The 70,058-nt window shown below is 53.6% G+C and overlaps 1 protein-coding gene and 1 long non-coding RNA gene across 4 annotated transcripts; both read right to left on the bottom strand.

Annotated features, from left to right (window-relative positions):
- Nucleotides 1-2,914: 2,914 nt before the first annotated feature.
- On the bottom strand, nt 2,915-39,039 carry ATOH8 (atonal bHLH transcription factor 8). Of its 3 annotated transcripts, none has more exons than XR_006529391.2 (4): nt 37,756-39,036; nt 28,817-29,008; nt 17,101-17,615; nt 2,915-7,666 (listed from the first exon to the last, which is right to left on the bottom strand). XR_006529391.2 is itself a non-coding variant. In XM_044772774.2 (4 exons), the coding sequence occupies exons 1-4, from the start codon at nt 38,509-38,511 to the stop codon at nt 7,596-7,598; spliced, it is 1,170 nt and encodes a 389-aa protein (XP_044628709.2). In that variant the 5' UTR covers nt 38,512-39,039; the 3' UTR covers nt 2,915-7,595. The 3 variants fall into 3 exon arrangements, 2 of the variants coding, with proteins under 2 accessions (XP_044628709.2, XP_044628708.2); XM_044772774.2 differs by lacking the exon at nt 17,101-17,615 and adding an exon at nt 27,492-27,642 and having other exon boundaries at nt 37,756-39,039; XM_044772773.2 differs by lacking the exon at nt 17,101-17,615 and having other exon boundaries at nt 37,756-39,029.
- Nucleotides 39,040-51,468: 12,429 nt separating this feature from the next.
- Nucleotides 51,469-53,707, bottom strand: LOC123286380 (uncharacterized). The gene is made up of 4 exons (XR_006528690.2): nt 53,604-53,707; nt 52,182-52,279; nt 52,048-52,071; nt 51,469-51,644 (listed from the first exon to the last, which is right to left on the bottom strand). It is a non-coding gene; the product is annotated as an uncharacterized lncRNA (long non-coding RNA).
- Nucleotides 53,708-70,058: the final 16,351 nt, after the last annotated feature.

A 70,058-nucleotide genomic window follows, 5' to 3' on the forward strand; every position in this document is an offset into this window, starting at 1 on the left:
TCATCCCAGCAGGTCCCCACGGCACAGCAGGGCCACATGTCCTGTGAGGGTTAGAGGACAAGGCTGTCCCTCGCTTTCCCCCAGTGCTGACCACTCATCACCCCAATCGGGGACTTTCTGGATGACTTCGCATCTTGGGACTTTAGCCTCTGCATTGAATCGGGGAAACTGAGCCGACCAGAGCCCTCTGGCAGTGCCCGGGGCAACGGTGCCAGTAAGAAAATCCCAGCCTTCCCAAAATCCAAACATTCTAGTGGCTCCGTACACCAGCAGTCCCCAAACTGTCTTCCAGGGACTACCCCCCCGACTTGGTGTACCATGAGAGATGGGGGCATGAAATAAAGAATAAGTGCCCTCCATCAACAGATAGATGAACAGACCAAAGGCAGCGTATACGTACAAGGGAACATTATCTGGCCATAAAACGGAATGAAGCTCTGATGCGTGCGACAACATGGATAGACCTCGAAAACATTATGTTTGGTAAAATAAGCCCATCAGAGAAGGACAAACATGTATGACTCCACTTATCTGAGGTCCCTAGAATAGGCAAATTCATATGGACAGAAGGTAGAAGAGAGGTGACCAGGGGCTGGGGGCAGACAGGAAGGGAGGAGTCATTGTGTAATGGGTATAGAATTTTTGCTGGGGATGATGAAAAAGTTTGGGGTCTAGATAGTGGTGATTGTTACACAACATTGTGAATGTATTTAATGCCACTGAATTACACACTTGAAAACGGTTAAAATGATAATTATGTTATGTATATTTTACTACAATAAAACAATTTTTTTAAAGAATAAGCACACAAATAAGTTTGGGACACACACAGTTCTCAAACTTAAGTGAGTTTTCCTACTGCGGGACTTTTCAGAGCCTTTGAGCAGGGGCTATGTTGTGCTGTGATCCCCAGAGGAGAGGATCACTGAAGCCTTGGTTCTTCGAAGGCCTAGTCCTGTTCATCTTAGGCCTGTTCCCCAAATTACAATATTTGGCTGCCTAGGATGCCTCTCACACCCAGAAGAGGCACTAAAATCTTTGTCAAACCCTTTGCTCTGATTTTTGTTTAGAATATAAGGTCAGCATAGCTATCCCAAAGTGTACCCAAAATCTTGGGGGGTTTTTTGTTCTATTTTCTTCTCCAAAAATGGAGATTTGTTTCCTGGGACTTGGAAGCATTTTGAGTTCTTTATTAAAAAAAAAAAAAAAACGTGTTTGTTGCATGCATGTGTGTGCGTGCAAGAGGGGAATTCTCTAGAAACTTCTGGTCGCAGAGCTGGAAATGAAATTCCAGAGGGTGAATGCATGTTGTCTGCGGGCCAGATGGCTTTGAAGATGGTTTGAGGTATGGGCTGGGCAGAGGACGGGGCTAAGTTCAGGGCTCTGCCTGCCTCTAGGCGGAGGGGGCAGGTTCTGTCCCGTCCTCTGTTCCCGCGCTGTTGCTATTCCGTTGCGTGACCCTGGATACCCGCTCAGCTGAGGCTGGGTGAGCGCCCCTGGCCAGCTGCCGTATTTGCTCGTGACCTTTCCATTCGGCACCATATTTTATAGTCTCATGTTTTCAGGCGTGGGTTTGGTGGTGACCTGGGGTCAGGTGGGGGAAGTTAGATTGAAGAGAAAAGACTGGATTCAAGCCCCAGCTGTGGGACCATGTCGAGTGAGTCACAGCCCAGAAATGTGGTGTCAGGGAGTGAAGCCAGAGGGGAAAATATTTATAACTGCCGGAAACATGATGAACCTGTCAAAAATACATGAAATCAGCTAAATAAATTGAGAAGGAAAAGGCAAGGTCTTGTTTGTTTTTTTTGTGAGTGTCGACGTTAAAAGAAAATCGTCAAGAACGAGAAACGTGATTTCTCTACATACCACTGCCTTGTGTGAGTGATGTTTTGGGGAAACTGAGGAAAGGAGGCTGTGTTCCCTTAGCTGAAGCAGGGCAGGGAGAAGGGATCAGCCCTAGGAAGCAACTAAGCGAGATCACGAACTCAGTGGACCCAAGAGATCAAAGCCAGAGATACCCACGAGACATAAGCCCCCGGGAATTCTCAGAGACCTGGGGCGGTGCTGGCCTTCCCACTGAAGATGGGGAGGAGGGGAGCTGTCTCCTCTCCAATATGTACAGGAGAGCTGAGTCCTAGGAGGGCAGGAGATGCCCCTGAGCTGCTGGGCGAAGCAGGGCCTCTGTCTGCCCCCGGTTCTGGGACGGAGCCCCAGAGAAGCAGGGAGCCTGGGTGGATGCTGTACAGAGGAAAGTTAGGTGAAAAAGGAGCTGTTTCCACCGCAGCAAACACGAGGGCCAGAAAGAATCCTGTTTCGTGGGCAGCCAGAGAAAAGGAAACTGGGACAAAATTGAGACAGAGGGGTCGTGAACATCTTGGAACCGGATTCAGCCAGTACCCCCGGCTGGTCAACTTGGGGGTCACAGAGACTGGGGAGAGTTGGAGACAGCGGAGGAGAGGATGGGACCATCCCTGACAGGTCCAATGGGCAGTTAAGGAGCCTGAACTTTGACCCAGAGGAGGGACTTCAGAAATAAACCTGTATCTATCAGCCAAAGGGGAGGAAGGGGACCAGATCAGAGACAGGGAGGCCAGCCAGGAGGCGGCCACACAGCCCCATGAGCTACAATATAGGTGACCCCCTAACATATATTCAGTCACATCATCCTGCTGGTGCCCAGGAGGCTGGCCTGAGAGTGTTCCCGCCTGTAACTTACTCCAGGGAGGCCAGGGGACCAGAATGCAAAGAGAGCGCATCTCTTCAATTGATTAATAGTGACTGCCTAGAGCACTATCATGAACTCAGGCAACTTCGGGGCCCAGGACAAAGGGAGCCAGCATTGATTAGTGATGTCTGAGCGGGGCATAAGGGGATGTGGCAGTGTTCATTCACTTATGCACACACACATACTCAAACAAATGTTTATTCAGCATTTACTACAGTTAGGCACATGCATACGAAGCTATCCTCTTTGCAGGAGCTCAGTTCTCGAAGGTTCAGCCACAGAAAGAGGGAAAAGCCCCGAGCCCAGGCTCCATTCTGCTCTGGACTGGCTCCCTTGGAGCCTCTTCAAGGCCTTGGAAAGGCCTGTGTCCTCTTCTCTTGGGGTCTTGAACAAATTAGCTGCTTGGTAGTTATTTGTGGAAGAAGGAAAATAAGTAGATTACCATATTTTCCAATTTTTATTCATTTACTCAACAAAGAAACCCACATAAACATTTTGAAGGCCTTTTCAAGGTTTTGGAGATGAATTAGACCCAAGCTTTGCCTTCTAGGAATTCATAGCTCCACCTGGAGATTAGATAGGTGCCAGAAATCTGTAAAACAAAGTTGTTATTTATAAATCCAAGTTCCTTGGGGTGCCTGGCTTCAGGAGGCAGACGTAGCTTGTCTGGCGTCGAGGGGACCAGAGGGGAAGTAGATGGGAAGGTGAAAACCCGTGGGGCAAAGGGTGAGGCATGCGCCCCTCCTGCACCCCACCCCCGTGCCCCACAGGCAGGGCCCCGTCCGCACCTCCCTGTCCTCCTGGAGCCTGGAAACAAAGCAGCTGTTCAGGTGAGGTGGCCGCAAAGGTCGGAGTGAGACAGGCAATACGAATCCACTTGAAGGAAACACTTGGAGATGTCGGAATCTTGCTCTGAAAAGGCCAGCCCTTTGTCACCCGGGCTGCTGGCAACGACCCCTTTGTAGTTCAGGAGGCCCCATGGAAGGAGGGAGGCAAGTGCAGCCCCTGCTCTGGGCCCCGCAGGCCTCCCGTGCTGCCCACAGCATGGCGCCTGTCTCAGCTAATCAGCTGCACCCACGCCTCTGCCCTGGGTTGCAGGCATAGAGGGACTCTGTCTGCACCTCCAGCTCCCTACAGCATCCCTGCTCCTGGCTGTGCTGCCTAGCTCCCCACCCCTGGGACCTGCCCACTCCTGCTCCCCACTGGCTTGTGAGAAAGGTGAGATGGGGGTGGAGAGGGATAATTGGGAAAAGAAACCCCTCCAGGGCCTTGGAGGACACGGTGAGGTGGAGAGAGCAAAGGAGGAGGTCCCAGAGACAGGAGAGACTATGCTGTGGGGAGACAGAATCCAACGGGGCCCGGGCCGAGCTGTGAGCCCAGAAAGGGGCCCAGGGACTTGTGGAAGCCCCTCCCAGAACTTAAGCCTCTCTTCTGGGAGGGTCTGAGGCCAGGAGCAGGAGGCAGTGCAGCCCATGTGCAGTGTTGGGAGAGTCTTAGGCTGGGCCTGCACGCTGAGAGAGCTCCGGCTCCTGGGGCCCTCCTTTGTCCTTCTGTCCTGTGGAAAGCAGGAAGCGTGCATGCTGCAGGAACCAGACGCACATGGAGGGACACACACGGACAGAGTGTACACACTCACACAGGTCCCCTGCATCTCTAGAGAGGGGCCCCTCATACCTCTGTGTCTGGTGGCTGATGAGCCATCACCGACACACGGGGCCAAGACCCAGAGCAAACAGCGAAGTGAAGAGGGTGTGCCACAGACAAGTCTGCCGGCAGCTCTGGACCACAGACTCTCGAGGGACAGGGACGTCCTCCCAAGGCCCCCAAAGGGGGACTCCTCAGCAGGTTGACGTTGGTGAGGGTCTTCCTGCTTACATAAAACTGTCTGGAAGACTGCCGATGAAATGTGAATCTATCTGAAATGGAGTTCCCTTACCTGGGAATGTACGCAAGTGTGAATCTGGGTGTGCATGTGCACACAAGAAGGAGTGTATGTGTGTATGTGTGTGCACAAGAACACAAGCTGCTGTACTGGGAAAGAAGCTGGAAAAGGAAAGAAAAGCATGGACTTTTAATCATTCACACACCCACACACACGCATCCATGCACATTTTTGGCACAGCCTGCACCCCCTATCAGTGAGTGTAAATCACTGTTTTGGTCAGAGAGCTGAGCCCACTTAAACCAGTGGCTCTCAAACTTGCTGCACGTTAGAATCATTTGGGGAGCTTTCAAAAGTCCCAATGCCCAGGCTACACTCCAGACCAGCACATCAGAATTTCTGGAGATGAGACTCCGGCATTAATACTTGATATCAATATTTAATAATCTCCTCAGAGATTCCAACGTCCTTGCCAGGGCTAAGTGTCCGTGTGCGTAGAAAGCTGTTCTTCCATTCCTCTGCACAGAAAGCTTCTATTCATCCCTCAAGACCCAAGTCCCACGGCTTCTTTCTAGGAAAACCCTGATACCTCTTCAGGTGAGCTAGTTGTCTCTTTCCTGAAGCTTTCAACAACATGTTAGTCATCTGACTGTATAACAATTATTTGCTTGTCTGTTGGTCTGTCCCACCTGCTGTTCAGAACTATGAGCTCTGTGAAGACAGCTGCTCCGTGGGCTCCATCTCTCTAGTCCCAATACCCAGCCGGTGTCTGACATGCAGCTGATGATCAATAGATGCTTCAGAATGAAAGGGAATCTGTAGTGAAGGCCATGAGCAGAAAGGGGCGGGAAGTGAGGGCCTGCATTGTTTCTGGGTGGTGAGGGCATTGGTCTGGTCCCCTGGCAGCAGGATGGAGGTACTCCCCTGACCCTTTAGTGACAGAAAGGGTCCTCTTATGTCAACAAGTTTGATTGATGCGGGTTGGTCCACATTTCCTGCTTCCTCAGGAAGTGCCACCAAAGTCACTCAAAAGTCCAGAGGGACAACTGAGTGGGGCTGTGACCTGTGCCCGGACTCCCTGGGTGACTGACCCTTCCTACCTGTCCCCTCTCAGCCCCCATTCCAAGCCCACTCGGTCCGTCCTACTTCCAGACAGCTTTGCTCTGAGGAGCGCTCGGAGCAGTCTGGGTCCCCTGCCTTTCTGCTGATCCAGGACCAGCCCACACACCTTGGTCCTTGGCAAGGGCCATGCCTGGGAAGCCCCAGTGCAGGAGGAGGAGGCTCCTACAGCCAGCTCAGCCTTCAGACACTCCAGCCCCCGCCCAGGAGCCAGAGCAGCAGACAAGAGAGGCAACCAGGGGCAGAACCAAGGGATGGATGTCCATCCTGCACGGGTGCAGCCTTCTTTCCTCATCATCTCCTCTCTCCGTGGGCAGCCCTGCCTCTCCTACGCAGCCCTTCCCCGCTGACAGTCCTTTCCTAGTTCTTATTGCCCCTCTCCATCCCCAACGGGCCTCTACTGTCCCCATCTTAGGCCCCCCGAGGTGAAGTGATGTGAAAAGGCCACACAAACGTCCGGCTGGGACTGGACTATGGGGTTAGAAAGGGGTTAAGAGCAGAGGATTTAAAGTGAGGCCGTGTGATTTGAGAACTGGCTCTGTCACTGACTGGCTCTGTCTTCTTGGGGCCTCAGTTTCCTCATCTGTAAACTGGGATCACAAATATAGCCCCTCACCTCATAAACTCGTGGTGCAGATTAAGTGAGGTACCAAGTGGAAGAGCTCCTCACAGGCCTCCTGGTCACTAGTCCAGCCTGAGGCCATGGTGGGGCCCCCTCACCCACCCCACACAGACACACGCACTCCCACAGCCCACTTCTTGGAGGGCTCTCAGCCTCCAGGCAGAGCCCAACCTCTCCCCTCCCCCACAACCCCCTCAGTGACCGGCCCAAGTCCTGGTCACCCACAGAGTCCACTCAACACAGGCAAGTGATTTCTTTACACGTTGGGGCTTTTACTTCAATTTGAAGCAGATGGTTGAGCACAGATGTGAACAGCTTTGGCCTTTTGAGCACAAGGAAGGAGCAGGCCTTGGCTTTGAACATGTCCCCCTTCCCCACAGATTGGCCCATTCCCCTGGTCCCTTCGCCACCTCTGTCCCCATGCACAACCTGTAACAGACCACTGGTCCCCAGGCCGGGCACCATCTCGTTTGCCCAGCCAGGAGGGCAGGCCCCCGGCAAGGAGTGGCTGGTTGGGCTGGCTAAGCGAGCAAAGACCCTTAGGCAGGTCACCCTGGGGCAAGTCCTGGGGGTGGGGTACAGGTGGTCAATATTGCTTCTTTCCCTCCTTACTCCCTTCCCATGATGCTCAGGGCCCAAGAAGGAGCCTGGGCCCAGGGGACACTGAGAATCAGGGTCAGAGGTCTGGGCAGCCAGTGGGAGGGACAGAATGGGCTGGGATCTCAGATCCACTCCCTCCAGGCACCCCCACCCTGCCCCTCACAGCCTCCAGAAGGCTTATCTTGCACCCAGCGGGCTCAGGGCCCAGTGTAGAAAGAGAGTTTCGGGTCAGAGGGTCAAGCGCTTCCAATGGTCGCCAAGTGTCCATCCCTTCCATAAGTCCCTAGTGGAACTGCTGACTCGTCTTTGGCTTGAGATGGGACTCAGGCAACAGGAGAAGCAAAAGTCACAGAGCAACCGTGTGGCTTTTCACTGTGGGGTTTTCTCACCACATTTTGTTCAGTGTCTGTCGAATCTTTGGCAATGAATCTCTGCAGCCAGACGGTGGGCCTCAGGCTCCGGGCCAGGGGAAGGCTGAGCTCTCCCCTCCCCACCAGGTAGAGGGCAAAGTGCGAGGTCGCCGCAGAGAGGCCGGGGGAGGGCAGAGGGTGAGAGGGAGGCGGGTGTGCTCCTGTTCGACCCTGAGAGGCGGCAGTCTGAGCGTCTCATGGCATCTTGGAGAGGAAGGTGAGGCTGGACTGGTGAGCTCACCTCCTCAAGCTTGACTGGAAAGAGGGCCCACAGCAGCGTCCTTGGTCTAGCCCAGGGCCAGTCACTCCTGAAAGAAATAATCAACCATCAGAAGCAGCCCCTCCTCATCCTAGCCCCTGTTTCTGGAAGGCCCGAACTGTACAGGTGCTCGCATCCCCAGCACCTCCTCTCATGTAATGCTCGCAGCTGCCCTGGGAGGGACTTGCATGGCCCAGGCAGGGAATAGCATCTTGAGGGAATCAGTAAGTGGCAGAGCCAGCATTTGGACCCAAGACTGACTGCCTCCTGAGCTCACATCATCTGGTTCCTCTCCCCTCTGCATTTCAGAGCTACTGCTGATTTTGTTGGTTTGGGGGATGGGCTGGACCACAGGGGGTGGGGGGAGGGGCACTCAGGGACAGCCAGTGCTGATACCACAATCCCCTGTCACCCCTCTGAGGGATGTCAGAGTTAGTCCTGCCCTCTACGGGAACAGCCAACCACAGCTCCCTTTCCCCTACACTGTTTAGACAAGAGTACTACACCAGGAGTCAGGAGACCAACTCTAGTTGCAGCCCATCCACCCGCCAGCTGGGTGACCTGAGACAAGTCATTTAACTTCCTGTCCTCCATGTCCTCATCTGTAAAATGACACAGCTGGAGTGGGTTAATAATTTTAAAACTTTCCTTTGAGCAGTAGAAATGAAGGCTGACCTGTGGAATCCTAAAACAGAAAACAGATAAACATAGGATCTTTTTGGACACCATGTCTTCTCGGACAAGGGAAACAATAGAAAGAATAAACAAGTGGGATTTTATCAGACTAAAGAGCTTCTACAAGGCAAGGAAAAACAGGATTGAAATGAAAAGACAACCCACCAACTGGGAAAAAACATTTGCAAATCATACATCCAACAAAGGGTTAATCTCCATAATATATAAAGAACTCACACAACTCAACAACAAAAAATCAAACAACCCGATCAAAAACTGGGCAGGGGATATAAACAGACACTCCTCCAAAGAAGATATACAGATGGCCAACAGGCACATGAAAAGATGCTCATCATCACTAATTATCAGGGAAATGCAAATCAAAACTACACTAACATATCACCTTATACCTGTTAGAATGGCTAAAATAACCAAGACAAAAAATTACAAATGTTGGAGAGGTTGTGGAGAAAAAGGAACCCTCATACACTGCTGGTGGGAATGCAGACTGGTGTAGCCACTATAGAAAACAATATGGAGGTTTCTCAAAAAATTAAAAATAGAAATACCATATGACCCCACTATTGCACTACTGGGTATCTATCTAAAGAACTTGAAATTAGCAATTCAAAGAGACCCATGCACCCCTATGTTCATTACAGCAGCATTATTTACAATAGCCAAGACTTGGAAGCAACCCAAGTGCCCATAGATTGATGAATGGATAAAGAAGATGTGGGATATATATACAATGGAATACTACTCAGCCGTAAAAAAGACAAAATTGTCCCATTCACAACCACATGGATGGACCTGGAGGGTATTATGTTAAGTGAAATAAGCCAGACAGAGAAACATAAACTCTGTATGATTCCACTCACATGTGGAAGATAAACAAACACACAGACAAAGAGAACAGATTAGTGGTTACCGGGGGAAGGGGGTGTGGGTGGGCACAAAGGTGAAGGGGCGTCCCTATAAGATGACTGACAAATAATAACGTGCAACTGAAATTTCACAATGCTGTAAACTACCATAACCTCAATTAAAAAAAAAAACAGATAAACATAGTTCTGGTCTATGTGGAGCAGCGGGGCAGGGGGGACATGGTGGGGGAGACCCCGAGTCCTATTGCATCCCCTCCAGCACAGAGCCTGGGGCACCTCTGAGAACCCAGGGTGCCAAGGAGCACAGTGTGAAAACCACTAGGTTAGACCATCTTTACGCTCCTCACAGTCCTGACCTTCAGATCGTCCTCCGGCAGCTGAACTTGGTGTTGCTCGAGAGAGAAACTGACCGGAGCGGGTGACTTGCTACCGGGAAGGGACAGGAGAGGGGAGCAGTCATGGGGGCTGCTGGGACTTCAGCTTTAGGGGGAGGTCAGGGCTGGTGGGGAGGCTCTGAGAAGGTTCCCAGTCTACCCAGAAAAACGCAAAAGAATAACAGCGATCCCTTAACCCCGCACAGCACTCTCCTAAAAATGCAGCTCCGCATACTTCTCTTTCTCTTCTTACAACAACCCTGAACAAACAGCTAAGTACTTATTTTTGAGGCAAAACATCTGTCAGGCATCTCCACATGCCAGGCAGCTTTCTCACAGCCCTGTCTCAGAGGTGAGCGATCCCCTGCCCAGAGAAGGAAGCGCCACAAGTTGGCAGCACCAGGATTTGAATCCAGACCGGCAATGTTGCTTCTACCACACAGAGGCTGCTCCTGCTGAAACGGAGGCTCAGGGAGCTGGGACAGAGCCAAACCACGAGGCTGGAGGGCCCGCTAACCACAGGCCCTGGTGAGCTTCTAGGCCTTGGGGCGGCCGCTGGGCAGGCAGCCAAGGTGAGAGGCTGGGGCAAGGTTGGAGGTGGGGTCCAAGGAGGGCGAGGGAGCCAGGCCAGGAGAAGGGAGCGTCCTCCAGCTAATAGAGGCTAAGAAGGGAGAAAGGAAAAGTGGGAGGAGGGAGCATCTTGATGTGGTGAGTCCGGGCGCACATTCTCCGAGCCCACGGTGCAGTGCGTGGCTGGCCCCAGCAGGAATCTGCTTTCTGTTACCAAGTCTGAGGAGGAGGATTAAGAAGCGGAAAGGAAGCCCGTGGGGATGGCACTGGGTCTGTGGTCCATGGGGTGATTTACAGCCCACGTCATCCCGGCGCTGGCTGCCTGGGCGGGCCCTGCGGAGGAGTGGGCCTGGAGTCCTTGTGCAGTCTGCCTGTGGTCTGGGGGAAGGCGTGGAAGGCTGGGTCGGCTGGAGCCGTCCCACTGGCTACCCCATAAAGGCAGCCAGCCTAGCCCCCAACCTTCTATTAGCTCTCAGACTCTGCTGAACATAGCTGCCACCCACGAGAAAGGAGACGAGGTTTCTCTCACCAAGGCCTGACCTTTCACTCTTGAACCCACGTTTTTCCCTGGTGTCTACACAAGATCTGCATTCCCACCACCCACCTCGACCTAGGAATCCTAGCACATACAACACCGTCCAAGGAAGCCTTATGTCCATTGAGCGTGGTGGGAAGAACACTGGGAGGCCTTAGGTGCCAAGACCTTCTCTGTGATTAAGCAGCTGTGTGACCTTGGGGAACTCATTCTCCCTCTCTGTGCTTTAATTCCTTTACTTGCACAGCAAGGGGATTAGCACTCTCCAAAGGGTATTCTGCCGAATACTAGCCAGGTGAGGTATATCCAGTGAGTCTGGGAAACACCACAGACTTTGGCCCCATCTTAGAAAGTCACTATGTATATTAGCATATCAAAGGCTCTGAAAAGTCCTGCAGGAAAGAAATTCGTGTGGCTTTATTTACCCAGTGTTTTCCCAACTCATTTGATCATGTGATTGCGACTGCATTCTGAGGAATAGAAACTCACTCCAGCTTCCAGTAAAGGGAAGCTCATTTAAGGCTACAAAAGAGTATTTCACAGAGGCCGGGGAAAGTGTCAGGAAAGGCAGCAAAGGGCCTGAAAACCTCAGTAGGGGCAATCTGCGGCCCTGCCCTCCAGATGCGCCCCCCAAAAACAGCACTCAGCCACTTTCAGGTCTCTGCTGCTTTCCTGCCTGCCTACCAGCGGCCAGGTCTCAGCATCCCAACCCCACGCACCCAGCGGAGGTAGCCAACTGGTCCAGCTTCAGTCAGATTTCTTTCCCTGGACCAATATTAGCCGTGGCTGAGGGATAGGAGACAAACCTGTCGATGCTACCCCTTCAGAAGGCACTGTGCGTGTGTGTGTGTGTGCATGTGCATAATTGCAAATACAGGGGAGGAGGCTGGCAAGTACCTCCCCTGTGACAACCACACCACAGACCCCTTGTCATCCTTGTCATGTAAACTGGCAATATCCCGCATCGCTCCCTGTGAGAAGCCCAGTCAAGAGGCCCTCTCGCAACAGCCCCACCCCCCAGCCTTTTGTGGGTGGCGTTTCCGCTGTGGGCCAAGGCTCTGGGTACACCTGGGTGAGGCTCTTGGTTCACTGTCCTAAGAAGCCCCCCGTGTCCCAGCCCCTCACCACAGAAGATGCCCTTTAACACCGTCCTGCTGCTAACATAAACTTTGAAAACAACTGGACAAGAAGGCCTCTCCCGTCCCTTCCCTGTCATCCGACACGCTGAGTCTGATCGAGGGGACTTGGTCAGTGTGGCAAAGTGGTTGAGCTGATCACGTTCAGAAATCACCTTTTTATCGGTTCCCTTGTTTGTGGGCAGAAGCTCAGCCCCACGAGGACAGGGACGTGGTCTGCTTTGGTCCCTGCTGTAGCCCCAGTGCCCAGAACAGAGCCCGGCACACGGGAGCATCTCCATAAGGACTTGTTGAGCGAGTGAATAAATATTTCCATTTTCTTTTCTGTAGCTTCCATCTACCATGGGATACGTTTCCTATTTCAAATGGAGCACTGAGCACTTCTGTCAACGTGCCTCCGCATTAGGGGACTTTTTGGTAATTGTTGTGAACCCTGGAACAAGTCTGCATCTTTTCTGCTCTCGTTCACTTCCAGTTATTTTATTCCTAATTATCCTCCTCTGCTTACGAGGCCCGTCTCTGGCTTTAAGTGCACTGGTCTCCTCCCTCCATCACTTCTGTGTGCTGCAGGGTAATTTTAACACTTTGGGGACATTTAAAAAATGATGATACCTGCCTGCTAAGTTATTTTACTTTTTAAATTCATTTTCAGTCTCTGACGTCCACATGACCTACCTAACCATTTTTCACTATCTTCAAATTATACGTTTTTCTATATTTAAGCAACTTGGATACAGGCTTCTACCTGCAAAAAAAAAGATGTGCAAAGGGATTGTAATCTTGACAGTTGTTTTTGTTTTTGTTTTTTACTGGTTTGTCCTAAAAAGAACAGTCAAATTTCAAAAGTTACTTTAATATGAAAATATGAAAGACCAGTAGGGAGAACACGGGAGAAGTATTTTTCAAGATCCACACGATTTGGCATGATTTTACCTTTCACTTTTAAGCACACTGCTGTGTGGGGTCGAAAGGGGGTTCCTGTTCAGGTCTGAATGCTGAACACTGAGGATCATCGTGGCCTCAAAGTTAGCAGGCCGTGGCGCTCTGGGCAGGCTGGTTAACCTTTCTGAGCCTCAGTTTCCTCCCCTTTAAAATGAGCATAGTGATAGTGCCCACCTTCTAGATCAGCTGCAAAGAATCAATGAGACAACAGAGCTGCGCCCCTGGCAGGGCCTGGCGCACAGCGGAAGCGTTAGAAGGCGCTGGTTCCCGCTCCCACAAAGAGCTGGGTCCTCAGTTTCCCCGACTGGTGTTTGAAAACATAAAATGGCATCACAGGCTGAAATGTCTCAAACAAGTAACCAGAAATAGTCACTTTGAGCCAATTGTTATCTTGAGCAATTTGCTTTCAACAGAGTCTCTTTAAAAAATATACACGATTTTTAAAATTATATAAGTCAAGTCTACCATCTGATAAGTGGATAACTAAAGTGTGGTAGATCCATACAACGGAACATCATTCAGCCATAAAAAGGCAAGAAGTACTGCTACGTGCCGGAACATGGATGAACCCTGAAAATGCTATGCTAAGTGAAAACAGCCAGACCCAAAAGACCACACTTCATATGATTCCATTCACCTGAAATATCCAGAACAGAGAAATCTATAGATGAGTGGTTGCCTAATGCCGGCGGAAGGGGATATCTGAGGGGTAGGAGGTGATTGCTAAAGGATTTCTTTGGGGCTGATGAAAATGTTTTAAAATTGACTGTGGTCATAGTTGCACATATCTGTGAAAATACTAAAAACCATTGAATGGTACACTTTAAATGGACGAACTATAATCTCAATAAAAACCTCAATAATTTTCTTAATTGCATAGGTACTTCATGTTAACTATAGAAAAATTAGAGAATACAGAAGAGGGAACAGAAGAAAAAAATTTAAATTACCTCCATCTCCCCACAAGGGAAAACCACTGTACATTCGGTGGCTATTGCTCCATATCCTTTCCCCATGCTCAGGCACACCCACAAAGTACTATATGAAAGAGGAGTCACGTTGTGCAAATTGCACTGCAAGCTGGTGTTTGTGTTTTCTCTAACACTCTAGCCATACATCTAGGCATTTGGGAGACCTGTTCTCACACCTTCTCCAAGGGCCAAGCTCTGCCGTGGTTATTCTGGGCAAAAGCACAGGCCTGGGCTTCTGGCCTCCAAACTTCCCAGGGAACTGGAAGCAGGTACGGACCAGCCCCCCCCAGCGCCTCCGCCCGCCTGGCCTGGGCACCATGGGTGACAGGCAGGAAATTTATGAGCAGTTGGAGTTGGCTGAGATTTGCCAAGGGCGGGACAATGGCGTGAATCAGGGATCACATTGTGTCAGGGCTGGGAGGGCCCTCCGAGGTCGCAGGCATCGAAGAGATGCAAAGTTACGGCCAGAGCCCCTTGTGAGTCAGGAGAATCTGCCTGGGGACCACGATTTGGGAGAAAAATTCATTTACTCAGTGAAGGTTTATTGCTGTCCTCCCGGGTGCCAGCTCTGTGGCAGGCTCTGGGGTTAGAGTTGCTGCCCTGGGGCAGCTTACAGTTCTCCCCAGGGAAAGCCAGGAACCACCGTTGCTGGAAAATGCTGTGGCCCCCGCCCATTCTCTGCTCTGTTCCTCAAGGCCGCTCAGCAGAGAGTGACAGGCTGCAGGCGCTCCCAGCTCCAGCCCGCAGACAGCTGCGTGCTGCTAAGAGGCCGCCCTGCCCCGCAGGCCCCAGGTCCCAGGGACGGGGCGTGAGCAGTCCGGCAGTCTAAACCCCTCATTAACGGAGGCCAGTGGATAAGTTCAAACCTCAGAGCCAGTCAATGACATACAGAAGAACTTTCCTACCAGAAAGAAACAATCACCACAGCAGACAATGCTGAGGATAAGAGCAGGTCACCTGGGGTCCCCTCCTGTGCTAAGATGCTAGATGGGAGCCAGGTCCCAGGCATCCCAGGCAAGCAGAGAGTGAGCGCTCTCACGGACCCCCCTGTCCTGAAGCCTTGCTTGGAGTTACTCTCGTCCACTGGAACCTAAGCTCTGGGAGGGCAGTGTTCTGTTGGCTGTGTCCCTGCTGTCCCCCCACTCCAGGACAAGGGCCAGCTCAAGTCCAGCCTCTTAACCCCCCAGCCCCCACCTCCACTGCAGGCTGGAGAAAGGGTGTTTCTCCCCTGAACTCCAGAAGCTCGTCATACCCACTCCTCCTCCATCCCCGTGCGCCACAGGGTACTGTCTGTGCGACCGCCATCATCCCCTCACTCACCCCACACACCTCCACCACGAGCTCCCGAGGGAAGGCACCACGTCGTCCTTCTGCCTGGGGACAGAAGTGAGTGAACTGGGGCTCAGAGCTACCATTTATTGAGGGTGGCCTCGCGCCAGGCACCACACTATGCTCCTCTGCCTGTGCTGTCTTACGCCACCCCTGGGAGGAGCCATCTCTGCTTCCATTCTGCAGACGAGGAAATGGAGGCCGGAGCAGCTTCCTCACTCACCCGAGGTCACCCTGCTAGGATGCGCAGAGCAGACAGACCCCTTGACCCTGAGAGAGGTCAGCTTCTTCACTGGCAAAGGGACTGGCAAGTCCCCAAGCCACCCACCCAGCTGCCACCTTCCTTGGTGCTAAGAAAATCTCAGTCTTTGTCCCCTGGAACCTAAGGGAAGGTGGCCGGCCGTGGGAGGCCTGGCACTCCCAGAGCCAGAGCTCACGAGGAGCCCATGGGCCTGCAGGGGACGGCCAGGGAGACCCGAGGGCCCCGCCATGCTGACGCCTTCTTGGGCTGTAGGCCATTCTCTCTGGCTGCCAGGTTCTGTTTCCCTCTCCACACTCTGCCTGTGTGTCTCTGTGCCAACTCTCTCTTGGCCTCGCCTCTGTTTATCTCTCCACATCCATCAGCCTTTCTGTCTTTTTTGGCCCCCACCCCACCCCACCCACAGTACAGGGCACCGTGAGGGTCGAGCTGGCCCCGGTGAGGCCTAAGGCCCAGCTGCTGCATCTTCCCATCTGCTTCCCATCCTGTGAAGTTGTCCAGCCAATTCCACTTGGCTACACGCTGCTCTTCCAGGCCCCAGAAGCTTAAGGAGCCCATGACCTTGCCCCACAGCCAGAGGAGGCAGGCAGGCTGCAGGGGAGCAGACAGCTGGGTAGACAGGTGGCCCAGCCAGGTGAGGAAGGCCCTGCTCCCCCACAGCTTCCCAGCGGGCCCTGACTCATGACCCTCACACAAACACCTCCCCGCACTAAACACACACACACACCCCCAACCACAGTGTCAACGGATCCCCATCAGGCCTGCCTCCTCCCCCGCTGGGGACCGCTCCCCATCACTCTTCTGCATCTCGCAGTGCCTCCCCTCCCTAGCCCTGACCACAAAGTGACAGCAGGGGCAATGGGGCACCAACAAGACAAGCCAATTCATGCCAAAGTGCTGGCTGGCAAGCCTATGCAAAGACCATCGTGTGTCTCCAGGACACCCCAGAAGAGTCTAGCTGTGGATATTTCAGGACTGGGGGGGCAATAATGGCTGGCTGGGAGAGGCGATGAGGGCCCTGGACAGTCCAAATAATCAAACAATTTCCACAAAAGCAGTGTGCAAATACAGTTTTAAGTTGAGAAAAACACCTCCCTGTGCCCCTCCCTTCATCCCTAAGCCCCTCATAGCTAGACTCTGGGGCCACTATGGGATCCAGGCAGGGGTGGGACATCTTTGATCGGGGCTCTTTACTCACTGCCACCCTGTCCATCAGTGACATCACAGAAGTAGCTTCCAGCTGCACAGGGAGAGGCCAAGACCGGGAAGAAAAACAATTCTTTCGCCTACATGCATGCATACACACACACAGAGTGCACACACATATACTCCCACACGCACACATGCATGTGCAAATGCATATCCGCTGACAGGCAATACAGCATGGTGGTTAAATGTGTAAGTTACAGCATTAGCTGGCCTCTGTCTGAATCCTGACTTCTCCATTTTACCAGCTGTGTGACGTTGAGCAAGTTACTTAACCTCTCTGTGCTTCAGTTTTCACCCATAAAAAGGTAATAATAGCAATGTACTGCACGAAGTTGTAGAGAGGATTAAAGAACACAATGGCTGCAAGGACAAGCACTCAGCATTAGGCAGCCACATGTCAGAGCACACATGTGTGTGGGTCTCCCCCGCTCCCCATTTGCCCATCAGCAACTTCAGGCAGGAACTGTGTGTCTCCAATTTAGACTGCCAGGGCCCCACTTAGTCCTGGGCACAGAGGAGCCACCCATTAGATATGGTGGAAGACAACTGAAAACCCCTCAATTCCTCATGCTTCCATTCATTCAGCAAATATTTACCGATCGTGTAGACCCTGCCAGACTCCACTGAAGCACTGGAGATCCCACAGGGAGCAAGACCGACAAGGACCCCACCCTCCCCACGCTGACCCCAGGAGCACAAGCCGCTCTGCAGAAGCGAATTTCTCTAGAGAAAGGAAGCCTCGTGTTTTCTGTGCCAAAACAGCCTGGGCACGTTCTTCCCCGGTGATTGATGCACTTCCCTGCATTCTCGGTCAGACGTTACTGCGTCTCCTTCAGCTTCCTCTTGACAACTCAAGGTCGAGCCCAGGAACATCCGTCTGGGCACTGGGCACAGAAGATGCCCCAGGTCCTTGAGGCTCTGGGGCCCTTCACCCCGACACTAAATGGCCTCCAGCCTCCTGGCTCCTCTGAGCCTCCGGCGCTGCCCCTTTTGTTCTCCGTTTCTTCCCACACCGTCAGGCCACGGGCAGTGATTCCAGGGGCCGTCAATGCACCTGCTCCGGGAGCTGGCCTCACGCTTCTGTAGGTCGTCTCTGTTCAGCTGCTCTGATCTGAGAGACCAGGGAGTCAGGCGTGTAAGAACTGTGTGCAGACTAAGACAGGGGGACTCCAAAGACGTCCCCACGGGGCCCTCCTACGAGCTTCTGCGCACAGCCTTTGTGTCATTAAGCTCTGTTCCAAAGGGCGGGGCGTTTGTTTGTTTTGTTCTCCAAAGTGACCCAGCACCTAGAATAATGCCTGGCGTATCGTAAACACTCCAAACCGGTGCATGTATGTGCTCACACACAAGGCAGACAGCAAAGGACAGACCCGGTGGACTCTGCCTGGCAATGGAATCAAGTCCTTGGTGGGCAGCCCAGTCTGGTATCCATATTCCCTAAGTCACTGGATGGGGAGGGGACACTCGGGGTCCCTCTGCCCACCTTCCTGATGGACCAGCAACGTCCTCCAGGAATGCCCTCTGACTGTGCAGTGTTTCCAGTCCAGAAAGCCCTTCCACAGCCATCATCCCTTGTCACCTCCTCACCATGGATATTTTTATCCATGTTTTATGAGGAAAGCAAAGCCTGGAGAAGGCAAGTGTCTGAGGTTACAGAGCTCAAGAGCAGCTGGGCTGGGACTCAGACCCACGTCTCCCAGCGCCGGGTCCTGCGCAGCCAGACACCCCCTGCGGCTCTCCCTTCACCTTGGGGAGAGCAGAGGACAGCGATGGTCTGGATGCAGAAGCACTTGTTTCCTGGGGTTGGACCAGCCTGCCTCGGCCCCGCCTGCCTGGCCCAGCTGTGCGCCCTGGGTGATGCCCTTCTCCGGGCCCCAGCCTCCCATCTAGCTCCCAAGGTTAACAATGTGGACCTCAGGAGGTCGGGCCCCTGGAGGCTGCTGTAGGATTCAGGAGAAAAACGGGCACAAGAGGGCTCTGCAACTCGGAAAACACTACGCAGAGGTACAAGGTCGCCGGGTGGCCTGACCTGGTCATCTAGGCTCTCTGGATCTCAGGGCCATCAACGTAAAATAGGGCTATTGGCACCCACTTTGCAGAGCTGAGGTGAGGAGCGGGCAAGCTCGTGGAAGTGGGGTTCTGGCATTGTGGTTAAGGTTATGACATTGGTTAGCCCCACTGGGAAGAAAATCACCCTGTCACCATCAGGGCCGATCCTCCAAGGATGAGCCAGGTGGCTGTTTGCCCTGCTGCTCCCCCCAGCTGAGGGACCCTGATGTCTTTCTCAGTTTCAGAGGGAGAAATCCTTCTTTCAGGGCAGGTGGGGGATGCCTGGGCAGGACTGACCGAACTGGTGAGGAGACATGCTCTTTGCCATGAGGCCCCCACTCTGTCTTTGGATGTCATGTGAGGATAAAGGGCTTGGTGCTGTGGCAGCCACTATGTAGCCATGAGGTGAAGACCAAAAGAAGCCTGGAACCCAGGGAGCAGCTGCCTCCCTTCAGCTTTCCTATGAGAAACAGGAGCCCCTCTTTGTTTAAACTGCTACTTGAGGGGTTTCTGTGATCTGAAATGCAGAGCTTTCCACTGACTCGAGAGAACAACAGTGCAAGCTCCCCACACAGGAGCCTAGGGGAACCCAGGGGCATTTCCCTAGCTGTGTCCTGAAGCCCCTAGTTCACCCTTCCAAGTCTTTGCCTTCAGTACAGGAACATTCCTCCCCAGCTGCAAGGGTTTCAGCTGAAGGAACGGTGTGTTATTATTTGGGGGCCTACTATGTGCCAGGAGCTGGGTCACAAAGATGAAAGGGCTCAGTCTAGCTGGAGAGGCAGCACTCAACAGACACGATGTAACGTAACATAATGTGGTATAGGGGTTCTAATATCACATAATATATGTCACATATCACCTGAAAATATAACGTAATGACATAAAATGAGCCCCAATATAGCACACAGTAGGGTATCACACAATATTTTATATCATTACATCACAGTATATCATAGGATGCTCTCCTTCAGGAGACCATCACAGCCCTGTGGTGAGGGCAGTGAGGGGACCGTGCAGTGGGGCCCTGAGGAGGAGGCTGGGGTAGGGGTCAGGGAGGGCCTCCAGGAGGAGTTGAGCTTTCCAGAATGAGCAGGAGTTAGCCAGCCAGACAGGGGAGAAGGGCACTGCAGGCAGAAGGGACGGCATGAGCACAGAGGCCAAAAATAGCCCCTTTGGGCGAGGAGTTCCGTGTTGCTGGAGTGTAAACTGGGACACAGGCAGTGACCGGCTGGAGCCAGGTCACTGGGAGGGGGGCAGGGTCAGGTGCCCTATAAGGGAGTCTGGCCTCTACCCTTGGCCTGAGGGGAGCCCCTGAAGGGGTGCTGAGCAGGGGAGGGAGGTGGTCAGACCTGGCTCCCGGCAGAGGTGCTGGGAGGGGCTCAGGTGCGGACAGACTGAGCTGGGGAGCAGCTGGGCAGCCGAGCCAGGCCCCAGGTGGCCATGAATTCTGGGCAGAGAGCAGGAGTGCCGTGAAGGGGGGAACAACTCCCTACTTCGCCCTCTAGAAACATTTACACTAGGAGCTTGAGGAAGGCAGGCATTTATAATTTCCCCGCGAACCAGCTTTCTGGTCCACTGGGGCAGGGAGAAAGGGGATGACATGCTCAGGGCCCGATGGGGAACCAGGGCCTGCTAGTGCCCTTGTTCCAGACCTTCCACTGTGCTGGGTACAGGGGCTCAAGGCTGGGCAGCAGACATGGCAGGTCTGGTCACACCAGTGGGAGGGCAGCCCTGTCCTCTGGAAGCCTCGTGCTGAAGAGCAATTTCAGGTCACTGGGCCGACTCCACATTGTCACTAGGGACCTGGGCCGAGTGGCCACTCCTCCTCCCCCCGTATCCTCCTCACCTTTGGCCCCATGAAGACCAACCTCTCACATAGGAGACACGGGAGGGAGGGCAGAGTTTACAAAACAATGTCACATCCTTTGTGTCACTGATCCCTGGAGAGATCCGCGAGGCAGGCTGGGCATCTTCCAGATAAGACACTTGAGCAAGGCCACCCGGCGACACAGCCCCGAGGCCAGAGCTGAGGCTACGCAGAGTCCAGCCCCAGACACCTGCCCACAGAGGCCACAGCGGGAGGGTGGGTCTCGGCCCACACTGAGCCCTCCAGACGGCAAGATTTATTACCCAGAAATTGCGACAAACATAAATATTTGGTCCTGTGGGAGCTGCTGTCTCTCCAGCTGAAACTGGGAGGAGAGGAGAGAGGAGGGAGGAAGGCAAGAGGAACGAATATGGGGCCTGAGTAAAGTGCAGATGAAACACACAAACACCCTCCAAAGCCCAGAATCCTCGGCTTGTAAAAAGCTGGCCACGCGCCGTGGTGTGGACGACAGGCTTTTCCCACTGCCTGGGTGAGGGGCTGCTGGAGCTTCTGGCTTTCACAGGACAGTGGGAGGCAGGCTGTGGTAAAGAGGTGCAGGGAATCGAGAAAGGAAAGGAGAAACCCCCAGTTCCCTGCCCCTGACCTGTGCCCCCCATAACATCACCACCATCTGACACTCAGGAGGCGTCCCTCTCCCCACCTCCACTTGGCAGCCCCAGGCCTGACTCTCAGTTCCTCTTCGGGGGTCCCAGGGGTTGTGAGGAAGGCGGCCAGGCCTTGCCCCCTTCTCTCCCCGCCAGAGCTAGCCTCCCAGCTCCCAGCCCTGCCCCAGCACCCCATGGGCCCCGGACAGGCCACCCGGGGACTGCTCCCAGGAGGCGCGCAGATTCCAGGCAGACATCTCCCAGAAGCTTCTGGCAGGGGAAGCAGCCAGTTCTTAAAAAAGGCTTCGTGTCATACCGCAATCAGCTGAGGCGCCCAGGCACAGGGGTGTTATTAATGCCCCTGTTCTCCCACAGGCTCTGACGGGCTGATGGGGGTCTCCGGTTATCTCCGGCTCCCGGCCCTCCCTCTGTGTGGACACTGTTCGCACCTTTATGCTCTGGTTTATGACTTTCTGCTGCCCGTCCAAGACCTGAACACCAATGGGCCGGACCCTGTCCACACTGCATCCTCCCAGGGACCTTCCGCCTCCAGCTGAGGTTTTATAAAAACAGCCACTTCCAACCATCCCCAATTTGAACAGCTTTGAGAAGCAAAAAAAAAAACTTCGGCAGCATCCAGGAGAGCTAATTAGGTGGCCTTTGGGCACCTTAGAGGAGGAAGAAAAGTCACAACGGGTGTTAGAAGAGGAAGAAACAACATTAAAAGAAAACGAGGGGAAACAAAATAAAAACCAGAGATAAAAAGTCAAGAGAAAACAGCGGCGCCTGAGAAACACGAATTCCAGCCGCCAACTTTTACGGCATCAGCCCTGTTATTCATAAGCGAGTTTCCTCTCTCACAAAGGACCTTTTGCACGGTTTTCCCTGCCGCCTCCAAACCAGCTGCTCACGCTGTTGTATCCTGAGTGATGATGAGGCTCTGAAAGGGTTTTTTGGGAACAGATGGCCAGGGGAGAGCTGGGGAATGTGCCAGCAGAGGGCTGGGCGGGCTGCCAAGGCCTGCGGTGACTGAGTGCTTGGGCTTCCAGCTCGCGTGCTTTCCCTGCCCTCTGCCCTCCGTGGCGCCAGCAGGCCTTCCCAGCGAGCGCTCCGAACATCTGGAGTCTGGGGCTGCCAGGAGGGGGGGCCGCGGCGGCCGGGCGGGGGACCCTCTGTTCCAGCGGAGCTCCCATGGACTCACCACCAGGCCCGCCTTGCAGAACAGCTAATCAAAACCACAGCGCCCGAATGGGAACCAGGCATGCTCCCAGCTGCAGCCAGAAGCCGCCAGGCGACTTAACCCGGTGTCAGGCCCCGCTGGCAGTGCAGCGCTGGGGGCGCTCGGGCCGGTGACACCCCCCAGCCCACCCCACCCCGCGCCACCCCCAGCGGGCTATTGGCTCCCCACAGCTAAATGGAGCCTCCACGTGTGGCAGCCCTGTCGCTTACATAAGAGCTGCTGCTCCTGGCAAAGCGCTGCACCGGGCACCCGCTGAGATCTCCCGGGCGCAGGCCACCCTGCCAGGCAGGGGGCGAACTTCAGGGCCAGTGGGCCTCGGACTGAAGAGCTCGGAGCTTGGAACCAAAGAGCCATAGGCTCGAAAGAGCTCCACCACTTCCCAGCCACCTGGCCTTGGGCACGTTACTACCCTTGTCTTGGCCTCAGTTTCCCCTCGGTGCAATGGGGGAAGAGGTCTTCACTGGTTGGGGCAGTGTATAAGGGGTAGAGACAATGTGTGTGAGGTGCCTGGCAGCCATGGGCTCTCACAACACAGTGAGTGTGATTGTTGGTGATAGTCTGTTTATCAGCATTATTACTGTGTACAGCCAACACTCTGCATGATCTGGGGTATGAATCTATGAATTTTAAAAGCGCAGGGATTTCTGGGTTGGCTGCATGCTTGCCTCCTGGTAAAGGCACAGGACCAGGGGTTTGCCCTTGAGTGCTGGAGAGACAGGTGTCCCCAGCTCAGAACTATTCCTCCTCATCTGCCTTTCAGCTGGCCAGTCATTCATCCCCCCAGGCTCTGCCCTCTTCTGGGATGTTCCTTTCTGGGGCTCCCCATGAAGCTGTTACCCTGTAGCTATCGTCATGAGATCTCCTTTCTGGTTCTCATGAAGAAAATGCCAGCCCTTTCTCATCCGGGATTCTGTTTAGTCCTTCCAGCAAGGCGGCAAGGAAGGTATGTGGGCTCTCACCTTACTGATGACAGAATCAGGGATCAGAGAGGGTAGGTAACGTGCCCAAGCTTACACAGCTAGGAAGTGCCAGTGCCACAACTCAAACCCAGGTCTCAGCCCCAAAGCTCTCCCCTCTACCTACCTCACAGTCTCGCAGAGAGGCTCTCTGTTGCACTTTCGCGTGCGTTAAAGTTAAATGACAGCACCATAGGGAACTGAAAAGAACTGTGGAGTTCTCTAGACTTAACCCCCTCCCACACAGACACCTTTCTCCAGCATCCTGGATCGAGGGCCACCGAGCCTCTGCAGAGGTTTCCAGAGAGGCACCCTGGCTCAAAGCGGGGTTCTCTGAAGGGTCTCTGCATTCCCAAGGGTGGTCAGTTAGAGCTTCCTGCATCTCTTTCCCACGTGACTTTCTTAGCATCTCGTTACGCCTGAGACCCCAAGTCTTCATTCACACACAGCGTGCTGGGAGAAGGGTGAGAGCTGTGAGTGCGCATCAGAAGGGGAGCAATTCGAAAAAGAGAGCAGAGGAGGAGGGGGTGGAGAGAGTGTGAAAGGAGAGAGGGCAGGAGCGCCCCAGCCTCTACCCGCCTCGGGACCACCCAGGGAACATCAGAGCACCGCGGTCAGCGTGCCGGGGAAAGCCAGCTCTGAGCTCACCTGTGGAACTCCCCAGCCACTGATCCCTCCAGCCCAGGCCCCGCCAGACGTGTGGACTAACAGTGTCAAGTGGGAGAGGAGAAACGGCAGCTGAGAGAACACTCCGTGTTAGAACCAACAGCTGGCGACAAACGTCTATGTAATTGGAATGCCAGAGAAAATAAATTGCATCCACTTTTATGACTAGACGGGAATTTGATGGTGATTTCCCACCCACCCTCCTTTTTTCCCCAGCATAGATGGACTCCGTGGGCTTTGAAAGCAAATGGTATTTAACTCGGTAACCTGGCCCGGAGGGTTTGGAATGGAACCCCCTCTGCCCAGCCACTTCCACATGGGAGCCACGACGGAGAGGTGGCCGGAGCCCAGCACACCTTGTTACTGCCTAAGTGACCTTGGGCAAGTTCCCCTGGACTCTGAGCCTCGGTTTCATTATGCGTGCAGCGGGATGACACCGGTACCCACCTCGCAAGGTTGTCTGGCATGTAACCCAGGCTCTAAGAACGTGGGGTATTATCAGCATTCTCAGGGTGCTTCGCACTGGGGTCCCAACAGTTTCTGTGAGCGACTCTAAATCTGTGTGAAATGCCCATGATGGGCAGAGGGGAAGTGAGAGCGACCTTCAGTCATTTAGACAGAAAAGGGGCTGAGATGAGGTGAGACCTCAGCTCGGAAAGTCCACCTGGAAAGGGCCTTAGGAATCACTTCTGGAAACAACTCATCTTCCAGCAGTGGAGCCAGAGGGGTGACTACAGACAGGGCAGGTGGCCACAGAAGCAGGACAGTGCCCCTCGGTAAGCACTCTGGGGGCACAGGAGGCCCTGCACACGGGTGCTGGATCAAGCCAGAGCAGGAGCTCTCAAGACTGCCTCACATGCTCCAGAGCTTTGGAACAGTCCACAGAAAGAGCAGGTGCCACTGGGTCCTGTCGGAGCCCCGGGCACCCAGACAGTCAGGGGCCCCTCAGAACATCCTGAGTTCCCACTGACATACCTCCCCGACCCAAACCAATGTGCCCCTTCAGCTTGTCCACAGCACTGAAGCTACAGAAGCCTGCACCCAAGATGTTTTTGCAAAGAGAAGTCACGCCACCCTTGGACCTGCCATCACCAAGAAAAGCCTCTCCTGTCCACAAAGCAGCAGGGAGAAGAGGAAAGACACGGGTCTGACGGAGCTGCACCAGCATCAGTGCCGCCTCTGGCTCCGGACCACCCACAGGGTGAGGAGCTACCTCCCGGCCATGCAGAGCCAGCCTTCCCCAGCTGGCACAGCGCCTACAGTCTCACGCCCCAGGGTCCCTAATCGCTGCCCAGGACCTGGTACAGCCCTTAACTCAGTGCATCATGATTCGTCTTAACTCTCCCCACCCCAAGCCCGGGGCCTGTGAGCACCCTGACGGTGGGAACTTACTGGCCATTTATCACCAGGGCTTAAACTATGCCATCGATGTTAGTAGCTGTTGTTGTTGTTGTTATTATTACTCAATGACTTAAAATCGCTGGAAGGAGGTGCCCCAGACTGTGGGGAGATCGGTCCTTTCCTATTCCGCAGGTCTGGCAAGACCAGCCCAGTCCAGGTGTGGAAGAACGGTTCTGCCGCTTCTTCCTCTTCCTCCTTTTCCTCATCCTCTTCCTCCCCTCCTCCTCAGAAGCTCCCAGGAGTTGCTGCTTTAAAAACAGGAGCTGTGGAAACGTGGCCCAGAGCCAGGTGCTTAACGTGCATTATCTCTGGCTGCAGCCGGAGTCAGAACTGAGCTCTCCAGAGCCCTTCACTCCGCCCGCCTGTCTCTCTGCTGAGCGGCCTCCGACGTGGGCCTCTCTGCGTGACGGCGGCGTCCAAACAGGGCTCTGAGTCCAAAGTCACGTCCTGTAAGGCCCAGAGATGGACGACTCACCGTTCCAGGGATGCGGGTCCCCACCCCAAGCAGGGAAGAGCTGAGATGGGCAAAAGGATGCACCTGGGGCCTGGGGCGTGAGCTGAGTTCACTTTAAATCCCATTCATAACACAGGTCTGGAGGGACAGGGCAGCTCATCAGAGCTGCTGGGGATCTCACAGTCTCTAAAGGAAGCATCCTGAAGGAGGGTTGCCCAGCCTCTCAGGGACACGAGAACTAGGAGGGAGCCATGCTCTAGCAGGACAGCCCAAATCGCCATCAATCACATTGGCAATGGTCATCATCATCACAGCTGCCGTTCATCAGCCACTTCCTTTGAGCCAATCACTTACATCGGCACACGTTTTCTAGTTCTTTCCTTTCTTCCCTCTCTCCCTCATTAGAATGTAAGCCTGGCTCATTCCCATCCCCAAACCCTCAGGGTGGGAGGCTGCAGGGGAAGGAGAAGGGGTTTGATCTGAGCCCCAAATCCACAGGATCTGTCTACAGGGACTATGGAGGGTCAAGACCACCCCACCACAAACACCCATCACAGTGCCCACATGCTCAGCACAGGATTGCCCAGTGTGGAACTCACCACATGTGCTCAACAAACACGGCATGAATGAATGAACAAATGAAGGAGGGAATATCCAGGGACACCAGCCCCTTTGGTTCCGGTTAACAAAATGGGAGCCTAACACCAGACACTCGGGGCCCCTGGGAAGGTCACTGGAGACCAACCCTGAGGACACCTTGAAACGCACCTATCTGCATGGTGACAGAGATGCAGGAAGGCACAAGCAGCAGGTGTGGGGTGGGTCTGTGAACCCCCAACCTGCCAGGGCAGGGGCAGAGCCTGGTGAAGGCCTCAGATGTCCCAGCAGCAACAGGACCCTGTCCTCTTGGCAATGGTGATGGCCAGGCACAGCGCTGGGGGGATGGCGGCCCCAAGATAGCTCGCCCGGCGGGAGGGTGATGGGCATGCAAGCTGCCCCAGGCCCTTCTGAGGTGAGGCAAGACCTCTGCTTGGAAAGTCATTCTAGAAAGGAGCTTAGAAATCACTGATGATGTTTCCGCCATCCCCATTTATCGAGGAGAAACTGAAGCTCGACAAGGGTCAGAATGGGTCCAAGATGACAGCTGGCAGGTGGTGAGCCTGCACTTGGACTCAGGGCTGTTTGATCCTCTTAACCACAACCAGCCACCTCAGTCTCCCAATCTGGACACTGGTGAGGTTGGACCAGGCGGCCTCCTAGGTGTCTTAGATTTGAGGCGATTTCAGGGGAGGCAAAAAGCTCATCTCTGCTGGGCATCTTCACCCCCCTCTCCCTTCTTTCCTCACTTCCCAGGCTTCAAGCCTCCTTCCCAGCCCAGGGCACCGTGTTCCAACCAGGGAACAGGGAAGGGAGGGGGCCTCAGTTCTCCTGCCTTGGTGGGTGAGGGGAGGACTCAGGGAGAGGGGTGAATGAGGGGCGGAGATGGAGAAAACGGCTCCTGCCCACTCTGCCCATCTACACCTCCGGAGCGCCCGAATGCCAGGGGAAGTTCACCGAGAGTTTACAAACCTCCTTTGTCACAGAGCGCTGCATGGAGCCATCAATCACGCCCTTAATTTACCCGTGTCACTTTCCAGAGGAAAGCCGCCCTGCGAGCAGCCAGTGGTGCTTCCTCTCTCACCCACTTGATGAGGATTTCATCTAATTGGTGCACATTAAATCACTCCCAGGAATGCAACATGCAATTACCGCAGTGGAGACAGTGGCTGGCAGTGAGGACGTGCCATGGCCCTCCCTGGTGTAGTAGGCAGGACAGTCCATGGAGGGCCTCCCTGGCTTGGGGCCCAGGGGCCTCTGGGAAACCTGGAGAACCCAGAGAGGGGCCTGCTGGAAACAGGGGCTGGGGGAGGAATGTCAGGGATAAGGGGGAGGGGCAGGCCAGGAAGAAGGAAGGAGGCAGAAGGAAGGAACGGATGGAGGATGCCAGTCACTCAGCTCCCCCACCCTCCCCATCCCTGGATGCGCAGGGGAGCTGGGTGTCTCTGACTGGCTCCACCCTCCTCATGGATTTAGACTGGGTCCCACCCTCCATCTCTCTCCCTCCAGCCTCATGGGCATAGAGACCCAGAGGGTTGCCACAAGCCTTGCTCTGCATTGCCTGGCACTGATGCCCACCTGGAAATGCTGGAAGCATGCGCCATCCGGGAACATATCTGTGCCCAACACCTTTCCTCCTGCACATATTTCTCCAAACACATCAGGCTTTGTACAAGCTCTTCCTTCTGCCTCAGATGCTGTTCCCAGCTTCATCTGCCTAATAACCTCTTGGTTGCCTTGCTGGTCCCACCTCAAAGATCACTTACACTAAGAAGTCCTGTCAAACACCCTTGGGCAGGAGAGGTAACCTGTCCCTCCTCTGACCTCCTGCTGTCCTTAGCACAGACCTCCGGGATCTCCTCACCATACTGTCCCACCCTTATCTACTGACCATACTGTGAGCTAAGTGGGGACTGGAAACCTATGCCTGTCATCTTTATGTCCCTGCCCAGTGTGTTCAGCACATGGTTGGGGCTCAGCAAATCTCTCCAGAATGAATGAATGAATGAATGCATGAATGAATGACTATCACCTGCCCTAATGTAAGCCTCAGGGAACCCATAGGCCAAGTCACATTCCCAACACATGCCCAAGGGCTCTCCTGGGCTGTCAGCCTGCTCAGGAGGTCTCACCCTGATATGACAGCTATCAGGGGCCACACTGGCAATTCAGCACCAGAGCACACAAGGCCAGAAAGAGCTTCAGAGAGAAACTGCCCTCCTCCTCACTTAAGTGACCAGCAGACCCAGGCCCAGGGCCCTTGGGTGACTGTCCAAGGTACCCAGCAGTAGAGTCACCCCCTTAATCCCAGGGATGTGAGGAGCTCTGAAGCTCTGGGGGCAACCTCCAGCAAACCCTCAAGAGGCTGATGTCGCTGGCCCCTTTGGAAGACTGGGTGCATGTGGGGTGCCCCAAGTTTCCGCTCCCACCTCCCTGTCTCCCCCCCAGAGGCTGCTGCCTGAGTGGCTGGCGCATACCTTGCGCTTCTTGGCGCGTCCCTCGGCCTGCAGGGTGCGGGTGCAGCGCTGCACACACTCGGAGAAGCTGAGGTTGCTGTGGTCGGCGCTGTAATCGAGGTCAGCCAGCCGCGCCAGGGACAGGATGTAGTTACAGGCGATCCTCAGGATGGCCAGTTTGGACAGCTTCTGCCCATAGGAGTAACACGGCACCTGGGGAGTGAGAAGGCGTCAGAAGGGGCTGCATGGGTCTCTGTGCCGAGTATGGCCTCGTGGGGCACCTGACCAGGCAGGCGTGGGGCCGCTCACAATGACGTCCACAACCCCTGAGAGGGGACTGCTAGGCATCGGAGGTGGCTTGGATTTTATTGTCTGTTCTTTTTCTTTTTGAGGAAGATTAGCCCTGAGCTAATATCTGCCACCAATCCTCCTTTTTTTTTTTTTGCTGAGGAAGATTGGCCCTGGGCTAACATCTGTGCCCATCTTTCTCTACTTTATCTGTGGGACACCCACCACAGCATGGCTTGATAAGCCATGTGTAGGTCTGCACCCAGGATCTGAACCGGCAAACCGGGGGCCACCAAAGCAGAAACTGCAAACTTAACCACCTGGCCGTGGGGCCAGCCCCTATTCTCTGCTCAAAGCTCCCACTGTTTACACACACACATCTCAGCTCATCCACTCACAAACTCCGGGAGGCATCCACATTCCCACTTTGCAGGGGAAGAAACTGAGGCTCAGCTCACACCCATGAGTCAGTCTGAATGAAGCATGGTGAGCTCCACCTGTGACAGAGCTCTGTGCCCCACGCTCCCCAGGAAGGAGTCTCTCTGAGGTAACACAGTCTTTTTAGCGCTGGCATTCCAGCCACTCACTCACACAGGGACACTTGTTTTGCTGGGCACTTGGGAGTCTGACAATGAGTAAGAACTTGATTTGCCTTCAGAGAGCTCACATTCAAGAGTGACGTTATAAAGTCACGACAGAATTAGGCACCTGGGACTCTGGGAACATACCAGGAGGAAAGTGCCTGTGCTCAGCTGGGAGGGCACACACACGGCCATCCTTCTCTTTTGCTCTATGCCCTCTGGACCTGGGGTGCTGCTGGGTATACAACCAGTGCATAATAAATACATACAGCCCCGACCAAACTTGACATGCTTGTCAGTGACCCAGCACCAACTAGATACTTGCTAAGTGCACAGGGATTGGTACAGGGTGAAGAGATGGAGGCTTTGATTTTGTAACACTGTCCACCAATGTCTGTGCTGTGTGAGCAAAAAGCTCAGAAGATTGCAGCCGAGTCCTGTGTTGTTACATGGAGACGTCACCACCAAGACCAGCAGACAGGTGCTAACTGATAGAGCCGACTGCTGTGATGGCGCGTCATCCACCTGGATGGCCGAACTGCATTCACCCAGCAGCCGAGGCTCTGGTTTCCTCCTGAGGCTCTCCAGGATCCTACCACCAATATCTGGTATGGATTAACCCTCATCCCACACAGCGGGACCCCCACGGTGCGTCCACTTAACAAGTATTTAGGGAGCACCCCCCTATGCCAGGCACTGTTCTAGGCAGCCCTTCTCAGCCCAGGATGATTTTGTCCCTCAGGAGACAGCTGGCAACGTCTGCAGACATTCTCGATTGTCAGTACCAGGGAGCAGAGGTGAGGAGGTGCTACTGGCCTCTGGCAGGTAGAAGCCAGGGATGCTGTCAAACATCCTACAATCGATGCACAGGATCCTACAATGCCCGCCACAAAGAATTCCCCAGCCCAAGATGTCAGTAGTGCTGAGGTTGAGAAACTCTACTCTAGGCCCTGGAGACAAAGCGTGAACGAGACAGCCCCCTCAGATGGGGACCCTCAGTGCATCATCCACTTTGATCTCACTCTAAACCTCACTTTGTCCAGGAACTTTCTCTGACCCCGCAGGCCCCCACCCTAAACCAGGCAGCTGGGTGGGGGGTGCACCTGCCCCTCATAGTGCTCTAATAGCACCCCACCTGTCCTTAACCCCCGATTATTGTGGCTCATCTAACGGTCAGTCACCTGTGAGCCTTGCGGGGGCAGGCCCCCGTATGCAGCGCCCAGCACAGGTCCCACCTGTAACAGGCCTCCAGAAGGGCTTGTCGAATGAGGGAGTGAATGGACAAATGAATGAGTTCCCGTCAGTATTCGCCAGGTGACCCCAGAATGTTTGGAACTGGGTTCCAAACCTCTCCTCTCTCTGTGGATGAAGATTCAGCTATTTGGCGTGGAGCTCAAGCACGTTCTGGTCACCTGGTTCACCTCCTGCCTCCAGCTCCTCCTAGCTGTAAGACCAGGGCAAGGGACAGAACCTTCTGAGCCTCGGTTTCCTTGCCATATTGCTAACAGGACTGACCTCACAGTGGGAAGAGATTACAGGAGATGACATACGTATTGCACAGAGGAAGGCCTGACACAAGTCAGCAAAATGTTTACAGTCAGCGTCGCAGAAGGTCTCTGTAGAGGGGCTCCAGAGTGGGTGAGAAGCGAGAGACCTGGAGCCAGCACACAGTGCCTGCCCATCCCCCATCCCCTCGGGTCCCGAGAAGGCAGCCCATGCCAGACGCAAGGTTTGCCATCACCTTTTAAAATCCTCCAGCAGTGAAGGAGTCCCCCCTCACCAGGCTGGGGAACCCAGGGAAGGGCAGGAACAGGACAGAGAGGAGGCCAATTCCTGTGCATTCCCCTTTCCCACCTCCCACTCCCAGCCTGGCCACAGCTCCAAACACATCCAAGAAAAGCCACAGAACAATGCACTTTGCCTGTTCCTAACCAGAGTCCAGAGAATCCTGCTTTATCAGCCTGGACAAATAAACAAGTCTGTGGGACAGAATGGTTCCCGGGAGTCCGGGGGCAGGGAAGAGGTCTCGGGGCCAGCCCGGCATCTCTGCCTCCTCTGCACGCCAGGGAGGGAGTGCCTGCCTGGTGAAGGCCCTGGACATGACACAGACCCAGAGGCCACAGTCGGAGGTACCCAGCTCTTTGAGCCCTTGGTCCTTGGGCAGCTGGACTTCGCTGCCAGCAGGGAGCAGGAACCTTGGGAGGGACCTGCACATGGGGATGCAGGGTCATTTCAGGACTACAGAGCAACAGATGAGGGCAAGGCCAACCTAGGGGCTCTCATGCCAGGTACTGGGCCAGTTTTGTCCCATACTTGTTACTTTGTCCCATCACTTCTGTCAAAGTCTAGATCTAACAAGAAACCATCTGTCAAGTTCTGGTTGTATATCTGGCTCTGTGGTAGCTACTTACAGGCAGTTTTATCCCGTTTAAAACCTTCCCCAAAATAAAGATTATTAGACCATCTGCACATGAGGAAACAGAGAGATGACATGCTGGGCTCCAAGTCGCTCAGCTAAGACTTAGTTGGAGTCAGAAGCTTGTCTGTCTGCCGCCCAAGGAGGCACATGGCCACAGGGCTCTTCCAGCTCCCACCACCAAAGGTGGCCATATATGGGCCACCAAGGACATCTTTTGGGCAGTAACTCCCCCCCACCCCAGGAGGGGTGCTCCTCAGCAACCCTGGCCAATTCCAGATCCTCTTGGTGCCCACACCCCAGGATGCAACCCCTCAGCCCCCAGCAGCCCAGCTCGGAGGCACCCTGGCCTGGGCTGCTGCCACAAAATAAGAGTCTAGCAGCTGGTTCTGGTTCTGGGAGGTCGAGGTAGGGTGGAAACAGCTGGTCTGAATCCTAGGCACTTACCAGCAGTGGGCAAGTGCCTTCAGCTCTCTGAGCCTCAGTTTCCCCATCTGGAGAGTGGGTGCATGGGTTCTCCATGACTATCGGGCCCAGGCCCCTCTTGCTGTTTACTGTGATCTACTGAGGCCAGGCAGGGCTGGGCGTTTTGAATACAGTGCCTCTATTCATCTTTGAACGGCCCAAGGAGGTAGAAATCACCACTCCCACTTTACAGAGACGCCTTTGATGCCCAGGGGGTGTAACAACTTCCCATGTCTCTCAGCTGGTGAGAGATGAACTGGGTTTTGAACTCACACCTTAGCTGGGCTCTTTCCAATTAGCCAGAAGCAACTGCTCAGGGATGTGGATGAGCATCTATGCCTAAGGTGGGCAGGTGGGCAGCCCACCCTTCTGAGCTGGGGATGGAGAGTTCTGGACTGATGGTCCCATGCGACCCCGGCCTTGTGCATGACCTCTCTGAGCATCCACAGCGAGGCCCAGAGCCCAACCACCTGCAGAGGACCCCATAGCAGTCATGTCACCATGGTCAGAGAACACAGGCCAAAGGAGGCCGCAGGGTCACTTGGCTCCAACTCCCATCAGACTGCCCAACTTCCAGGAAATAAAAGGACCTGCCTCATGCTCACCCCACAAACATTTTTAAGCTTCAGAGGAGCAGATTTGGGGATTTTCACAAGGTCCCATATGCTCCCAAAGCATTCCATCCCACCTACCCCAAGCCAGACCCTCTCCTGGCTCCAGCAAGCAGGAAAAAGCAGGAAGGGCACTGGCCAGGGAGCCTGAGGACCCAGCTCTACTCCCGGCCTAACATGTGACTTGAGGCAGGTCCATAACCTTAGGGAATCTCACTTTCCTCACCCATAAAATGGGCATCAGAATACCTGCTAGTCAGAATGGGGTCGCAGTGGGCAAGTGTAGGGAGGTGCCACGGAGAAACAAGGCCAAGAACCTACCAGTCAAAGCAGGACAAGCCTGGAAGTCCTCCACCCTCTTGCCTCTGTGCCTACTCCTATCCATCCTTCACACCCTGCCCAAGATGCCCTCCTGGAAGCCCACCAAGACTCCGGGACCAAGAGCTCCAACATCACTGTGTCCACAATACACAGCTGGGCGCTTGATTCTATCTGAAATTATTCTCGAATCTTCTCCTGTCAGAGGCTGATGGCTTCCTGGGGCAAAGCCAGTCTATGCAGAGCTGTTCAAGATTCTTGTCAGATTCTATTTAAACAGGTTCTTTAAAACCCCAACTTTCTACACAGCCATGAAGCTGGACCCTGAAAATCTGGGTCCTAGTAGTTAAGAGCCATGGCTCCAGGGCCAGATAGGCCTGGGTACAAGTTCTGGCCACTTGCTTACCCTCTTTGTAAGTGTCCCCACCTATAAAATATGCAGATTTGCAACTACAGGCCCAGGCAAGGCGCTTCTCCCAGTGCAACAAGGCTCCACAAGCAGGTGCCCTGCGGACTGCACATGACAGGGTAGGACAGAGGCCTCTGTCACCCCTCATCCATCTGGATGGAGTCCCCAGAGGAAGCAGGCCTGCCTCCCATTCCCTGAGGTGTGCACAGGCTGCTGCGGGACCATGGCCTCCTGCCTCCTATGGGGTGTGAGATTGAAGGAGGTGCTGGGCCGGGGGTACCATCCCCATACCCTCTCCTGGGCCGCCCTGAGTTCAGTTGGTGAGGATCCCGTGGAAGAATCCAGGGGCAGTAGAGAAGGGAGCCGGGCCCCACTTGCTTGGCACCCCCTTCATGAAGGGGCACCCCAGCAGGTCCTGAGAGTTCTTCACTGCCCCTCAGGTGTCTGCCCAGAAGGCTGCCATTTCTCCATCAACACTGAGGGGCTTTGCTCCTCGAGGGGAGAGAGGGAATCTGCATGCACACCAGACGTCCCAAGAGTGAGCACAGCCTGTGAGCCAGAAGGTTCTGCCACAAGGCCTAGGCCCACAGCTCTGGCCCCTCCCCTCACCCATCCAGCAAAGCCAGGCATTCCCTTCGACCTCCTCCCACCTGGCCTGGGAGCAGCCTCGCACATGGGCCAGGCCCAGCTGTGCACACATGGCCTTCACATGAGGCAGCAGGGAGGGCCCCATGCAGCTGGGCTGGTGGCATGTGCTGTGGCCTGACCATCTGCCCCACACACCCACCCTCCCCCGGCCCTGCTGCCGCACACCATCCCCCCCCAGACCAGAGGGTCTCTGCCCCACCTGCACCTCCTCGGCTAAGCAGCCCCCAACCCCAGTTCCCTTCCCCGTCGAGAGGATACTGGACTGGACAACGCAGGAGGCCGTCTGGCTTCCCTATGCTGAGAGTGGACAGCTCCGGGGTACTCAAGGGACTGAGGAGCACAGCTGTGACAAATGGTGGTTTCTACGATTGTTATAAAATGATTAAAGAATTCTTATTTCTACATGTGTCAAGGCCTTGCCCAGCAGCGAGGATCTTGTAGACGCTCAAGAGATGTTCCTTCCTGCTCCAGCCCCATTCCTTTCTTCATTTGCTCTTTGCACCATTTTCCAGCTTTAGCAACTGAGGCCCAGAGAGGGAAAGCAACTACTCCATAGTCACAGAGAAAGCATGCAGCAGAGGTAGGACTCAAACCCCAGCCTCCAGATTCGCAGGCCGGGGCTCTTTTCACCGGACCAGGAAGCTGCTCAGGGAAACGAGGCCCCTGAACGGAGCCACCATCCCAGAACTGACCTCGGTGCTGCATCGGCCAAGACCTCATTTCAGGCAGAACCACTCTCCTTCCTTCCTTCCTTCCCTCCTTTCCTAAGGGCCCATTTCAAACGGAGAGCCAGAGCTTAGAGCCAGAGCCACAGCCTGTGTGCACTGGGGTGCATGTGTGTGTGCCTGTGTGTGAGTGTATTTTACATGTGGGACAATGAGGCCCAGAAGAGGAAGGAACTCCTCCGGGACACAGGACTTTCTCCATGGGATGGGTGCTGTGGTGGTTGGGATGTGGTGGGTGTGGCCCCAGCCCCTGGCTCTGTGACCACAAGCGCCCTGGCTCTATTTCTTTCCCTCCCAGACAACAGGCAGATGCCCGCACGGCCTTTCTGGGGAAGGGGCAGAATGGTTCAGCCAAGGAGCAGGCGCTTCTGCGGCCGGGCATTTGTGTGTGCTCCCGGCACGTGTAAGGATCCTGTGTGTGTGCACGGGTCTCCCTGCACGTGTGTGCACACTCTCTCCCTGAATCTGTCCCTGTCACATAGGACCTCCGCATGGGAAGAGCAGAAGTGAAAGGAGACCAGGATTAACCATCTCATCTCAGAGAGCCATCCGTGTGCACACCCAGCCTCCGCCTGCTCACCAACACTGCAAGCGGGGCTGCGGGAGCCCACGACGCTGACTCGGACCGACAGCGCTGTGGGAAGCATTTGGCCAAAACCTGCTCTCATCCTCCCTCACCCACTAGGTGATCTGGGACAAGTCTTCCTTCTCCAGGCCTGTTTGCCATTCCACTAAACGGGCTAATCCAAACTGACAGGGATGTTAAGATCAAATAAGATGGAATTTATTATTGAAAGAAGTTAAAGCCACTGGACAAATGAAATGTCGTAGAGCGCTCAGAGGCCATGAACATCTTCTCGGAACTGAAGCAGGCAGCCAGAGGGGTAGAAAGGGCCCTGAACTGTCAGTCAAAGGACCGAGGGGCCAGCCCTGTCCTGCTACTCACCAGCTGTGATGCTCCGGGCACATGGCCTCCCTAAGGTGAGCAGGTGGACAGGCATCTCTCTGCCCTTCTGTCATCCTTCCATCCTGGAGGGTAGGTTGCAGGACGCCCTTCAGGCCGCTGCCCTCCCCAAACATTCAGACACACAGAGCCAGCTGCCTGAGGGTGAGACTGACTGCTCCACTGGGCCCACTGCCCAGGGTCCCAACTGGTGCAGCTGTGAGCAGTGGCCCAGCCTGGTGTGTAACAGCTACCTGATCCCTCCACCCCACCTCACTGACCAAACATCTTACAAACCCAAGCAAAACACTTTGGCTCAAAAGTCATAGGGCCTCTTTTCCTAGGAGTTCAATTCCCTTTCCGTGGATGGATACTGGCACCATAGCCCACCCCACTGAGAGGAGGGACAGGAGAGCGTGATCCAAAATGATCATGTTTTCTTAAATCCTCTGTTGTTGGCTAAAGCCCAGAGAGGTTGAGTAACTTTCCTAGAGTCACACAGGAAGTCAGCTGTACAGCAAGAAAAAAACCTGACTGCTCAAACCAATCACAATCTACCCCCAACCCCTTCTCCCCATACCCTGTGTAGGGTGGGAGCAAGGGGAACTTACCACCCTCTTCTTAGATCTCCCTTCCCTCTAAAAAAAATGAGAATCCTAGAACCTCGGAGCAGTCCCAATCTTGTCTAAAGTAGAATTGTAAAACTGCCCCTCCCCACTACGGATAATTCTTGAGCAAATATTCTTCCTCATGCCCCCAGAGGACACTGTCTGGTGAGGGCAGCCCCCACCAACCCCAAACTGAGAAGCCCCTGACCCACCCTAGAACGAGGCTCTAAAGATCCCCCAACTAACCAATCCCCTCAACAGGCCAGCCTGCTTCACCGGGGAGTGAAGGGCAGTGGTGGGGGGACCTCCCAGGAAGGCGATGACCGGCCAGTTCCTGAGGCCGCCCCTGGCGAGGGGCGCAGGCTCAGAGCCTGGGTCCTTAAGGACGCCAGGGGAGGGGTGTCGAGCTCAGGAGCAAGCTGAGGGTAGGGACATCCCTGTTGGGAACTAGGGGCTGACAGGCTCCCCCGGAATGCGGGACCCTTATATTGTGGCAACAGCAGGCCCGCCGGTCCGCAGCACTGCAGGCCTCCCAAAACCCCACCACGCCAAACGCCTGAAGGGAAGGGTCTTCTCCGGTCCCCGCCCGAGACCGATTCCCACATTCCCCTCCGCGCCCGAGGGACTCCAGGAGACAAACGCTCATTGCCATAAAAGTGAACTACGAGGGCTGAAGTCAGACGCGCAGACAGGATCACCCCAGGGGGCGGGTGGGAACCAGGGCTGGCCGGGCCAGAAATCTCGAACCGTCACCCGCACGTTGCAAACTAAGATCCATTAACAACGCTGTGGCAAGGGTCGCTGTCCCAGGAGGGCCCAAGCTGTCTGGGCCCTGGGGCCGACCGGGAGGGGACAGTTGGCCCCTCTCACACACTCTCATCTTCCTCACCCACCCACTCCGGCAATCGTCCCCGGGCGCAGCAAGGGTGTGCGGCCGGGAGCCGGTACCTGCTTCCTGAGCGCCTCGAAGGCTGCGCTGATGGTGTGCACCCGCGTCCGCTCCCTGGCGTTCGCCAGGAGCCTCCGGGTCTGCTGCAGGGCTTTGATCTCGGAGGAGGCGGCGGTCGCTTCACCCGGCCGTTTCCTAGGCGACGCGGAGGAATCCGGGTGGTTATTGTAAATTACGTGTGAAATTGACGAGTAGGAACTTTCCCCCGGGCGCGTGAGGGGCGCGGGGCGCGCCGGGGACTCCAGGGGCGCAGGGGGCGCGGACGGCGTGGGGCGCGCAGGCGGTGCGCACAGCAAGATGCGGGGACGCAGGCCGGGCTCCCGGAAAGGCTGTGCCTCGGGACCCCCGGGTACCTGGCCCTGGGGCGCAGGAGGCGGCGGCAGTGGCGGCGGCGTGGGCAGTCCCGGCCCCACTGCGCCCAGGGCGAAGCCGCGTTTCCGCGCGTCCAAGACCTCCGGCGCCCGGGCGCCCCCGCGCTCCCCGGCCGTGTCCGCGCCCCCACCTGAGGGCACGGCGGGCGCCACCGGGGCCAGCACCGGGGCCGGGACGGGCTGCAGCCGCTGGGTCCTGTCCCGCAGCCCGTTGGTGGCGGCGGCGCCGTGCTCGGGCGCTTCCAAGTCCAATCGGAAAGTTTTATAGCCGTTCGCGCGCCGCGCCGGCTCCTTGCCTTTCCGCTTGAGCTTCTTGAGGCCGTTCAGCTCCTTCACGCACACGGTCTTCCACGGCCCGTCCTCGAGCACCGGGATGTGCTTCATGGCTCGGGCGGCGCGCGAGGCAGGGGCGTGGGGCTGCCCGGGACGCGCGCCCGCCGCGCTCGCTCTGCACGCCGCGCGCCGGCTCTGCCCGGCCGCAGCCGCGCTCAGCGCCTCGGCGTCTCCAGCTCTCCCCCTGCTCCTCCCGCCCTCCGCCCGCCCTCTCTCCCTTACTCCCCCTCGCCCGCCCGGGGCAGCTGCGCCGCCGGCTCCGCGAAGCCGCCGGGCAGTCCGTTCCCGGAGCGCTCAGAGTGTCATCTGAAGTCGCTGCCGCCCTGCCAGCATTTCTGGAGAACGCCCGCTGCGCTCCATCTGTGTTTGTTTAGCCTCAGTTTACACAGAAGCCCGGTTCGCGAGATCAGTCAGCGCCGCCGCCCGGAGAGGAGGCAGCCCTCGCCGCCGCCGCCTCCCCAGCCCGGACCGCCCGGGCCGCGAGCGCCTTTAAAGAAACAGGAAGCATTTTTCAAAACAGCTGGGCTGCCGGCCGCCTCCTTTGTCCGCGTCCTCTCTGCCTCCCCCCACCCCCATCCCTTCTGCCCAGAACCTGCCTCCTCGGGCTCTCGCTCCCTGCCCCCGACCCAAGTTGGGGGCGCCTCTCTTTTCCCAGAGGACAGTCTGCTCCCTGTGGAACTGCCACGAGCACGTGGCTTCTGGGCCCTTCGGCCCTTCCCCAAATCAGAGCTGGGCCTTCTCTACCCGGCCTCGCTGACCTCTCGTGGACGCAGCATCGACCTTCCGCCCCCAGCACGTCTCCGTCCATCCCTCCACCCCAAATCGCCAATGGAGGATAAAACCAGCGGCCACTACTGGGGTGGGGCTGGGGGGTGGGGGTGGGGGTGGGGGGGTCGATGGGGGAAGGGAAAAGCTCCGGAGTTCCCCGACACCCTCGCTCCCACCGCGCAGCAATCCCATCCAGTCTGTCACTTGCTGCAGCGGGGAGGCCAGGAGTAGGGGAAGGCTTGAGTAATAGGGAAACTGAGGCTTTGAGAAGGAATGTGCTTTCCCGTAGTCCGTCACACGGCGAGTCAAAGAGGCCGGGGAGGGTGACAGCTTCGGATTTAGACAGACTGAGCATCTGTGAGATTCTGAAGTCGCCTCACCCCAGGCGGCCCACTAAGCCCGGATTTTCTCCTCTAGGGAATGAGAAATGCGGAGAACACCAATGCCTGGGTCACAGTGTTGCTGTGAGGAATTAAGCAGCAGGCACATAGCAGGTGCTAGTCAATGGCAGCTCTGGTTATTATTATTATTAATATCAGAGGCAGAATAGCTCCTAGAGGCAGATTTCCTGGGTTCAAACCCCAGCTCTGCCACTTATAAACTGAGTGACCTTGGGCAAGTCACTGAGCCTCTCTGTGCCTCCCTTTCCTCCTCCGTACAATGGAGGTGATAATTTGAACCTTCCTCCGAGGTGGTTGTGAAGATTAATTGAGCACATAAGTGCGGAGCACTCAGAGCAGTGCCTGGCATGAAGTGAGAGCCTTGCAAGTGCCCACTGTTATTGGCAAGGGGCAGACCCCCAGACCCTCTGTCCTCGGTGCCATTCCAGTGGAGATTCTGGAAAGAAGAGGTCAAACCAGGGGGCCCTCCGCCGAGGCCCATCTCCCAGAGGCTGCCCTGAAGGACCAGCACAGGACTCCACTCCTTGAGGTCCTTTCTCTGCGGCAGTTCCTCCTAGAGGCAGTGGTGGGCTCTCAAAGCTGTGGGAGAGGAGAAGATGAACCCTCCATCCTGGCCTTGGGTTCTGGCCTCTGCAGCCACTGGGATCTTCAGCTTTCTGATTTTGGTCCTCCACTCCCGCCCCCAGGCCCACCAGACCCTGTGGCGGTTTTCCTGTGAAAATGCAGGGCTCACACTCCATCTGGAGTGCCCTGTCTCCCCCAGGGGAGGAGGTCATGGGGGTGCAAGGAGGTAGATGGTGTGGTGGGCTGTGGCAGGCAGGGTCCCAGGAGGTCGGATGGGAGTCTGGGCAGAAGGTTCAGGGGCAGGAGCCTAGAGCTGGAGCCAGGAATGGGCCTTGGCTTTTCAACTATGGAGCCCCATGACCATGGGCAAGACTTTCCATGCCCCTGGTTCTGTTTTCTGTCTGTCCTTGAGGATCGTTCTGTCCAGCCAACGTCTCAGGGTAGCTGGGAAACTAAAAGAGATCATGAAAGGACTTTGACATAAGGCTTCAAACACACTCTGACACATCCACATTCGCACAGGGACACACACAGATGGAGGCGTGCAGTTTTCTGACCATAGTAAATGCGAAACCTCATTTTTTCCACTGAGATGGGTCCCAGCATCATAATGCAGGTGCTCCCCGAGACACGCTCTTCCCTGGACACCCAGCATCTTCCCACTCCTTACCTCCCTCCTGAAGACCAAGGGCGTGCCCCAGAGAGGAGCCCTCCTTCTCCTCCTGTTTCTCCACCCAGCCCGGGACCCTAATGCCCACGGTCTCCTACACCTCCCCTCACCCTTTGATGACCAGTTCCAGTCTGCCCCTCCTCCTGGAAGCCGTGGCTGATCCCCACAGCCCGCTGTCGCTCTGGCTGGCCTCTGCGCATGCTCACTCACGAGCATTACTGCAACTTACCCTTGGCTGCAGACCTGTCCGACGCCCTGGTTTTGCGTGCTCCTGAAAGGCTGCTGTTTCCTTCCTCCCTGTCTCCAACAGTAGGTGCCTAAACATTTGCTCAAGGACGACCAGCCCTTATGCCGTTTACATTCTCCAGATCCCAAGCAGAGGCTTGGAACCCAGCTTGCCCACTCCTGGTGAACCTAACCAGCCAGTGGCAGAGATGGGGGGAAAGCCAAGCCCCGCTCTCCAGAGCTGCTAAAGTACTCTCTGAACCTCAGTTTCCTCCTCTGTAAAACGGAGGTCATAATAGTGTGCCTCACAGGGCTGGCATGAGTGTCAATGAGGCCGCGTGTACAGAGTTGAGCCTGGTGCATAAAGTAGAATGAAGGGTGGCCTTAGGCAGCCTGGGCGAGCACCACTGCCCAGGCTCCTTGCACTCCAACATCTGCCCCCAGACTCGGGGTGCAGTTGCAGGCTCGGGAGTCCACAGCTGGTTGGGAAGGGTGGAAGTCTCTGGCAGGACTGAAAATTGTCCCTAAAGAGGCCAGGCTGTGTTCCAGGAAAATCGCATGTCTTGGTTGAGTATGAAGGGCTCCACTTATGCTGATCCTGAGCTCCTCACCAACTCTCCCGAAAGAGAGGAGAAGCTCACTGAGATCCCATGGGGTGGGAGGAGGGGAAGGGAGTGGACGGGAGTGGTCAGCTGCGCTGGGCGGAGGTAGGGCAGCATTCAAACCTGGCTCCACTCACCCAGGGCACGCCTCTTCCCCCTTACCAAGCTGCCTCTCCCGCTGGTCAAATGCCAGGGCCTCTGGGTTAGCATCAGGCAAGCCTAGGAGGGATCTTTGCCACTTACCAGCTGTGTGGCCTTGGGTAGCCGCTTCACCTCTCTGAGCCTTGGTTTGTTATCTGGGCATTATCTCCTTAATTATAAGATAGACTTGGCACGCACAGGAACATCAGGCAAGCTGTAAAGAGCCCAAGTGGTGTTTAAGGTCCCTGTTATTGCCATCCCCAACCCAACAGGTGGCAGACCTTCAAAGCCCAGGCCAGCTGCCCCGGCCCCCCTACACTAAGGACAAATGTGCCTCCCAGGGCTAGCGATTCTGCCTTCCCTCAGCCTCCTTGAGAAGTGGGGAGAGAGACCAGCTGGGCGGCGCCCCCTGGTGGTGTGACACTGCCTGGCCTACACACGACGTAGCGTCTCCCCACAAGGAACTTCTTGCTCATTTTGGAGCCAGGAGTGGTGGCCCTGCAATGACAGTAACATGGATTTCATGAATTCATAGAGTTGCCGGGATGAAAAGACTCTCAAGGCTCCAAGTGGTCTGCCCCCCTGCTTGAGATGGGACAATGCAGACACTTCAAGAAAACCTAGGCCCTACATTAGAAACATCCCCCCTGGACTACCTGTTTGAGGGCTAGCATCATGTGCACTGAGAGCTTCCACATGAGCTGGACGGCTGGTCCAGGGAGCAGGAATGAAGGTAGAAAGGGAAAGGAAGGCAAGAGCTCAGTGCATAGGCCATGGGAGCAAATGCAACCCAGCCAGACAGTGCTCATGACTACCAAGTGGGGCGCGGTTACAGGCTCTATTTCATAAATCCTTATAAGGGCCCCAGAGGGTAAACTCATTCTACAGATAAGGAATTGGAGGCCCCTAGAGGAAAAAACTGGCCAAGAGAAAGGAAATAATGGAAGTGGGGTTGGAACCCAGACCAACTGACCCCCAAACCCAAGCTTTAAACCACCGTGCTTTGCTGCCTCCTAGAGCTCAGTGACTACGTGTGGGGAGTGAGTAGCTGGGCCACGTATAGGGCTGGCCTCTTTGGCTGCCTGGCTGTCCCTGCATGTGCTGCCAGCCTGGATGGGCTTCTTGCTGTCCACCTCTCAGCTGAAGCCACTGGCCTCCCGTGGACCAGCCCAGTGCCCCTTCAGCTCCTTCCAGGTCGGGGTCAGATGGGCACTGTCCCAGCATAATGACCCTGGATCTTGGTGTCCAGGCACTGGTGCCATCCCGGCACTGCTGGGCGGAAGCTGCCCAGCAGTTCCTGGGTGCGAGGGCATCCCCCGCGGGTGAGGACAGGACAGCTCTGCAGGGTGGCATCCAGTGACTGCCGTCTTCTTGGCCGGATGGGATGGAAGCTTGGACACTTGCTACATGAAGCTCTACATGCCTGAATCTGGAGTCCCTATTTCTGGCTGTTCAGATTGTTCCAAAGTGGGTGTGTCGCCCATTAGAGAAAGGGAGGAAGAGTGGAAATAGACCGCCAGGAGGAAACGCAAGGCATGTGATTGGTGCACCCTGGAGTTGTCCTCACCGCAGCCCTGGATCGGACCACCCACGGGAGTGAGCAGAAACTGGAATACGGTCAGCCTGGTGGTCCCCAAAGCCGCTCCCTCGCTCCCAGTCACAGTGCTCACACTGCCACTGTTAACTGGCAGGACACTGGATCCAGAGGACAGCAATGAGACATCCAGGGAGGAAGCTCTCCCAACTTACTCTCCAGTCTTCCTTCTACCTTCCTCTATCCCCGTGACCATCCCAATTATGGAAAATTGGGACAGGACACCAATAAGGGCACGGCAGGAGGGAGGGAGGAGGCCTTTAGCACTCCCTTTCTGCGACATTCTTGGCCATGAGAACACGCTATGCTGTTAACGTAGCAGATTCCCCTGCAGCGGGCAAGGCCCATGGGGCGTGATGGGCATGATGGGCAGGCAGGTGCCAGGTTTCCACGCAGCTGGCCAGGTGCCCTGTTAAAACATAGGACATATCGTGTCATTTCTCTGCTCAGAACCTCCCAGTGACTTCCTGCTTATCTCAGATGTGTTAGGGGCTGCCATCAGTTCCTTCTCTCCCTGCATGCCTGCAGAGGCGGCATCTGTTCCTCCACCCCATGAACCTGGGCTAACCTGCAACTGCTTGGGCTACTGGAGCCCTGCAGAAGTGGAAGTGATGCTGTGCTTTAAGGGGACTGGCTGTTTCAGCTTCCTGCCAGGTGGAACCCTTAGTCACTGTGCAAGAAGTCCAGGTTATTCTGCCAGAGAGCGAGACCATGTGGAGAGCACCATGGTGCCAGACCTGGGAGTGAAGAAGGCACGAGGTCAAGTGGAACCTTCATGTGCCTCCAGCCCCAGCCTCTCTCTGGCTGCAACCATGTGGAGGAGCCTGAGCAAGAACCACCCAGCTGAGCCCAGTCAACCTGTCAAACCACAAGAACAAATACGAAATTGCTGATTTAAGCCAGTACATTTTGGGGTGGTTTGTCAAACACCAGTGGCAAACTAGAACATTCCAGTAAGAGCCAGGTTGACATCTGGTCCCCATTTCCTCTCTGACCTCATCCCCTCTTCTCTCCCCAACTTCATCACTCTGCTCCCACCACCCTGGGCTCCTTGCTACCCCTCGAATATACCCAGTCAGTTCCCTCCTGCCTCGGGGCCTTTGCACTGGCTATTCCCTTTGCCTGGAATGCTCTCCCTCAGGTAGCCTTGTGGCTCATTCTCTCACCTCCTTCTGGTGTTTCTATGTCGCCTCAGTGAGGCTGTCCCTGAGCACCCTATCTAAAGTTTGCACCCCTCCCCTTCAGAACTTTCTGCCTCTTCGCTGCTTTATTTTGTCAACAGCACTTAGCATCACCTGACACAATATATATATTATTGGTTTGATTGCTTATTTCTGTCTCCTCCCACCAGAATGTCAGCTCCATGAGGGCGGGGATCTTTGCCTGACTTGTTCGCTGCTGTATTCCAGCCCCTAGAACAATTCCTGGTACATAGTAGGTACTCCATAAGTACTTCCTGAACGAGTGAAGGCCCAGTGCTCAGTTTGGACCAGGGCTTGCTCCGCTCTTCAATCAGCTGCTTTGATGGCGGAAACCAGCGGATCCAGAGACAGAGCTAGTCACATCACAGGAATAGCTGCTCTGACCGCCAAGAAGTGGTGGTCATGTCGAATTTACTCTTTTCTCTGACTTTGGGTCTCCTAGCCTGATCAGTTGCCTCGGGGACAATGGATACAAATCAACACTCATTCACTCATTTGATAAATCTTGGGCGAGCCAGGCCTTGGGCAGAAAGATGAGGTGTCCACCGGCAGGAGCTCAGATGCAGAGGACTTCCTTTGTCCCCTGTGACAATTCAATATGCGTTTGTAGAGTGCTTACAGAGGCTGGAGATACAGCCGTGAACAGAGCAAAAACCTCTGCCCTAAGCAAGCTGACCTTCTGGTGGAAGGAGACATAGTGTCCACCCCAAGGAGGTCCGGGTCCAGAAGAAAGATAATACAAGCCTGATAAGATCTTAAGACATGGTACAAAGTGACACATGCTACAGGAAAAGCTATGGGAGCCCCAAGGGTGGCGGAACTGCTCTGGGAGTCTTCCTGGAAGAAGGGGTGTTTGAACCAGGCTGGAAGGACAGTGGGATTTGGCCAGGCAGGCCACCTCCCTGAGAAATGCCCACGGCTTGTTCCCTCGCCTCCTCCAAGCCTTCGCTGGTGTGTCGCTTCCTCCCTCAGGCGTCCCCTCACCACCCATTTACAACTGGAACAACCCTTTTCTCTGTGTAACACACGATATGATCTACTTATGCACCATGTTTATGGTTGTGTTCTCACCCGGAGGACAGAGGGAGTGGCAGGGAGGAGCAGCGCCTGCACCCTGGCAAAGCCCAGCGAGGGTTCTTCCCATTGGCGGGTAAGATGGCAGAGGAGAGAGGGGATGCTCACGTGACACTCCGCTGACTGTTGAGGATTTGCTAAGAAGTGAGGTGGCAATCTGAGCCTCAAGGAGACCTACCCAAGGAAGAAACACTACCAGCCGGGCTGTGCTGGACAAATACACCCCCAAGAGGACATGAACCATGCCCCAAAGCAGCTTAGTTTCCAGGCTGTTGGCTTCCTCTGACAGCATTTGACTTGGCCCTGCCCTCTCCTGGTCCCCTTCCCTCCCTCTGACATCATCATATAACTTTATGTTGTTAATGTGAACTTTATCATCTTTGTAGTTTTGTTTATTAATTTATTAATATTTTGGTTCATAGTCATATAAGAATTAAAAGCATAAAAGTATAATTGTGTTCTAGGGCTCTGTGACAATGTGCTGCCTTTCCAGACAGGGGCATCCTTTACTCAGGTTCGAGAAGCTCTGGGCTAGAGGCTGTCGGAGTTGTCCTGCACCTTTGACAAGCTGGGCTGGGAGTCAAGAGATGCGTTCTCATCCCAGGACCAGCTATGTGCCCTTCCCTTTGGAACCTACCCGCCCTGTCCCCTACCCTCTGCAAGCCTCAGTTTCTTCATCTGCGAAATGGGAAGAGTGAGGAGGAGGTGGAGCCTACATACCCCAAGATCCTTCCACCCCTAGCATCTTAGCATTTGTCTTAAGCCTTTTCAAGACCCAGAGCACCAGCGGAGAAAGTGAAACATTCACTGCTTAGAAAGAAAGCCCTCCTGCATCGCAGGCAAGGGCTCTCTCGTGGAGCCATCCAGCTCGCTGAACATAGAAGCCGGAGCAGCCAAGGGGTTGGGTGGTGAGAGAGGCTCGCTACGGTTTTGCTCATGAGGACCTAGTTGTCAACAGCCTAACGAGACCTGGCTTAAGCCGGTGATCTCCCGGGAGCTGTTACCAGTCCTCACAGACATGCTCTGTGGCTAGGGAAACCAGAGGGCGATACCTCCTTTTTCTTTTTTTAAGGGAAAACAACTTTAAATTCCCCGAGGAGCACATTCCATCACTGTGAAGTATTCCGTACCCATCTCCCTCAGAAGAGAAAGGAAACAAAAAAAGGCCGGCTGCTTCTTCTGTGTAGGCTCCTCAAAAAACTATTTTTACAGCTCTCTGAAAAAGTCCCCGCGATGGCGGCAGCCGGAGAACATGAGGGGGCAGAATGGAGCTGACGCAATGCACATTTATTAGCAGTGAGGAAAATTAATAAGGCACCAGCTCAGCCGTGGCCCAGCTCAAGGGCAGCTCCAAAGACCTGGGAAGCCCCAGGGACGGCTGTCGATCTGGTGGTCTCCAGGCTGAGTCCGCAGACGCCTAATGGGTTGCAATTCTAGATCAGCACAGCTGGAGGGCGGCTTGGAGATCATCTAGGGCCACTGGAGGACAAATGCTTTTTATCATGCATGGCAAATCTGGTTGATTGGTAGTGGCTGCCTGAAGCCCTGTGTTGAAAAGGATTCTGAGGCTGCATCTGGGTCCCCTGGGAATGAGGGCTGTAATTGATTAGCAATGTCTGCCATGGATGAAAGAGGAAGAGTAACAGTATTCCTGTCATGTATTTGCCACTGCTGGTCTAGTCCAACCTTCCAGTTTTGTTGATGGGGGAGACCGAGTCCCAAAGCCCATTGTTTGTAGGGTTTTTCCCAGCCTGCTCAGGGGCCCGGCTGCTGTGGCAGGTGGCTTCAGTGTCTCTGAGGACCAAAGATGACTGATCCAAAGACTGTCTCTGAAAAGCCAAAACAATTACTGGGTTTGGTTAATTCAGTCAATTGCCTGTTTCCTGGAAATAATTGGTAAAATCAGTTGTCTTGTGGAATCGATGAGTCAGTTCAACCAATGTAGATGATCTGGCAGGCCCAGGTGACCCCCAAGCTAGTGTTTACCTAACACTAGTAGTCAGGTCAAAAAGAATCAATGGGTGAGACTAATCAACTATTTGGCCTCAGGACAATACAATCCCCAAGTGGCCAATAGAGCCGTTCTAATCAGATAGATTACTGCCCCTCTGATCTCCACAGGACAAGCTTGGGTCTGACCATCCTGACCATGACTCTGCCACCCTCACCATCTTCTCCTGCCCCACCAAGCCTGGCTTGTTTCCTTCTCTCCCGAGCCTGTGACAGCCCCTGCTGCCTCTGGCAGAGAATCATTCTGCAGTGGGCTGGACACCTTAGATGAGCTCCTCTCACCCCCCACACAACCCCTACATATCAGTTCCACCATCTTACCTTCTTTCCTTCCATCTGTGACAGCTCAAAGACCATCCAGGCCGCTCCTCATTTTAGAACTGAGGAAACTGAGACCTGAGCAGGCAGCGGACTCGCGTGACGTCACTGGGAGGTAGTGGTGGCTCTGGGTCTCCTGACTCCATCTCTAGGGTCATGCTAGTTGCCCCAGATAAATCTGTTCTGTCTGGTTCACCTCAGTTTCATGCGCTCCTCAGAGTGGCATAGATAACTTCTGAGGAACCCCAAAGGAGGCAGTCCCAGAGTGAACATCCGGGGTGGGAAAAAACTTGGTGTGTGAAAGGGCAGGCTGGGGAGTGCGGGAGGGCATGTGGGTCCTTGGTAAGGCAGGCCAGGCGGTAGGGGAGGCCTGACTCGGTGAAACCTGGCAGCACCGCCAAGGGGCCCAGCCACTGCCTCCTGGGAAAAGTAAAACAAGGCACGTTCCTCTCTGATCTTCATGTCCTTGACCCACTGTCCTCTGGGAAGTCTACCTGGGCATCTTAGATCCCCACCTTGAATTTAACAGTTCTTGTTCCAGGGTCAAAAAAACCCAAAAAACAGAAACCAGCCCTTGCCCGAGGAACTTGGCTAAGGTGGAAAAAGACCCTCGGTGGAGGGGGGAGAGGTCAGCCTTTGGAGTGGGACAGCCCTGAGTTGAATCCCGGCTTACCACTGGGAGCTTGGTCAAGTTCCCTAATCTCTCTGGGCCTCAGTTTCCTCATTTGCAAAGTCGGATGGAAAGATTACTGCCCCTTGCAGGGTTGTTGGGAGGATTAAACTGATGTCAGTGTAAAGGGCTTAGCACAGGGTGTGACACATGGTGGCTACCAACAGTGTCCTGAACACCTCTCCTTTCCGTTCAGTGCAATACTTCATGCTTCTTGGCTGGGACTCTACCACACCTCCTCCGGGAAGCCTTCCCTGAACACCCTCAGCCACCTCTGGGGGACCTCCAGGCTGGCCTGCCTGTGCTCTGTACCAGGAGACTCGTTTCTCCAAAGAGCCCATGAGGCACTGGGGGCTGGGGTGGTTTGCATCTCCCCTCACTCTCGAGAGCCCCCAGCTCTGGGCTGACAACACAATGGGTGCCAGATAAAGTGGCTGTGCAGACCCTGGCACCCTCCCCTCACCCCCACCCACCTAATCTCCCTGGTTCCCCTGATTTTCCAGCCCCTGTCTAGTTTCTTCCTAATGCTTCTGTCTCCACGTCTCCAGGGCTCTATTTGCATGAGGGAAAAAAGTCTACACACACACACAGCCCAGAAAGCATCCAGTTGCTCCCGGGCAGGCTGCCAGCGATTGAGTGACCTGCAGCTTCCCCCCCAAATCACATTCCGCTGGCACGGATCTGGCCCCGCCTGACGCCAGCCTCCGAACTCGCCCCCAGAGCAAACATTTCCAGTTGGCAGCTCAGCCTTGTTTTTCTGAGGCCCCGATTCAGGCTCCCTTGTAGAAAACAGAAAACAAAATGCATGGGACCAAAAATGAAATAAAATAAAATTGAAAAGGAGGGGGTGAGATGGGGAGGCATTCGCTCCAACGCACATGGAAAAATCTGAGCTTGGGGGTGTGCAAAGAGTTTCTGAGACGCAAACACACATGCTCACAACCCCTCCTTCCCCGCTGGCTTTGAGGCCACGATCGGTTCATTCAGGCCGCTGCCTCCTGCTAAAAGACTCACTCTGTTCTCATTCACAGCTGCGAAGGGAGGACACAGAAGAGGGCGGGGGGAGCCTCGGATCTGCAAGAAGAGGGTGGGGGGTGTTACAGGACGGTGTTCGTTCTACAGGGGAAATTAACGGAAGAAAAATAAACATGGCCAGCCTGATTTTCATGCCAGTGCGTGAGGTGTCGGGGCGTGGAGGGGGTGCATGTGTGTGTGTGCACATGCCTGTGGGTGCCGCTGTGTTTGCCTTCTCAAAATAAGAGCCGCTAGGTGGAAAGATGTCACGACCCAGGCTCAGGCGGCAGGGGGACAGGCCAGCCAGGGAGGGCAGAGGCTGGCACCCAGGCCTGCCCATGGGGTCAGGCAAAGGCCAGGGGTCAGAACAGGGAAGCTTGGCCTGGGCCTGTCAGTCAAGGGCTGGGCGTATGGGGGTGGGATTCAGAAGGTCAGCCCCAAACTGGGCGCTCCGTCCCTGGGAAAGAGGTGGGCTGAGGAGTGTTACAAGGGCAGGATGGACTCAGGCCTGAAATACGGGTGCTCATCTCAGCAGGGGAGGGAGGGACTGGAAGAGCCCAAGGGATAGGAGGGGGCTGGAGGAGGTGGTAGGGTGGGAAGGAGGATGGTGAGGGTGGTTGGCCGACTCCGGAGTGAGGGTATCCCAGCCACAAATCTGGCTGAGGCACAGAGCTGGTGAGCAGGGCTGCAAAAAGCCTTCTGCCCATGAGGGTCCCATGAGGGCATCAGAGAGGAGAGAGGGACCCCAGGACCAAGGGCATCTTGGGGCCTGGGCTGAGACGCAGGGTCCCAGGCCCAGCAAAGCCCAAGAAGTATTGTCAAGCGTCAGGGGCCAGGAGTGAGCGGACTGTCACGTGAGAATCTGGGCGTGTCAGGACAGCTCAGGAAGCTGTGGGAGAGGGTGAGGGCAGGTAGCTCAGAGCCTACACTGGGACTCACGTGTCTGGGTCCCTTCTACACGGTGCCGGTGCCGGCTTCCCCACACAGGGAAGGGCCTGGAATCTTAAAGGGACCTGGCAATAGTAAAGAGGTCCTGGGCTGAGGGGCCTGGTGAAGTTTGCAGAGGCTGGAATTGCTCAGCTGTGACAGCCCAGTGCCACTGGAGCAGAAAGTCACACAGGCCAACAGGAAAGATCCAGGAGCTCTGGTCCAGCGTCCCCTGGAAAACAGTGGCAGCACCACCTGTGTCCGAGTCACCTGAGATGTGTAATAAAATGTATATTTCTGCCATTCTTTCCACCTGCTGGATCAGACACCACCTGAGGTGTCTACTGAGGAGCTGAACTTTGGATAGGCAGCCCAGGTGGTCCTCCTGCCCTGGATGATGCTGCCAAGTTCTTTGACCCTCAGCTCCTTCTCTCTGGCTGGATCCCTATCTGTCGGACTCCAGGGACCATAGGATTTTCCACTTTTTCTCCATCCCAATCTGTGAGCAAAGTAGTTAACAAACTTTTCCCAAGCGTACTTTGGCTTTGACTCAGGACATTTCTTAACCCAAGGAAAGGAGTCTCTAATGGTGGAAATTTAGGCCTGGAGAAAGCCAGAGGGAGAGTCTTGGGAGTACATGGGAGGCCTTCCAACGAATGTGCAACTTCACGATATCATTGGGAAGCCCCAGAGTTCGCTTTCCCTTTATCAATTTTTGGAAGAGTGAGTTGGTTTTTTCTAAGCATCCTCCAAGTGTCTTTTTTTAATTATCATCTTGAACTCATGGATTTTTAAAATATTTGATGTATTTCAATTCATTGCAGGGTCTTTGTTTGTTTGTTTAGTTTTGTTTTTGAAGCACAAACGATGCCATTTTGTCCAGTGGGAGCTCCTTCAGGTTGGCACCTGAGTCCTTTTGACATGACCCCAGTGGTGTTCGATAACTTTCTTGTCTTCTGGTACAAGCTGTTCTGGTCTCACCTTATATATCTGGTGCTCCAGACCTGGAAATAGCAATTCTCTGAGAAGCCTTGGTTCGTTGCAGTAAGAAAAGATGCTTAAAGATCACAATTTGGTCACGATATGTGCTCAGTAAGAAACAGCTTATTTTCTTTCCGTTTCTCAATCTTTTCCAGGAAGGACCTGAGTCTGGGCCCAAGGACATCTGAAGGAGACCAGCCCCTGCCCCATTAAGCGCATTTCTCCCAGATCCCAGGCAGGCTCCTCCTTGGAGGTAAGCTCTACTCACCTGGGGCAGGCCTGCCCTTCTTCTCCCCTTCCCGAAGGTTGTCCTTGGTCCCTCACAGCTGGTCCATCAGCCCCAAAGCCCTCCCCACCATCTCTCTTGGGTGTAGACTATAATGTGAGGAGTACAGACACAAAAATCAGACCGAGGGAGTTGCTTACCTCTCTAAGCCACAGTTTCTGCATCTGCAAAGTGAAGTCAAAAATCTTTTAAACGAGGTCATTCAAGCAAAGTTCTTAGCGCAGTGCTTGGCTCACAGTAAGCACTAGAACACGTCATAGATTTGTATTATTACCTGCCAGAGGAGCCTACAGTGTCTTCACGCGCAAACAGAATCTCCAGCAGTCTTCTCGGGCCCTGCCGGGGCACGCGGGCTTGCAGACCCCCATCTTGCTGTAAAACAGAGACACAAAGGTGATTTGTCCTGGCTTTAACCTTTCAAAGGAGGGAGTCCCCACCTGGCAAAGGAGCGTTCAGAGGAGGTAAGAAGTCCCTAGAGGGATGTCTTAAGTTGCAAGGAATAAGTGAATGTGTGTGTGGAGGGTAGTGGGCATCGTAAGGCACGCGTGGGGCAATAAGGGTGACAGGATCTTGTGTGAGGACAAATCAGGACCACAGTATGGCAGGGCCTCGTGAAATCTGGACTTGCAGGATCTGAGGCACCTCTAAGGACCAGCTCCCCTCTCTGCGGACATCAAAGTCTGGTCACAAATATTCCTGTTTCTCCTCTTTCCACGCGTACGGTAGCATGGCACAACTCTTCCACCTTTAAAATTAGGCACGGCCATGAGACTTGCTTTAACCAATGAATTATAAGCAGAAGGGACATGTGTCACTTCTGGACAGAAGCCTTAATAGCTGATGTGCAATTGGCTGAATTTCCTTCCCCCGTGTCTGCAATCATGGAGGCATCTGTCAAGATGGACCCTCTGTCAGCCTGAGTTTTCACGCAACCGTAGTGCATAGAGCCTTCCTTGTTGACCTGTGACAGGTAGGTTGTGTGTGGTCAAGAATAAACTCTTGTTGGGTGAAGCCACTGAGATTTGGGGGCTGTTTGTTCCCACAGCAGAATCCAGCCCATCCTGACTAATTGCTCTCTATGTCCTTCCCAAAGGTTCGCTCCCTCTCTCAGAGAGTCTGCCACTCTCTGTAAATTGACTCCATCTTCTTCTCACCACCACCGAGCTTATTCTTTCCCTAGACGCTAGGAGAGTTCTTTCTTTGCAGCCACACTTCTCCTCATTTCTGCTCCAACATAATTTTTGCTTGTCTGACATTCTCCCATGGCCCTGTCTCTGCTTCTTGGCTCTGTCTGTAACTGCTTCCTTCTTGAGAATGGCTTAGTTCAGAGAGACGAAGAAAGACTCTGACCGCCCCAGCTCATGCCTTCATGCCAGGCCACACAGGGTTTGTGGGCCAACCCCTAGACTGGCTCTCTGGGGTAGACACCAAGCCCTGACCCAAATAGCTGTGGAGGAAGGGAACAAGTTGGGGAGTATATACATGATGCAAAACATGGCACCTGCCTGAGGATTCAGGTGGGACATGGCCACCTAGAAGGGACTACAAGTGGGCAGGCACCAGGTGGCGGGCAGGGGAGGGAAGGGTAAGGAAGGATGTTTGTTTTTAAGCATTAAGCCATGTTAACGTTCCATCTACAAGATACTCAACATCTGGCTGAAATAGGAACACTTTAACAGAACATCTGGCTACTCACTCTGCACAGTGTGAAGCAGCTGGATCCTTGGCAGCATCTGTGTGAGTCACTGATGTGGGGTCTCCTCTGTGTGTTTAACGTCACATTTGTGCTTTCCTTTGCCTGTAACAGAAAACCAGACTCAAACTGGTTTAAATTTTTAACAGGGGAACTCTAAGCTCATGGGGCTGAACCACAGATGAGTCTGGCTTCACATGGGCGTTAGTCTAGCTGCTGAACAAAATCATGAAGAACCCAGTTTCTTTGTATCCTGCTTATAGCTTTATCCCCAAACTGGCTTCCTTTGGAGGTCCCAAAAGCTGCCAGAAGACCTACCTTGTTCGATCACAAGAGTAGAATCAAATCTGTGCCAACATCCCTAGCAAAAAGTTTGACATCTACTCTGATTGGACAGGACGGCGTCATATGCTACCACCGACCCCATTACTGTGACCTAAGGGTGCTGGAATGTGCTGATGGGCTTAGTCACATGCTCCACCCTTGGAACCAGGGATGGAACAAGCTTCTTCAGAACCGCAAGGATCCCCAAGTGCAAAATGGAGAATGTCGGGAAGAGGAAAGGGGCATGGAGTTTTATGTACCGCTAGACACAGGGTCGGGACTAGGGTGAGGCAAGTGAGAGGCACTCACTCTCAGAGTTGGGCCTCCTCAAACTTTGTTTCCCAGGTTCCTCACTTGCTCCACCCTAGTCCCAGCCCTGGCTGCATGAAAAATTACCCCAAAACTTCAGTGACTCCAAACAATAAACATTTATTATCTCAGGGTTTCTGTGAGTCAGGAATTTGAAAGTGGCTTGGCTGGGAGTTCCAGCTTGGGGTCTCTCATGAAGATGCTGTCAAGATGTTAACCAGGACCGCAGTCATCTGAAGACTTGACTGGAGCTGGAAGATCCACTTCCAGAATGGTTTCCTCATGTGGCTATTAGCAGCGCTCAGTTGCTCCTCATGTGGATCTCTTTCTGGGGCTGCTGGAGCATCCTTGTGTGTGCCAGGTTGGCTGGCCTCCCCCAGAGCAGGCGATCCAAGAGAGACCAAGGGGAAGCTACACAGTCTTTTATGACCAGTCTCAAAATTCACACACCATCACTTCTGCCATTTTCTTTCTTTCTTTTTTTTTTTTTAAAGATTGGCACCTGAGCCAACAACTGTTGCCAATCTTTTTTTTTTTTTTTTCCTGCTTTATCTCCCCAAAGCCCCCCGGTACATAGTTGCATATCTTAGTTGCAGGTCCTTCTAGTTGTGGCATGTGGGACGCTGCCTCAATGTGGCCTGACGAGCAGTGCCATGTCCACACCCAGGATCCGAACCAGCAAAACCCTGGGCCACCGCAGTGGAGTATGCAAACTTAACCACTCGGCCACGGGGCCAGCCCTGCAATTTTCTATTCATTAGAAATGAATCACTAAGTCCAGGCCACACTCAGGGAGGGGGGAAGTAGCTACCACCTTTTGAGGGAAGAACTGCCAAAGAATTTGTAGACATATTTAAGGGCACCATACAAGGCAACAACAAGATGACTGGGTCACTAAAGGTGCCCTGAATTATGGCTTCCTAACTTCCCGTTATCTCAGGCCAAGATGACAAGACGCTTTCCCTCCTGTACCAAATTCATTTAATTAGTAATGTCTGTCTGAGAAAGACAGCTATAACTGATTATTAATGTCTGCCCAAGGCCTAACCAACAGCCATGGCTCCCTATTTCTCTGGTAACTGAATTTGTCTTTGTTCAGGATCCAGCTGCAGTGTGCTTAGAGAAGGAGGGCCCCAGATGATGAAGCATGATTGGCCTAAGCCAACCATCCCATAGGGAGGGGTGACCCCACTCCGCCTTGCCAGTGGTTGGTTGAGAGATAGACATGTAAGCCAGTCTAGCCAAAAGAAGGGGAATTCTGATGGAGAGGGTCTGGGAAAGGTTTTCCTCCCAGATAAAATGATAGCGGTGGGGCCGGCCCGGTGGCGCAGCGGTTAAGTGTGCACGTTCTGCTTCTCGGCGGCCCGGGGTTCGCCGGTTCGGATCCCGGGTGTGGACATGGCACCACTTGGCAAAAGCCATGCTGTGGTAGGCATCCCACATATAAAGTAGAGGAAGATGGCACAGATGTTAGCTCAGGGCCAGTCTTCCTCAGCAAAAAGAGGAGGATTGGCAGCAGTTAGCTCAGGGCTAATCTTCCTCAAAAAAAAAAAGTGACACTGGTGAGGAGAATACATCCTTCCTTTGAAAGCAATTTAGAAGGACTTGATGCTTGGAGGTCCAGTTGCCATCTTACAATCGAAAGGAAAAGCTATGAGAATTTCCAGGAAAGGGAACCAGAGCCCAGCCATCACGGAGCTGTTGAATTAATTGTTCCTGGAAATGCCCTCCTCTAGACTTCCTGTTTTAAGAGATAGTAAATGCTCTTATTGAACATTTTGGTTGGGTTTTCCGACCTTGTGGCCCAAAGAGACCCAAATGGTATGTGAGATGGTCCCAAACGTTTCCTTCACATACCTTGAAGAAAATTGGACCAGCTCCTTCCTGACATCCTGTAAGAGTATGACTCAGTATGACTTATTGCATCCTTCTTCATGACCACCAGGTGCTCTCGGGAGCCTCTTCTTGGGTAACTAGAAAAGTAACACCCTGCACTTGTCTTCTTTCCTTTTGTTAGTTACAGACCTTTCTCCAGAGACCCTCTCTAAGATATCCACTGCTCACTTTGGGCTGGGCCCCAGGAGCAGGTTAATTTGATCTCTGGGGAAGGAGAAGGGCTCCCAGCCCCCAAGAAACCTGACTATGATAGATCCCTAGACCTGGTCACCCTAGGGTGAGCCAGGCGTGCTAGGAGGTCAGGTCTGGCTGCGCGTGCAAGCTGCTCCAAAGAGTCCTTTCCTTCTTGCCTTCCTCTCCCCTCCCCTTCTCCTTTCAAGAGCTTCCTTTCCTCTTATTTTCCTCTGCTCCAATATCCGCTGTCTTCTTTCTCACTGCGCTTTTTACTCTGGACACACAGATGCTCAGAACAAAGACTACATGTCCAGCTTCTCTTGCAGCAAGATGTAGCTCCAGTGACTACATTGTGGCCAGTGAGCTGGCCAGGCAAGTGATGTGTGCAACTCTAACTCAGGTCCCTAAAGTGAGGGGGTCCCTAAAGCCCTCCCCCAACCCCTTCCTCCACTCCGACGCTTGCTGTTGTTAGGAATGGTGGAAAGAGAAGGAGCCTGTGCTCCCACACCAGCCCTGGACCCCCTACCTTTGCCTGTATTATGTAAGAGAAACTTCCATCTTGCTTAGGGCACTGTTATGTCCTGGTTTCTGTTTCCTGTACCCCAGTCCTTCCTCTCACCTCTCTTCCCTTTCTTTCTACTTTCGCTTCTCATGTTTTTCTCTTCCTTCTTCCTCTCCCTTCTGATCCTCAAATCCCCTCACCTTTCCCTTCTTTCTTCTATCGAATCCAGTCCCTTCCAAAGTGGCAGGTGGCAGGAGCAGGCAGCCAAGGGCCCAGATGGCCCTCTTTGTCCCCGGTCCCTGTGACCGTGTTCCTGTCTCGAGGGCCCTGACCAGCCAGGGGTTTGTTCCCACCCAGGGGAGTCTCCGGCCGTGTGCAGCTCTGTGCTCTGAGACTGGCCAGCTCCCAGGGAGGGGCAGAGAGCCAGCCAGGGCGCCAACCCCAGGCAGCCCATCCTGTGGCCTGACGCCCAGTGCCCAACTCCTGTCTCATGATTGCACGGTGGCTGCTGTGACGGCTGGAACTGGACACTTGCCTGGGCTGGAGACCATCTGGCTGTGCCCTCTGGCTTCCCTAGAAGGGAATGCTCTTAGATGTCAGGGAGGCTGAAGCCAGCCTGAGCTGGGGGCGACCACTTCTAACTCTTTTATTCATCAGGCCCAGGTCCAAACTTTGCACAGGTGGGTGACGGTGGCAGAAGAACAAGGGGCAATAAGGGTGCTCTCTCACCAGGGGGACCTCAAAGCCACCGTGTAAGGCCCCTGTGACATCCCCCTCCCAGCCCTGCCCTCTGAGCCCCAGTGCCAGACTTCTGTCCCTACTCAGCCCTCGCAGGCGACAGATGGTGCCTTGAAGAGAAGTCCTGGGTCTGGGCCCAGGGTGCGGTGTCAGCTGTGGCAGGGCGCTCCCCTTTCATCCTCTGGCATGTGGCTGGGGCAGCCCCAGCTCTTCACCTGGCTAAGTAGGACTTAGCGCGGCTAGGAGGGCTGAGCTGCGATAGGCCACATTCAGAGCTTTAGATGTCCCTTGGGAGTGGGGCCTGGCCTGTGAGAGGAGAGATGGCCTATGCCCCAGGGTGGGGAAAGAGGGCCCAGAGCAGCCGAACTGGGCCTCGCCCACAGCCAGTGACGTAAGTGGGGGGCCTCCGCTGGGCTCAAGTCACAGAGAATGGATGAAAGGCATCTGTCTGACTCCAAGCTGCTCTCAGTGATGGTCTGGACACCCAGAAGACCTCTCTCTGTGCCACCCTTCCATTCTAGATTCCCTCCCACCAAGCCGAGCTCCTTAATCTGAGCCAGCCCTTGACAAGAGGTAAGGTTGGGAATGACCTCACCTGGCCACTCCCAGATCAGTTACTGTCAGCGCAATGTCGTGATGGTGTGATGTCACGTCAGAATTCTCGAAACACTTTCCATCTGGAGTCAACATCCTTGCAGCTGCTCTGAGGGCCGCACCCCACCGCCAGTCATGGGATGGGATCAAGTGTCCTTCTGGAGGCCAAGCTGAGGGCAGGCTTAGGAAGAACAAAGTCAAGGCGGGGAGCTGCTGAGGGAACAGGGAAGCACTGTGGGGCTGAAGTGCAGAAGCTCTGAGCCCAGAGGGGAGCACGAGTGGCCCATAGAGTTCAGGGCTAGACCAAGAGCCCTGGGGAAGGGTCTCACGGGGGAAGCCAGAGACCAAGGAAAGATAGAGGAACACAAATAGGAGCCTCTCTCTCTCTCTCACACACACACACACTTTCATACCCATACCATCCTCTATGTGCCGTGTACTCCCAAGACTTGAGCTTTGCTCATGCTGTTCCCCTGCTAGGAATGCCCTCCATCCCTCTGGGGAATTTCTTTCATCCTTCAGAGGACAGCTCAGATGTCACCTCCTCAGTGATCTATCCCCCCACACTGACCCCACCCTCTGCCTCTGGTCCACTAGATTCATGGAGCCCTCCTCTGAGCTCTGGCAGCTCTTCAGCCACACTGAGCTCACACTGCTGTGTTAGCAGATGGGTTCACAGCCCACCTGCCCATCTTCCCACCGACAGGGGGCGCCTCGGGGGCAGGCTGAGGCAGCCTGGCAGAGTTCAGGTGTGACTTGGTCCTGTGTAGATGTGTGGTTACCAGGGCCTGCCCTTGAGGAGTTTACAGACAGGCAAGAGGACACTGTGGAGGGCAACATGGAGCCCACTTTTGTGACTTGTTTGCCCCATGCCGAGCACACAGATGAGGCTGAAACAAATAGCTACTTACCGAATGCACTTAAACAGGCCCTTGTCATAGAGCCACACACAGCCCAGAGGGCTCTCTCTCCTCAACGTCTTGGAGTTATTTGGGGGTTGGCCTTCAGTGTAGGGAAAAGATGCAAAAAAAAAACAGGAATCTGGTTTTGTTGGAACAAACAAACAAAACCAAAGCTGCTCAGGTGTTTCCCACACCACAGAAGCCACACAAAGAAGAGGGCAGCCTGGGGACCGAGCGCAGGGGAGCCTGGTGGAGGGCCTGTTCTGCCACTCGCTAGGCACATGGTGGTGCCAGGCAAGGAGCTTAACCAGTCAGAGCCTCAATTTCTTCCTTGGTCTAATGAGAATATCTATGGAAAGAATATCCTCAGTGTTGTAAGAAACAAATGAGATAACACACCAATGGTATCGATTCTCATTCAGCCCCATCTGCCACTTCAACTTCTAGTTCTAGAAAACTGGTGTCAGTGACAAAGCCCCCGAGGAACTCTGTGAAATCATCAACTGTTAGCGTGAGAATGTTCTGGAGACGACAATATAAATGTAGAGAGACAGGTCCATATTAGGTATTCATTAGATGCTTATGGATGAGATTATCTTTTAGACAATTTCTAACTTCAAAACTCTAAAATTTTAAATGTATTGAGAGTGACCCTTATTTAACCAGAATGACTTGACTACCTGGAACTCCAGCCCCTGAGCATTCTGCGTGAACAGAAAAAATTCTCCCTGGGAAAACCAGGGGTCCAACTCACAAAAAGCGTGACCTCATCCTGTGCTCCCCACTTCTGTATGATGGGGACACGGAGCCAGGGGCAAACATCGCACATCTTCTGGGACAGCCAAGTTTTTCTGGAGGCTGACAAGAACCAAGAAGAATTTTCCTAATTCTAAGATGTGCATTTTTTTCATATATTAATATTTCTAAAAAAGTGAATGCGTTGATGGATTTGTTTAATATGGCCATGTTTCTTCCTCCTCAAAAAAAACCCTTTTTTTGAATGTCCTTAAATCCATGGGGCTTCTTGCAATTGACAGCATCCTAGAACCAGAAATGGAACTGTTAGTCATTTAAAACATTGTTTTGCTGCTAAAACTTGCCAGAACACACTAAAAAGGAGAAAGTAAAATGCATGTGAACTTTTAAGAAAAAGGATGAGAGGTCAACAAAATGTTTTGCTTGTGGTGGGGCCACTGCTCGCCGAGCGCCAGGCCCTGCTGCCCTCCCCCGTCCCTTGCCCTTGGCTGCGCTGAGGACGGCCGTCTAAAACCACCATCTGGGATCAGCCTGCCCAGAGGGAGGTTGCCTGGGAATCAAATTAAAGATTGGCAAAGCAGGGATGTCCCGCGAGACACAAGCAGCCACATGGCCGTGGGGCAGCACACCTGTGTCCACGGTGCCATGGGGTGGGCACAGCTGAAAGTTCCTGGGCTGCAGGGGGAAAATAGGGCTGTGGCAGGGTCTCTGTGCCTCCATGCCCCCTTCTAACCCCAATCCCTTCTGGACCAATCTTGGGGGAGGACAGAGCTTCAGGGACCACACAGGTTATCAACCAAGAATGAGTCCAGGTTGTCAAAGAGTTGCTCACCCAGCCAGGCCCACTCCAAACTTTTGGTGGAGAAGGGTGTGGGCCGGGTGGAGAACTAGAATCCTGCTGGTTTAATCCCAACTGGAGTAAATGAAAACCCTGAGTCCTTGGCTTAGGGAAGGGAGCATTTGGGCTGGTCCAAGGTCTCCTGTCATCCCTGGGGACAAAGGGCCATGGCTGCGGTGGTAGGCAAGAGATGGTAGGCCAGGCTGGGTCTCTTCCCCACAGACTTGGCTGATTCCTGGAGCCCGCTGACCTTGACAACAGACCCATAGCATCCTCCTGACTACCCTCCTCCACCCTCTCCGCCATCCTCCTGAGCCCAGGGTAGGAGGTCCCACCCTGCCTCAACTGTCCCACCCACACTGTGCGAGACTTAGAGATGCCAACTTTATGATTTCTAGAACGTCTGACATTCTCTTAGCATCCAATATTTTTCAGCCTGGAACCCTTTCCCCGACGTCCTTCTAGATCAGAATTCTCAGCCTCTTTCTCTGCTTTGGCTCCCGGGAAAGATGACTCCTATGAGCAGACACGCTCCCTTGGGCCAAATCTGAGCTACCTCCCTAAATTATAATTCCGTCCCTCTTTCTCCTGCATTGTGCTGCCACCAAATCTCACAGGTACCTCTATTACTGCACTCTATACGGTGAGCCTTGGTTATTTATTTACAGGACAGTCTCCCTTGGGGGCTTTTTGTTTGTTTGCATGTTTTTAAAACCGGCGCCGAGCCCAGCATCTAGCATGCCGTCTGCAGGAAATGTCCCTGAAGTCCTTCTTCTCACCTGCCAAGAGAGGACCTGTTGAGGAAGACGGAAAAAGTACTCTGTGAACAGGGTTGTGAAATGACAGGGATGACGTGAGGGGCTTTCGAAACCCTGGGAAGGAGTACCCATGTGAATTACAGCCCCTTGCTATTCTCGGCTACCAGCGGTTCAGGTTTTGACTCAGGACAGCAGCCAGGAGCCTGCAGTCAGCCGGGGACAGAGCAGCCCAGGCAGCGCAGGCCTCTGCTGCCCCCTGGTGGACCCTGGGGCATCAACCGAGCTGCGTCTCCAAGGGCCCCCAGCTTTTGCTCTCTGGGAAACTCCTCAACTGCAAGCCTGAAGACAGATTTTTCACTGGGGACCCCACTGCACAGCTGCCCAGCGAATGCCTCTTTGTGACATGGTACCAGGAGCAGCTAAGACCAGGGGCTTAGGTGTTTTTCAACTTGAAGCTTTGCAGTTTAACTCGCGGTGTTATCTTCAGCATCCTCCTTCACCTATCCAAGCCTCAGTTTTCTCATCTGTAAAATGGGGATGATAATATGCATTCTATCTTGTATGGGTTTTATACGGATTAAAGGAGATAATGCATGAAAATCGCTTAGCATGGTGCCTGGCCTATAGTAAAGACCTAAAGTAGGAGCTATTGTTGTCATTCTAACAAAGAGAATCTTGGTGACCCTCTGTCTCTCTCCTCCTCCTCTCTCTGCCATCCCCTTTCTCCATGAGACACTTTCTCCACTAATCCATTTCCCCCACCCCCACCCGCCACCTGCTACCACCTCCCAGTGCTGGCAAAGAATCTGCACCCAAGGAAATAATTATGACGCCCGTGATGGCCTAGACAACTGCAAGACCAAATTATGATGACAAATGAAATGCACCAGGCCTGGCCCAAGGACTCCTGGCTCAGCTGGAGAAGCTCAACAGGACGGCGGCACTGCCCTGTCAACCCAGATCCGCCCGCTCCGGGAAATGGGGCCAGGAGCCAGGGTTTTGTGCCCTGGGTGGTCTGGAAGCCCAAACCTTAGCTGATCTGGGGAAGTGGAGGTGAGGTGCTCAGAGGAAGCAGTCAGCTCTTGTCACTCATTGCCACCACCACCCTGAGAAGGAGAATGGAATCAATTCAGGAAATGGCAAATTTTTCTGCACCGCCTCTCCTACTGTTCTCCCTTTTCTTTATACTTTTCCTCATTAAGAATGTTTCACTTATTGGGATGATACAAGTAAACATGTTTATTGTGGAAATCTTGGAATATACAAGGTATTAAAAAAGACCATCAAAACCACCTACAATACATTCACCCATTCAAGCAGACGTTTCTGAGCAGCCCCCAGATCCTGGGAACAGCATGGTAAAGCAGAGACACCATCTAGCCCCTCCCCAAAGTCACGTTCTGGGAATCCCATCACTCCCGGGACAACCACTTAGAATAGTTCAATGTGGTTCCATCATCTTTTTCCTAAACGTATCTAAATCTATATCTAGTTACTTTAAACAACACTGAAATCATACTGTCTATATCTATACATGTGATCAAAAAAATTCTCACGTGAATTATTTTAACAGCTGAGTATTCCAACATGTAAGTGTAATATAGTCTCACGAGTCTCAGACTGTCAGTTATTAGCTCGTTTCCAATTTTTTTTGCAACTCTAAGTAACACTGTGATGAAAGATACCCACTGCCTCACACTGTCTGTTTCACCTGAGGACAGAATGGCACCTGGGGCGTCTGGCCCAGGCTCAGCTGCTTGTCTGGACTTGGCTGGTCATGACCATGTGCTGACGAAGCTCCTGCTCTCCCCTCCAGGAAAGAGGTTCAACTGAGGACCCTCATTGCACCTCACAAGTGTTCTGCTCTGACCTGCTCCTGGGAGCCGGGGGTGGGCCACAGGGAGCAGCCGTCCTCTGACCACGTCTCTGCTGGAAATCCACCCTGGTCCAAACAATGGCCCAGCCAAATCCTTCCTCTGTGGTGGCACTGAGTTTTCAAGATTCAGTCGTGACCTCACCCACTGCCTTCTCCAAAGGGTCTCTAGGAAACGCTCAGGGATGCTGTCGGCAGACCTTGTTCAGCTTATCCAGTCCTAGGGGCTTTCATCCAATAGTGCAAACTGCCCCTTCCTCACACAGGGTAACCTCTAGGGTTGTTGAGTGGGGACTCAGCCATTTCCTTCATTAATTTAATCATCCCATTTTCACGTTCTTGCCTTGCCCCGCCTCTGCCGTGCCTGACGTCCCCAAGTCCAGCATCCTTCTGGTTCAATTTCTCCAGAGGAGAAATGCCTTTCTGCTGGGGTCGGGGCAGTCTGCAGGTCGAATACGGACTTTTAGCCAATCCTTGTGTGTTCAGCCCTACCCACGCCCCTACCGCTCTCTCCACGTTTAGAAGACCTCAGGCCTCTGATCCCTAAACCAGTCAGAGGTTCTGTACAGAAACAGCTTGCTTTTTTTTGACATATAACATTGTGTAAGGTTAAGATGTACAAATGTTGATGTGATACATTTATAGATGGCCATATGATTACCTCCTGTAGTGTTAGCGAACGCGTCATCAGGTTACATAATAATCACTTCTTTTTTATGGTGGGAACAATTAAGATCTAGTGACTTAGCAACTTTAAAGTTTATAATACAGTATTGTTGGCTGTAATCACTATGCTGTGCAAAAAAAAAAAAAAGCTAATGCTTTAATTGTTTCTTCCTCTGTAGGCAGTTGGGTTTTGCACTCCCCCATCGCTGAGTTTTTGTTTCATCCGTCAAGGTCCCATCTTCTGAATTTGCTGACATCTCTCACCTGGATTGTCTTTGCCTGGCTTGTCTTCTGCTGACTGCTCATCCACTCCCCAACCTCATGGGGCTGGGGTTCTCAGAGCACATCCGTGCACCGTCTTGTTTGTCTACACCTTTTCCCGAGGTGAGCCCAGCCATTCCCAAGCTGTTAATGTCTCCATTCACATTGGACACAGGCTGAGTCAGTCAGTTTCTCCCTCCAAGAATTTGGACTATTGACCTGAGAGGCAAAGACTGCGGTTCCTTGGAAGTGAGCATGCTTTTAGCAACATTCTAGAACAAGCAGTGATACTGGAAATACTGTCTCAGGCCAGAGAAGGTTGGTAAATTGTTGGCTCTCTATCTTCAACAAGGTAAGCACAGAAATTGAGTGATCATTTAGAAATTTATGGCAATTTAACAAAGTTGTGTCTGTTAAACCCAATCATTAAAAATAGGGTTTGTACTAGGTATATCTTTTTTAATTTTATTTTTCTAGTAATTTGCTTTTATTGCATTTTCAAAAACATCGGGATATAGATTTTGGAATTTTTTAAAACCTGATTCTTCAACCACAGAGAGTCTGAGCAGTCCCGTTCTACGAGGGAAGTCCGTGAGCCACTGCTGGCCACCCTGGACGGCCTTCCCGGGGCTGCCTGAGGTTAGGTGATCCAGCTGTGCCTCAGAAGCCACGGGCCAGCCCTGGGTCCTATCAAGAAATTTCCTGTCAACTTAAGCTAACCAGAGGCAGCTCTGATATTTGCCACAGAAAGGGCTTTAATTTTTACAAGTGCTGTTCCAATCTACAGATATGAAACACAAGGCTCAGAGATGTTAACTAGCTTGCCTGCAGCCCCAAAACTAGTAACCAACGGAGCCAGGCTTCGAACCAAAGTCAGCCTGCTCCCACGTCTCTGCCTTTCCACTGCTGCACGGAAACTTAAAAACCTCCACAAGGACTCAGAATTTTCAGTATTGGTGAGGGGTGGGGAAGCAGGAGTCCTGATTATCATTGGTGAAAATGTGAACTGGTAAAAAGAAAAAAAAAGCTTTGCAAGGAAATAATTGACAACAGCTATGAAAATTTTAAATCCGCATACTCTGATATTTTTTAGGAATTTATCCTACAGACTTACTTGCACATGTGTGCAAAGGCATATGTTCCAGAATAATCATTTCAGCATTGTTTTACTAGTGCAAGATTGGAGACAACCAACTTATCAGGGAACTAGTTAAACTGAGAATTCCGGTGGGACTGAGATTTGCATTTCCCCATGTATCCCCTGTACCTTTTGGATTTTTTTTTTTTTAAGCTAAATTCTATGAGCTTTTTGCTCTGTGACTTAGACAGTGGGCCTGTTCCAGGGGTTCCTGCCTCTGGGAGCAGTTGCCAGGAAGTACTTCACCCCCCACTGTGTTGGCACCTTCCGGGGTCAGTTCACACTGCAGGTCAGGGTGCCTGCTCCCTGGGGCATGCCTCCTCAGATACCCAGGGCTCCGACACGTTAACAGACCCTTTGGACATGCATAGATTCTGCACAGGAAAGCAGAGTGGCCTTGATACTGCTCAGCACCAGGTTGACATAAGGGAAGCCATATTGTAGAAAAGCAACCATATTGTAACTTTTAATGATCTCTGACTAACTAACCCAGCTAGATTTGCACCCTCCAGGAGAGCCACCTGCTCTGTGGATTTTATGACCTCTGCTTGCGCATGTACCTCCCAGCTGTGATGACGATAACTTCGTTCTTTTGAGTTCCTTAGGAATGAGATGACCCCCGTGAACAGAGAGTCTATGCTGGTAGCCATCATCAATGAAAAGTGAAAGATCTGGTGGGTCAACATTCCTAACCTCCTCCCCTATAATCCACTGACCTATATAACTGCTTCAAGATTCTGTGTCCCCTTAAGATCGTTCTTATGGACATGAGTGGGCCATCTTTCCTCTTGCTAGCATGCTGTAATAAAATGCCCTTTCTCTGCCACTATCTCGCCTCTTGACGACTGGCTTTTGACTCTTGGCAAGCAGATCGTGCCCTTTGTCCTGTGATAGCCTGAAACAAAATGATTTTGGCAATTCTTTCCCCGGGGGGCTCCAGGGAAATATGTAAATGAAAATATGTGACTATGTATGTAATGTATGTAAATGTATGTAAAATAAAAAGTATATGTGACTATGTAAATGATACAGCAAATACCAACTTAGACACGGAAAATTCAGATATTACTTGATTTAGGGAGCACCTATTATTTTTGCCACCCTGTATCAACTCACTCTTCTAGAATTTGTGCCTTAATTTCCCTCTGGGATCAACCTCTCCCATGGAATTTCTGAGGTCATTGACCCCACCCTTAGCTCTAGGGGACATGAGCAGCATAATCCAGGCTGGCACAATTAAAGCCCGAATTCCTTGGCTCTGGGATTAGTTCAGGCAAGGAAAGAAACATGTCCCAGCACAAGCAATGATAATTCTGCTGAGATTCCTAGGAAAGAAATGCACACCCTCACCAGTTCGCACAAGGGAGATGGGGCTGAAGCTGAGGGCGCCATCCTGCCTCCTGGGGCAAGGCCTGTCTGATGAGAAACGAGGAATCCAGGAAGAAAATTAGTTCCTGGGACAATTTTCAAGCCTAGATCAGGCTGCACCTTTCCACTGGATTGTCTACACAAGCTGTATCTACTTCTAGGCCTCCCATTCATCTCAACCCTCACTAAAGGGGTTTTTCCTTCCACTACTCCAGCAAAGACTGCTCATCAAATCTGAGGTCTCTTTCTACATCATCAGAATGCACCTCTTAGCAGCCTCTCCCTCCCTTTAGAAAACCTCGCCCTCTTGGTGTCTGTGATGTGCCTCCTTGGTTTCCCTCAGTCTCTCTGGCTTCTCCTCTTCTGCTGGGCTGGCTGCTCACCCTCTCCCCAACCTCTTGGTGATGGGGCTCCCAGGGTTCATTCCTGCCCCCTCTTCTTCCATTCCCAAGGTGTTAATCACTACCTGTATTTGATGACACTCAAATTTGTATCCATCCCAAACCTCCTTTCCGAGCTCCAGAAAATTTGCGTAATTCACTTGCCATACTTGAGCACGTTTAACTCCAAATCTCTCATTGCAGGCCCACTCAAAACTTGTTTCACATCCAGTGTACCACCTTTGCAAACGGGACCACCAACCACCCTGATTCTTCAACCAAAAACCTGGGAATCATTTAGACTCTTCCCTCTCCTCCCCTGGTCTCTACACATAACTCATCAGTAAGACCTGTCACTTTTACTTACAAAACATACTTTGAATTCTTTCACTTTTCTCCATCTTCACTCTCATGGCCTGTGATAGTCATTAGCGTGATCCAGTTTTTCTCCTCTTGGGTACATGGTAGGATGGCACCTTCCCACCCCATCTGTAGTGAGGCATGCCTGTGTGACTGACAGCCAATAACGTGTGAGTGGAAGAGACAGCTGCCACTTCTGATGGGGAATTTTAAGAGCCGATACACTTCCCTTTCTCCTGCCGTGAGGATTATGGAAATTGTGTTGAGACGGGGACCCTGTCAGCCTGAATCCCTGAATGATTAAGATGAGCAGAGCCTCTCTGCTGATCCACAAAAAACTGAGCACGAAGGAGAAATAAACGTTCATTATGTTAAGCCAATGTGGTTAGGGGATGTTTGTTACTGCAGCACAACCTAGCCCATCCTGTCTGATACACTAACCAAGTCCAAGTCATCCAAACTACTGAAATAACCTCCTACTTCTCCTCTTCTCTCCTTCCACACAGCGGTCAGAGCAGCCTTTTTACAGTATAATTTGGATCCCCTCACTCCCTCCTTAAAACCTCTCAGCAACTTCCCATTGCACCTGGAAGAAAATCCAAACTCCTTCCCTATAGCCGTAGGAGCTGCCCCCTGCCTGTCTCTCTGATCTGGTCTCCCACCCTGTCTTCCTCATTCGTTATAGTCCAGTTCCCCCTCGACTCCTTGCTATCTCTAAGGCACCAAGCCCTTTCCTGTCTCAGAGTTTTCACAAATGCTGTTCCCTCTGCCTGGAACGCTTTCCCCACACTATACACATAGCGGCTCCTTCTCATTCTTCCAGCTTCAGCTTAAATGACACCTCCTCAGGCAGGCCCTGCCACTACACCCTGTTCATTTCCTCATTAGCTCTTACCACAAGTTGGAATTGCATTTGTTTTTCTCATTTATTTCCTTGTGTATTCACTGAGTTGTAAGCTCTATGGGGGCCCTGTCAGCCCTCAATAAACGTTTGTTGAAGGGAGGAAGGACTGAAGGAGAAGGCCATTGAGAAGGGTAAGGCTCTAAGCAGATGTAAAGTGGTGGTGGTGATGGGGCAGCTAATATCAGGACCATCCAGACTCGCCCTACAGGATGGGTCCTTTCAGGTGACAGGAGGCTGAACTCCTGTCAAGGTCTTTTATTCCCCTCAGCAGCTAACGTGTCTCTGAGATCCTGGGGCTCTTCCAGAGGGCCCGCTTGGGCTCTGTCCTCCCTCTTGGCTCTGACAGCTCACCCTGTGACAGCCCAGCCTGGAGCGGGTCCAGCCAGGGAGGAGGAACGGGCAGCCAGCCCCACTAGGGAGGCAGCCAGCTACTGCCGTCATGGAGAGAGCGGCCTGCCAGCTCCCTAGAAATAGCCCAAGGTCAAGGTGGGGTGCTTCCGTCTCCTACAGATGGAGAAATCTGGGGAGACTCCAGTCCGGATTTCCCTCCACCTCACTACTCGGATCCCTGACTCTGGTCTGGAGCGCCCTGACTTCCACCCACCCCTCCACAGACCCCTGAGTTCATCACTGCTGTCAAAGGATCCCCAGACCTCCAACCCCCTCCTCCCAAAATACTTCTGAGGTGGAGAGGGCAGGCCTTATCCTGTCTCACAGAGAAGGACACTGTGGCTCAGGGATGTCAAAGGTCTCGACCAAGATCACAAAGTAAGTTGACAGGCAAATCGGAATTCAAATATAGAACCCCAACCCAGATGCAATGCCTTATCCCAGCAGAACATTCCACATGAGGGATGTGCTTTAGAGTCCCACAGCCTCTGCCCTGGGACCGACCTCTTCTACATGACACTTGCTCTTGGGGGCTCTTTGCCTGTGGAGTCTGACCTTATTCCCTGGACTGGGGAGAGCAGTTCAGCTTCTTCAGCTGCCTGCCTCCGCTGATCTCCCCAGGACCCAGCTCTTTTCTGCCTGATCCCTTGCCCTCCATTTTCACCTCTGGCCCTAGATGCTCCGTCTGCCTGTCCAGCTCACTCACTGGACCTCACAGCTGGCCCAACTACCCAGACCACTGCCCTCACACCCACAACACGCTTATTCCTCTAACAATGAAGACTGAGGACTCTCTGGGTCCAGCCACAAGCTTCCTTGGTCCCTGGTTCCAAGAGGGGCTCCCAGACTACCTTCTCTTGGAGGTTCCTACAGGCCTGGGAGGAAGGAGCAGGAATGTAAGTCAGGTGGCTGGGGGAGGGTGTGAAGAGGCCACAGAGATGGTTGGCTGTACGTTTGAATAGGACCAGACACGGCGGGCACCTAGTAGGTTTCCACTAATCGCATTACAGCAAGCAAAGGAGACATAGGGATCAGTAGAGACTGAAAGGTGGATTTTTCCTTTTTAAAAAAAAAAAAAAATACAACGTTTGTCATGGAAGGACATTCAATAGGTCCAAGTAAATCTGGTAGAGTGTCCCGGAGCAGACCACCTTCGGAACCTAAACGACCAGTTCTTCGTGAGCACAGCCAGGTTGTATGCGGATGGGCGCTGCACACACACAGCACACCTCCGGGGGCATCCGTCACGTTGCAATGATTGTGAACTTAATATTTATTATAGTTCTCCGGCAAGTGGTAGTCAAATGTCTTCAGGAAGAAACAGCAT

Source organism: Equus asinus, chromosome 6 (genome assembly GCF_041296235.1).
Source record: "Equus asinus isolate D_3611 breed Donkey chromosome 6, EquAss-T2T_v2, whole genome shotgun sequence".
NCBI lineage: Eukaryota > Metazoa > Chordata > Mammalia > Perissodactyla > Equidae > Equus > Equus asinus.

What these genes read in the sequence shown, in the direction of transcription:
- ATOH8 (XM_044772774.2), bottom strand. Translation starts at nt 38,511, where the DNA reads ATGAAGCACATCCCGGTGCTCGAGGACGGGCCGTGGAAGACCGTGTGC. An exon ending in GACGCGCCAAGAAGCGCAAG is followed by an intron (nt 27,643 to 28,816) that starts GTATGCGCCAGC and finishes TTCCTCCCCCAG; the next exon opens with CCCCTGTTTCCAGCAGGCCC. An exon ending in CAGCCACTGTCTCCACTGCG is followed by an intron (nt 7,667 to 27,491) that starts GTAATTGCATGT and finishes TATTTCTTTCAG; the next exon opens with GAGTGACTGGCCCTGGGCTA.